This window comes from Phocoena phocoena, chromosome 7 (assembly GCF_963924675.1).
Source record: "Phocoena phocoena chromosome 7, mPhoPho1.1, whole genome shotgun sequence".
NCBI lineage: Eukaryota > Metazoa > Chordata > Mammalia > Artiodactyla > Phocoenidae > Phocoena > Phocoena phocoena.
The window spans coordinates 62,739,497-62,811,585 of record NC_089225.1 but is presented as its reverse complement, the minus strand read 5'-3'; positions in this window follow the sequence as shown (position 1 = coordinate 62,811,585).

The following is a 72,089-nucleotide window of genomic DNA, read 5'->3' as shown; positions in this document are numbered from 1 at the left end:
TTATTCAATTAATGATATTGAGGTAACTAGTTCCCAATATGGAAAACATAACTTAGAACCATACCTTATACATCAACATAAATTACAGATGAATTCAAGAGTTAAGTTTTTTAAAAATCGCTCCTTGGGAAAGTTAGAATAATTTGATTACTTATTATGGATAGAGATGAGTTATGATAAGCTATGCTAAAAATCAACAGAAAAAGAAAAATCACAGAAGAAAATATGTATTTGACCAGGTACAAAAATTGAATCCTCAGTATGCTTCCTGACGCACATACACGTGCAGTCACCAAGCTGAAACATCAAAATAGAGCAGTTTGTACTATGAAAAAAGATTAATATACATCACATATAATTCTAAATAGACTTATAAAAATATCAAATCATCATAGACAGTTAAAGGACAGATTAGAAATTGGAGGTTATTGAACTACATGTTGTCTTAAAAATCTAAGATATATATATATATATATATATATATATATATATATATATATATATTCCACAAAATTTACAAATCTAAAAGCTGTATGATGCCAAATACTTGTGAGAATATTATGAGAAGGGCACTTTCCTGTATTGCTGGTGGCATTGTAAATTGATATAACCTTTTTTTGGAAAGCAATTTGGCAATGTGTTTCGGGAGTCATAAAAATGTTCATACCCTTTAACCTAGTAATTCTACTTCTGGGAATCTATCCTAAGGAAATAATCCAAAATATTAAAAAATGCCATATGCTTGACAATGTTTACCCCAGTGTAATTTATACTATATAAAAATGGAAACCACTCAAACTGTCCCACATAAAGGCTATGCTTTAGTAAATTATGGTCCATTCACTCAATGGACTGTACGTGAATATAAAATAGTGAGTATTATAACTATCATTTGTACTTCTCATGGTAAATCCTTTTCTGTGAGATCAGTTCATGTCCTACTTACTTAATAAAACTAACAAAGATGTCATGCATCATCTTTTTAACCGTTGTTTTTACTTAACATTATGTCACTTACATTTTTCCAAGATGCCTTACAGTATGTCATGTGTAAAATCAGGTTAAGTGTATACCTTCTGCTTCAGAAAACAAACTTGTATGCACACTATGATTGCCTGGAAAATGTATACAAGAGCTTTTGAAGAAATATGCAAACAATCATTTTGGGTTAAGGGCCAGTTTATTTATGATTCTGGCCATCTTTTCCATATTGCACAAGTGGTTATCTAATTGGAAGAGATTCAATAAGAAACAATATGTTTTAATTTGGGGCTGCAAAGAAAGTAGGTTAATTTGCAATGATAAACAAGTTTCCATTTTACTTAAATGTCTTTATATCAAAGAAGTAAAACAATATATTTTAAAATGGGGATATTAATTAAATATGTTGAGTTATATTTTAGTTTTATTCAGGTCTAGATTCTACAGGCTTGTCATTTATAAAAGATCTCAAAGATGTGCCTAGTAAAATGTCAGAATGCATATGATTTTAACTTCTCTGAATTATAACATCCCAAAATAGCTCAGATAAAGTAAATATCACAGAGTGATGTGAGTGGGTCAAAAAAAAGTGATAGTTTTCAGTAAGACTATATACTCAGTGTGTGGTGAGGGTAAGGAGAAACTTGGACTCATATTAAGGAATGACTGCTTAGTAGCAGTACTTATAATCCAAGAAGAGGATATTGAAGTGCTAGACTTTTAACCAAGGAAACAGTCTCAGAGATACCAAATCACTTTCCTCAAGTCTGCATTCGGCCCCCATTTCACTATGCTGTCATATCCACCAGGGCATATAGACCACTTTTCCAAGTCACTAGCTCCTGTAGAAATGTCAAAAGGATATCATCAGAAAGTTCTTAAAAGTGTAACAGTCTTTTCTCACCCATGTTCATAAGCATGAGAAAGAGCTCCGATACGCTGTTATAAATTTGGTAATCTGGTAATAATCACTCATAATATCCTATATATATTGTATAATACTTATCATGGTTTGTAAACAAATATTTTGTGTTTATTTCTTTGATATTTTTATCCCCCTCCTAGAATGAGGGCAGGGACCATATCAGTGTTTTGTGCCTAATACAGTGCCTGGCATATAATATTTAGTAAATAATACCTGAATGAATGAGTGGATGGCCAAGTTACCTTCACACTCAAAGTCAGTTGAAGGGACTGTTATAGGATAACAGCAACAACAAGAAGAAAGATCTTTTCCCACTGTCTGACATATTTATGGACATGAAAAGTAGCACAGGCTAAGCATATGGGAGTCCAAAATTATTTAGAGAAATTAAAGGCCAATAGGTTCATACATTCAAATAAATTAAGGGTGTTTGGTATGTGACCCTAAGGTCTGAAATACGTGTCAGGAGAACAATGACCAAGCTTCTTATAGAACCATAGTCAGAAAATGAATATTGGCTTGTGTTCTTTTCTAAAAATACAGTAGGGCAGCAAAACCTTTTCTAATCTGCTCTATACAGTGTCTACATAGAAGAGGTGGAGTTACGTGTTCTATAAAGCTAAATGCTGGCGACTAAGATTAAAATTAATCAACCTCAATCAATCTCAGACTCATTGGCAGAGGCATTTAAAAGGACCAATGGAAAAATAAAACTGTTATATATTTGGTCCAACTTTCTCTAGCTCTTAATCAGAACATCATGGTCACTGACCCAGAAACCTGGCATCTTGGGTTCTAGTTCCCATTACATTGTTCATCCTTCTAGATGCCAGGTTCCTCATCAGCAAAATAAGTCTGGAGGCTGTTTCTGATTCTGGAATCTATGATTTATGCTATTGTATAAGTAAGTGCTGTTGAGCAAACTGAATTAACTAGTATGGCTGGTAATGCTTTTTTAAATTCTAGCATTGCTTAATGGCAAGATTATGCCAGCAATGATTCTTTTTTAACATCTTTATTGGAGTATAATTGCTTTACAATGGTGTGTTAGTTTCTGCTTTATAACAAAGTGAATCAGTTATACATATACATATATCCTTATATCCACTCCTTCTTGCATCTCCCTCCCTCCCACCCTCCCTATCCCACTCCTCTAGGTGGTCACAGAGCACCGAGCTGATTTCCCTGTGCTATGAGGCTGCTTCCCACTAGCAATCGGGTTTACATTTGGTAGTGTATATATGTCCATGCCACTCTCTCACTTTGTCCCAGCTTACCCTTCCTCCTCCCCATGTCCTCAAGTCCATTCTCTAGTAGGTCTGCGTCTTTATTCCTGTCCTGCCCCTAGGTTCTTCAAGACCATTTTTTTTTTTTTTGGATTCCATATATATATGTTAGCATACGGTATTTGTTTTTCTCTTTCTGACTTACTTCACTCTGTATGACAGACTCTAGGTCCATCCTACAAATAACTCAGTTTTGTATCTTTTTTATGGCTGAGTAATATTCCATTGCATATATGTGCCACATCTTCTTTATCCATTCATCTGTCAATGGACACTTAGGTTGCTTCCACGTCCTGGCTATTGTAAATAGAGCTGCAATGAACATTGTGGTACATGACTCTTTTTGAATTATGGTTTTCTCAGGGTATATGCCCAGTAGTGGGATTGCTGGGTTGTACTGGCCAGCAATGATTTAAGGCCATATGTAACCACACAAGTTGATTATCCATTAAAATTCAGTTTGGCTTGAAAAAATTTGAATGTGCTTCTTACATAAAGGCTACCATAACCAGCTATCCCTCCCCACCCCACCCTCAGTTATTTTGGCTATATGAATATACCAAACCAGTTGTCAATTTAAGTGGAAAATATATATACCAGTAATTCTAGTTGTTTGAAATTTTCCAAAGAAAATAATGTCATTTCTAATAAGGTTGTTTACATCCGGTGAAATTTCCACTTCTTGGTTAGATTAATTCTAAATTTAAGTTTTTTCCTTGTCCCTGGAGAAATTTCTTAGAAAAAAAAAGTCCATAACTTACCTATGGCCATTTTTGCCACCCACACAAAAACCCCCACTTGAACTTAGGAAATATAATTATTTGCATATCTGAGCCTTTATTTACTCGTTTAACAAACATAACAAATGCCTTTTCAAGGACAAAGCACAGCGCTAGAAGATGTGTGTCAAACAAGACGTGATACCGTCTCTTCTCTAAAGGGTTTATAATCTAGCAGGATGGTTTAAGAGGGAGGACTTCAAAATCCAAGAACAGGAGTTTCCTGCCCAAAAAACAATAGCAGAATTTCACTCACCTCCTCTTCTTATAATAAGCAGCCCCTTAGAATTGTGCTTTTACTACCTTCAAATACATTAGAGGAGAAGCCAGAGGATGTAAAAGAGGGATTTTATATGCTTATTCAACAAACAAACATGGAGTACCTACTGAACAACTGGGAAAACTATAGTTTTGAATGTAGATGACGTCTTTCAAAACACACACATACACACACACACACACACACAGCAGGCTCTGAAGAAGTAAGCACTGGTTGAGTAGATGGAAAACAAGTTCTATCTTAGGATAATTATATGGTTAAAAAAGCAGCAGTTGAATTATTTTTGCATCGTAGCAAGTTATCCAGTTTTTTCTTTTCTTTTCTTTTTAAGGAGAACAGAGTTCAGAGTTCAACCTTCCAGCTAGGATACTTCAGATACTGGTCTCTTTCACTCACTCCCTGCCATCACAACTGTATCCCCTGTGCCTAGCATGTTGTTGGAGCTCAAGAAATATTTGTTGGATAATAGCAAACACTTCTGTAACACTTAATTGTCTTTTATGCTGTATTTTATATGCACTGGCTCATTTAATTCTCTCAATAGCCCCCATAACGCAGGTACTGTTATTATATATTAATGTTACAGATGAGAAAACCAAGGCACAGAGAGATAAAGCAACTTGCCCAAGGTCACGTGACAAGTGAATGGTGGACTCTGGCTGGGAAGCCTACGCTCTTGACTGCTATGCTATGCCACTTCTAGATAAGTAAGTGGCATTCCGAGTGAGGGGATGGGAGGGGAGAGAAGGAACTAGCATCACTGGCCCCATAGCCAGAAGGGAAATAATTGGGACCCTTGGGACAGGCTGGAGATGTTGACAGCCAGCGAAGAATGAGGAAGTTTTAGGCATCCCATCAGGGTTACTTTTAGACTGTCTTTGGTTGCTGGGGTTGACAGAGAGACTGTTCAATGAGAAAGAGACATGTAAGGAAGCTCTTATAAAAATCAGAAATGATCTGTGGTCCGTTTGGGCAATTTTTCTTCTGCTAATCTCTCTCTAGTTCATTCTTTTTTTAATGCCATTCTCTTCCTTTGTCCCTTTTCTTTACTATCCCTTTTAGCCTGTTATAATCTTGACCTAAATTTTAAATTATTGTATTTATTAAATCAAATGTATATATCATCCCACTTTTCTCTGCACTTCCATTAAAAAAAACAACAAAAGTTATTTCAAAATTGTTCCTTATTAATGTTGTACATGCAGGTCAGTGATTCTTAATAGAAAAAAAAGTCTCCCAAAGTGGACTAACCCTTAAAAAGTGAGAGATTATGAAACTAAATCTTGGTACTCTATCACTTCAATATTAGTAGAAGAGATGGCCAATCTTAAATACAAAGCAGTTCATGCTGAAATTTAACATTTCCTTTCAAATTTTAAAAATATCTCCAAGTTTAGACTAAAGAACATTTTAACATTGATTAGCCTCTTCACTTTATGATAGGATCAAGAGTTCATTTGTGCCTAATGTCAGCTAAGGGATAGTTTATAGAATGCTGAAATTTCTGGGTTTCTGAAAAGAACACTAAAAGATTAAGAAATTATATTTGTTCATTTAACTATGTGAGAATATAAAAATAATAGTGAGTCATTTACAGGAGCTGTCTAGAGAAAATCCTCAGGATAACTAGGCAATTTGTGCCTAGCCTGGTACAGTATACAGATTAATGACTTAATCTGAGTAACTTAAGTCTAATTAGTAAAAAAGTGCAAATGTTTATACATATATGAGCGTATGTGTGTGTGTGCACAGATAGTCAATTTGCTACAAGAACAAGCACTTGTTTGTTAAAGACTGAAAATAAGAATCAACATTGCAGCATTCACAACCACATAACTGGATAAACCACATGACGTAGGTGCTGCAAATAAGGAATAAGTAAAAACTAGTATCAGGCTGACATCAGGAGCATAGGCATAGGCTCTAAATTGCAGAAGCTAAGTAGCTACAACGTGGTTTAGTGTGGGATGTGGAATGTAAAATCCTAACAAAAGGGATCCCATTTTAAAGAGATTGATTTGGGACGAGTGAAGGTGATATGATATTTATCTCTGTATAGCTTTTTAAAACTGATTTAGTACGGTGGCTTATGGAAGTTAACAGATGTTAATTTGAATGAATATTCATTTGCTGACATCAAGTCACAGTAGATGACACTTTCCTCTTAAGAGGTCATATTTTCCTCTTACGGAGTGTTTGCTGTTGCGGTTGCCAGTTGTCTATTTAGAAGACATAACACTAAGGAGCTATGTAAAGTGCAGTATTCATGTATAATGATGTAGAGTCTGAACCAAAGGTAAATATGCTAATTAGAAACAGCAATAATGCCAGATATAAACATCATAGTGACTTACCTTATCTTTGTTGACAGCATCATGATAGCTTCTCATCAACCAGTCACGAATTTTCTTTTAAATTACCTTATTAGTACACCACTTGAGCTGAAAAAAAAACATTTATTTAAGAAAGAACATTACCGAGAAGTGAGGTGACTTTAAATCACCACAGAAACCAAATAAAGAACTTTATTGTGAAAAAGCTAAAAAAATTATAAAATTCTATATGAATAGAAATTATTATTATTGGGGGCCTAGCTGCATCTCTACCATTTGCTATACAAAATCTTGCTTTCTTCTATGTGTATTTTTAGAGAAAACAGCAACATCAAGAGTACGGATAGACTTACAATTGTTTTGTTTCATAGATTCATGCATTGGGCCCAGTTTATCGTACCTAAAGTTACTTTGGCTCTGCAAATGATTATTTTTGGCAGAAGTTGTATTAGTGTGTCAAATTGTCTTTTAAGAAACTTGGCCAGGATTACTGCTCAAGATGGTAAGTTATAAATTTTAAACCTTATTACTACACACTCCCACTCCCTTCCCCCAAGACAGTAGTACTATCGAATTTTCTGGTGCTATGATCCAAACACAAATTTGTTACAGAATTCCAGAAACAAATAAGATAATTTTAGGAGCAGAGTTAACAAATGAGATAATGATCTGGTTATATTTCTTGATCCATGAAATACCTAGAGTATTTAGCAACACAACTATGTCTTCATTTGCTGTGGTGTTAGGAACAGATATGACATATACATGGAAATCTGTAGCTAATTCAAAAGTATCACTGTTAAGCCATTAGAATCAGCATTCTTTCTCAAACTCACAGATGTGTTTTCTATTATCTAACCCTTTGTATTCATGGTTCGCAACTTGGGCTCCACATTAGAATCACCTGGTGACGACTGGGGAGTGGTTAAAACTCCTGGTGCATGGGCTACACTGCCAAGTAATTAAATCATAAACTCTGGGGGTGAGACCCAGACATTAGTACTTTTCTAACCCCACCCCCACCCCGGCCCGAGTGATTCCAATGTATGGTCAAGGTGGAGAACTACTTAGTAGTAGAGATGCTGAGAATCAGCGAGGTGGAGAAATAATAAGAAAAGAACATCTATTTGCTAAGTTAAAAAGTAAACGTCAATGATTGTTCAAACTGTAGACCAATGATAATGTAGAAAGAGATTATTAGGCTATCTTTTTTTCTGATTTCTTTGAAAATCATAACTTCAGTTCCACCTATTATATGAGAGGGTAAATTTCCAGATTATACAAGTGTTTATACCTATTTTAGTTTTTTATTTTTAAAATGTATTTATTTGATTTATTTTTGGCTGCGTTGGGTCTTCGTTGCTGTGCGTGGGCTTTCTCTAGTTGCGGCGAGCGGGGGCTGCTCTTTGTTGCAGTGCGCTGGCTCCTCATTGCGGTGGCTTCTCGTGGAGCATGGGCTCTAGGCACACGGGCTTCAATAGATGTGGCACGCAGGCTCAGTAGTTGTGGCACACAAGCTTAGTTGCTCCGTGGCATGTGAGATCTTCCTGGACCAGGGCTTGAACCCGTGTCCCTTGCATTGGCAGATGGATTCTTAACCACTGCACCACCAGGGAAGCTCTATACCTATTTATTAAGATTGAAATACACCAGTGATATAAGTTGCCCCTCATTTCAATATATAATAATTTTTAATTTGTGGAGTTCTTTTTCAGAGAAGTAAACTTGAATACTTAGCAAAAATATAAAAAGTATGCAGAATAAATAATTTTCAAGTGGTGGTTGGAGGTAGCAGAGATGTCCTTGGGAGGGAAGTAGATTTTAGCCAGTCTCAGTTTAGGGAAAAAATGATAAATCTATATTTTGTGCTGTTACTCCTTGAAATTTATTCATTTTCATAAAGTATGCTTTCCTGAGGTATCTTATTAGCATCATCCAGTAAGAAAGATGAATTACAGTAGAGGCAGAAAAATTCCCCCTAACTTTAATGTAAGTTGAAAGCAGTGATTTATTTGCTTAGATATAATTAATATAGAAGGTAGTATGTACTGTGATTAGACTCAAACAAACCATGGTTCAAAACCTAGCTCTGCCCCTCCTAGCCAGGTTTCCTGGAACATATTATTTACCTAGTCCAGGATGCACTTTTTTCATCTACAAAAGGGGCATATTTATATCTTCTGTGCAAGGTTGTTAGTTATGGGAGATTAAGTGAGGAAATGTTGACACAGCCCTTAGTATAATGGCTGACACACAGTAAGCTCTAAATAAGTGGCAGTTATTTTTTAATTATTCAAGCACATTTTTTGAAACTCTTCTTCCCCCAGGGTAATATGTGCTGTTTTTTATAACTGTCCACCATAGACTCGGCATTCATGAGAGTTACAGGAAATTTTTGCATATTCTTAAATTTAGGCATGGAGTGGCAAGCTGTGTGTGAGTTGCTGCACAGGTGCATTCAAGGCCATGTGAGTCAAGTGCATAACCCACCACGTTCATTCACTAAGTGAGGTACCCTGTTCTGTGACCAGATGGGAAACAAGCAATATGTGTCACAGCAAAGTTGAAATCACACCCCGTCACGGACCATCTCAGGTACTAGTGAAGAGTGGGAATCGAGAATGTTAAATCATCATATTCTAAGGGTCTCTCTATATTACATTTCATTGATTCTAATGTGCACATTTTAACATCTCCAAAATCAAAAGGTACCATCTAATCGATGAGGTCTTAAATCACTCTCAGCCAGGCAGCACTTCTGATGTAGCTGGCACTGCCTGTGAATGCACGAACGTGGCCATAGTTCTTCATATCGTTGTGATGCAAGATAAAAACCTAAGGCCAAGTTTAAGAAAATTCTTTAAATAACTATAAAATAAAAAGTCTAAGTGATAAAAAAGTGTCATAGTTTAATTGGAAGTCATTTTTCTTCCTTAATGGCACATGAAATGACAATGCATCTTAGAATCTAATCTTTAATTTGATGTAATAGTTTGCAATGGTTTTTGCAAAGCAATTTGACAATATGATTGAAAAACCTTTACAGTACATATATCCACCAATTTCAATGCTCATAACTCATCCTAAGGAAATAACCAAAATTAAACCACGTTAATGCTTCTGTCTCAGTTGCTGTTTAGGCTAAATTTGTTAATGTGGTAGACAGAATAATTCGCCCCCCCCAAAAAGAGATGTCCATATCTTTATCCCTGGAATCTGTGCATATGTAAGGTTACGGGGCAGGGGGTGGGGGGTGGGGGCAAAGGGAAATTAAGGCTGCAGATGAAGTAAGGCAGCTAATCAGCTGATCTTAAAAGAGGGACATTAGCCTGGATTATCCAGGTGGGGCCAATGTAATCACAAGGATGATTAAAAGTGACAGAGGGAGGCAGAAGGAAGAGGAGATGTAATGAGGCAAGAGGTCGGAGTAATGTGATGCAGTGTGAGATGGAGTCATTCTGTTGGTGACTTTGAAGATGGAGAGAAGAGCTACAAACCACGGTGTGCTGGAGGCTTCTAGGAGCAAAGCCAAGAAAAAGGCAAGGAGATGCTTTCTCCCCTAGAGCCTCCAGAGGAAAATGTGGCCCTCCCACCACCTTGATGATAGCCCAGTGAGGCCGGGGTCAGATTTCTATCCTACACAACAGGAGCAGTATAATAAATTCTTGTTGTTGAAGACACTGTTTGTAGTAATTTGTTACATCAGCAATAAGTAACTAGTCCAGTTTTCAGACAAAAGAATTTTTATAATTGATTGCTTGCATTAGGTAAATAGTTACTAGCCTGATGACTTTAATAGACGAGTAAAAGTTCCAAAACATGTTAGGGCCAACTGACAGCTTTTAATTTTGCTGCCTTATTCTAAACTTCTTAAAATTATAACATAACACCAGCATATTATAACATGGTCTTACAAAGGAATAATAATGTAAATATAACATATAAGAGCAAATATTTAAATAAATTTAATTGGGAAAAAAACTCATTACATTGTCATCATTTTCCTCACTTCAACCAAAAACCAGTAAAAATATCCCATACCAGTACTATTCTATGATCAAGCATTTGGGAATTACTGTGTGAGATGCATTTTGTTTTTTATTGTTGTTGTTGTTGTTTTAAAATTTTTTTAATTTAATTTTTTTAACATCTTTATAGGAGTATAATTGCTTTACAATGGTGTGTTAGTTTCTGCTGTATAACAAAGTGAATCAGCTATACATATACAAATATCCCCATATTTCCTCCCTCTTGTTTCTCCATCCCACCCACCTAGGTGGTCACAAAGCACCGAGCTGATCTCCCTGTACTATATGGCTGCTTCCCACTAGCTATCTATTTTGGTAGTATATATAAGTCCAGGCCACTCTCTAAGTTTGTCCCAGCTTAACCTTCCGCCTCCCCAAGTCCTCAAGCCCATTCTCTACATCTGTGTCTTTATTCCTCTCATGCCCCTGGGTTCTTCATCAGCATTTTTCTTTTCTTTAGATTCCATATATATGTGTTAGCATACAGTATTTGTTTTTCTTTTCTGACTTACTTCACTCTGTATGACAGACTCTAGGTCCATCCACCTCACTAGAAATAACTCAACTTCATTTCTTTTTATGGCTGAGTAATATTCCATTGTATATATGCACCACATCTCCTTTATCCATTTATCTGTCGATGGACACTTAAGTTGCTTCCATGTCCTGGCTATTGTAAACAGAGCTGCAACGAACATTGTGGTACATTGACTCTTTTTGAATTATGGTTTTCTCAGGGTATATGCCCAGTAGTGGGATTGCTGGGTTGTATAGTATTTCTACTTTTAGTTTTGTAAGGAACCTCCATACTGTTCTCCATAGGGGCTGTATCAATTGACATTCCCACCAACAGTGCAACAGGGTTCCCTTTTCTCCACACCTTCTCCAGCATTTATTGTTTGTAGATTTTTTGATGATGGCTATGCTGACGGGTGTGAGGTGATAACCTCATTGTAGTTTTGATTTGCATTTCTCTAATGATTAGTGATGTTGAGCATCCTTTCATGAGTTTGTTGGCAATCTGTATATCTTTTTTGAAGATATGTCTATTTAGGTCTTCTGCCCATTTTTGGATTGGGTTGATTGTTTTTTTGATACTGAGCTGCTTGTAAATTTTGGAGATTAGTCCTTTGTCAGTTGCTTCATTTGCAAATATTTTCTCCCATTCTGAGGGCTGTCTTTTCATCTTGTTTATGGATTCCTTTGCTGTGCAAAAGCTTTTAAGTTTCATTAGGTCCCACTTGTTTATTTTTGTTTTTATTTCCATTTCTTTAGGAGGTGGGTCAAAACGGATCTTGCAGTGATTTATGTCACGGAGTGTTCTGACTATGTTTTCCTCTAAGAGTTTTATACTGTCTGGCCTTACATTTAGGTCTTTAATCTACTTTGAGTTTATTTTTGTGTGGTGTTAAGGAGTGTTCTAATTTCATTCTTTTACATGTAGCTATCCAGTATTCCCAGCACCACATATTGAAGAGGCTGTCTTTTCTCCATTGTATATTCTTGCCTCCTTTATCAAAAATAAGGTGACCATATGTGAGTGGGTTTATCAATGAGCTTTCTATTCTGTTCCACTGATCTATATTTCTGTTTTTGCACCAGTACCATACTGTCTTGATTACTGTAGCTTTGTAGTATAGTCCGAAGTCTGGGAGCCTGATTCCTCCAGCTCCATTTTTCTTTCTCAAGATTGTTTTGGCTATTCGGGGTCTTCTGTGTTTCCATACAAATGGTGACATTTTTGCCCTAGTTCTGTGAAAAATGCCGGTGGTAGTTTAATAGGGATTGCATTGAACCTGTAGATTGCTTTGGGTAGTATAATCATTTTCACAGTGTTTATTCTTCTAATCCTAGAACATGGTATATCTCTCCATCTGTTTGTATCATCTTTAATTTCTTTCAACAATGTCTTATAGTTTTATGCATACAGGTCTTTTGTCTCCTTAGGTAGGTTTACTCCTAGGTTTTTTATTCTTTTTGTTGCAATGGTAAATGGGAGTGTGTCCTTAATTTCTCTTTCACATTTTTCATCATCAGTATATAAGATTGCAAGAGATTTCTGTGCATTAATTTTGTATGCTGCTACTTTACCAAATTCATTGATTAGGTCTAGTAGTTTTCTGGTAGACTCTTTAGGATTCTCTATGTATAGTGTCATAGAGTGCAAACAATGACTGTTTTATTACTTCTCTTTTCTGATTTGGATTCCTTTAATTTATTTTTCTTCTCTGATTGCTGTGGCTAAAACTTCCAAAACTATGCTGAATAAGAGTGGTGAGAGTGGGCAACCTTGTCTTGTTCCTGATCTTAGAGAAAATGGTTTCAGTTGTTCACTATCGAGAACGATGTTGGCCGTGGGTTTGTCATATATGGCCTTTATTACGTTGAGGTAAGTTCCCTCTGTGCCTACTTTCTGGAGGGTTTTTATCATAAATGGATGTTGAATTTTGTCAAAAGCTTTTTCTGCATCTATTGAGATGATCATATGGTTGTTTTCCTTTAATTTGTTAATATGTTGTATCACATTGATTGATTTGCATATACTGAAGAATCCTTGCATTCCTGGGATAAACCCACTTGATCACAGTGTATGATCCTTTTAATGTGCTGTTGGATTCTGTCTGCTAGTAGTTTGTTGAGGATTTTTTGCATATATGTTCATCAGTAATACTGGCCGGTAGTTTTCTTTCTTTGTGACATCTTTGTCTGGTTTTGGTATCAGGGTGATGGTGGCCTCGTAGAATGAGTTTGGGAGTGTTCCTCCCTCTGCTATATTTTGGAAGAGTTTGAGAAGGATAGGTGTTAGTTCTTCTCTAAATGTTTGCTAGAATTCACCTGTGAAGCCATCTGGTCCTGGGCTTTTGTTTGTTGGAAGATTTTTAATGACAGTTTCAATTTCAGTGCTTGTGATTGGTCTGTTCATATTTTCTGTTTCTTCCTGGTTCAGTCTCGGAAGGTTGTGCATTTCTAAGAATTTGTCCATTTCTTCCAGGTTGTCCATTTTATTGGCATATAGTTGCTTGTAATAATCTGTCATGATCCTTTGTATTTCTGCAGTGTCTGTTATTACTTCTCCTTCTTCATTTCTATTTCTATTGATTTGAGTCTTCTCCCCTTTTTTCTTGATTAGTCTGGCTAATGTTTTATCAATTTTGTTTATCTTTTCAAAGAACCAGCTTTTAGTTTTATTGAACTTTGCTATTGTTTCCTTCATTTCTTTTTGATTTATTTCTGATCTGATCTTTATGATTTCTTTCCTTCTGCTAACTGGAGTTTTTTGTTCTTCTTTCTCTAATTGCTTTAGGTGTAAGGTTAGGTTGTTTATTTGAGATGTTTCTTGAGGTAGGACAGTATTGCTATAAACTTCCCTCTTAGAACTGCTTTTGCTGTATCCCAAAGGTTTTGCATCATCGTGTTTTCATTGTCATTTGTTTCTAGGTATTTGTTGATTTCCTCTTTGATTTCTTCAGTGATCTCTTGGTTGTTAAGTAGTGTATTGTTTAGCCTCCATATATCTTTATTTTTTACATATTTTTCCTGTAATTGATATCTATTCTCATAGCATTGTGGTTGGAAAAGATACTTGATACGATTTCAATTTTCTTAAATTTACCAAGGCTTGATTTGTGACCCAAGATATGATCTATCCTGGAGAATGTTCCATGAGCACTTGAGAAGAAAGTGTATTATGTTGTTTTTGGATGGACTGTCCTATAAATATCAATTAAGTTCATCTTCTTTAATGTATCATTTAAAGCTTGTGTTTCCTTATTTATTTTCATTTTGGATGATCTGTGCATTGGTGAAAGTGGGCTGTGAAAGTCCCCTGCTATGATTGTGTTACTGTCAATTTCCCCTCTTATGGCTGTTAGCATTTGCCTCATGTATTGAGGTGCTCCTATGTTGGTTGCATAAATATTTACAATTGTTGTACCTTCTTGGATTGATTCCCTTGATCATTATGTAGTGTTCTTCTTTGTCTTTTATAATAGACTTTATTTTAAACTCTATTTTGTCTGATATGAGAACTGCTACTCCAGCTTTCTTTTGATTTCCATTTGCATGGAATATCTTTTTCCATCCCCTCACTTTCAGTCTGTATGTGTCCCTAGGTCTGAAGTGGGTCTCTTGTAGACAGCATATATATGGGTCTTGTTTTTGTATCCATTCAGCCAGTCTATGTCTCTTGGTGGGAGCATTTAATCTATTTACATTTAAGGTAATTATTGATATGTATGTTCCTATTACCATTTTCTTAATTGTTTTGGGTTTGATATTGTAGGTCTTTTCCTTCTGTTGTGTTTCCTGCCTAGAGAAGTTCCTTTAGCATTTGTTGTAAAGCTGGTTTGGTGGTGCTGAATTCTCTTGGCTTTTGCTTGTCTGTAAAGGTTTTAATGTCTCCATCAAATCTGAATGAGATCCTTGCTGGGTAGAGTAATCTTGGTTGTAGGTTTTTCCCTTTCATCACTTTAAATATGTCCTGCCACTTCCTTCTGGCTTGCAGAGTTTCTACTGAAAGAACAGCTGTTAACCTTATGGGGACTCCCTTGTATGTTATTTCTTGTTTTTCCCTTGCTGCTTTTAATACTTTTTCTTTGTATTTAATTTTTGATAGTTTGATTAATATGTGTCTTGGTGTGTTTCTCCTTGGATTTATCCTGTATGGGACTCTCTGTGCTTCCTGGACTTGATTAACTATTTCCTTTCCCATATTAGGGAAGTTTTCAACTATAATCTCTTCACTCTTTTCTCGTCCCTTTCTTTTTCTCTTCTTCTTCTGGGACCCCTGTAATTCGAATGTTGGTGCATTTAATGTTGTCCCAGAAGTCTCTGAGACTGTCCTCAATTCTTTTCATTCTTTTTTCTTTATTCTGCTCTGCAATAGTTATTTCCACCATTTGTTTCTTCCAGGTCACTTATCCGTTCTTCTGCCTCAGTTATTCTGCTATTGATTCCTTCTAGAGAATTTTTAATTTCATTTATTGTGTTGTTTATCATTGTTTATTTGCTCTTTAGTTCTTCTAGGTCCTTGTTAAATGTTTCTTGTATTTTCTTCATTCTGTTTCCAAGGTTTTGGATAATCTTTACTACCATTACTCTGAGTTCTTTTTCAGGTAGACTGAGTATTTCCTCCTCATTTGTTTGGTCTGGTAGGGGTTTACCTTGCTCCTTCATGTGCTGTGTGTTTGTCTGCCTTCTCATTTTCCTTAACCCAGCTGTTTGGGGTCTCCTTTTTTCAGGCTGCATGTTTGTAGTTCCCGTTGTTTTTGGTGTCTGCCCCCAGTGGTTGAGGTTGGTTCAGTGGGTTGTGTAGGCTTCCTGGTGGAGGGGACTGGTGCCTGTGTTCTGGTGGATGAGGCTGGATCTTGTCTTTCTGCTGGGCAGGACCACATCCAGTGGTGTGTTTTGGGTTGTCCGTGACCTTATTATGATTTTAGGCAGCCTCTCTGCTAATGGGTGGCTATGTGCTCCTGTCTTGCTAGTTGTTTGGCATAGGTTGTGCAGCACTATAGCTTGCTGGTCATTGAGTGGAGCTGGGTGTTGGCATTGAGATGGAGATCTGTGGGAGAGCTTTCTCCATTTGATATTACATGGAGCTGTGAGGTCTCTGGTGGCCCAATGTCCTGAACTCGGCTCTCCCACCTCAGAGGCACAGGCCTGACACCCAGCCAGAGTACCAAGACACTGTCAGCCACACGGCTCTCTCTGGGCTTCTATTTTGACAGCAATGATGTACTCTGGACGGTGTGGGTCACTTTTTTGGCCAATTGGCCGAGGAGAAGTGTGAGGGCGCCCAGTGTCTCTTGAAAATGCAAAACCAGTCAAGCTGCATTTTGTTGATTTTAGTTTGTGGATTTTAGAGTCCATTAAAAAGAAAGATTGACACGACAACAACAAAAATCCTTAGATTATAAATTCTTAGTTCAGATTCTCAGAGTTTGGAGTTAGGACATCTTGATTACTTTTACTGTGATTTTTCTTTTTTTTTTTTTTTCCAGTTCCCTTCCCATATATCCAGAACATGTTATGTTAGTTTCCTATGGCTGCTATAATTACCACAAACTTGGTTCTTACAACAATAAACATTTATTCTCTTACAGTTTTGGAGGTCAGAAGTCTGAAGTCAGTTTCACTGAGCTGAATTCAAGGTGTTGGCTGGGCTATGCTCCCTCCTGAGGCTCCGGGGCAGGGGAAAACCTATTTTTTTGCCTTCTCCAGCTTCTAGAGCTGCACTCCTCATCTCATAGCCCCTTCTTGCTTCATCAGAGCCAGCAGCAGTGCATCTCCAAATCTCTCTGCTGAGGTCACATGGCTTTCTCTCTTCTATGTCAAGTCTCCCCATGCCTCCCCCTTCTAAGGATATTTGTGATGACATTTAGACCCACCCAGATACCCAGAATAATCCTCCATTCTCAAGATCCTTAATCACATCTTCAAAGTCTCTTTTGACATATAGTAACATTCACAGGTTCTAGGGATTAAAATTTGGATATATTTGGGGCCATTATTCAGCCTGCCACATACGCTTAGTTTATACATGTACCGCATAGCTGTTATATTTTTAAAATTTAAATAGGAAAACTTTCTTTGTAAGAATCTATTAAATTATCCGTTAAAGTTGTGACATATTCTAAGATGTCTAGGTCTTAGAAAGCCATGTATATGACTACCAAAGAAAAGGGTCATAACACAATGAAGCAGTTTTGATTAATATTATAACTTATTTCTTATTACAATGTCTTCTACAGAAAGTCCTCTCCGTGGTAGAAAGTATAAACCGAATATTCCACATTAATTTTGGAACATCCTCTGAAACTCCTGGTGCACAAACAACACTCAGACTGCTGGTGCAGACAGCCCACTGAGCACCTCTCAACAGACGCTCAGGCACCCGCCTTTTTAGCAGCACATTCCTGAGATCAGCTGGTGCTAAGGCATATAAAAATGTAATTTAAGAGAGCTCTGACCACCTCTTCTCCCCTTCTATTGAATGCTATCAGACAACTGGAGGATCAGTTGTACTGTCAGAAAACATAACAAGACAAGCTGGCAAACCCGATCCTGGACTTGACGACAGCTGTCCTGTTCTGGCTGTTGCTGCTGAGGTTCAGTAAACAGTATCTGAGTAACTCCCACCCACGCAATGGCCAGCTAACCACCAAGGTACTTGGGTACAGGGAGGATTTGTCTCTGTGTCACTTCATAATAAATAAAACAAATATCTTCTTGTATGCCTGGAAAAGGAGAGACCCTCTATATCAGTGGTCAGATTCAGTTCCAGGTATTATAGGATTTCACAGGTATCTTGAATAGGACTGTGAGGGTAGATGGAGCAGACAGAACAGATTCAGCTCTGGGTTATCTACCCTAGGTTTATCACTTTTATCTGTTTTACTTATTGGGATTCTATGTAGGTTTTTCTGTTGAAAAATAATTCAGCTACTTTTTAAAAAGTAAAAAGCAATTCTAAAGAAACACTATCTTAGTCTGTTCTGGCTGCTATAATAAAAATAACAAAAATCTATTGCTTACTGTTCTGGGGGTTGGGAAATCCAAGGTCAAGGAGCCAGCAGATTTAGTGTCTGGTGAGAGCCAGCCTTCTGGTTCTTAGATGGCTGTCTTCTTGCTGTGTCCTCACATGGGGAAGAACAAGGGAGCTCTCTTGGAGTCTCTTTTGTAAAAGCACTAATCCCATTCATGAGGGCTCTACCCTTATGACCTAATTACCTCCCAAAGGCCCTGCCTCCTAATACCATTACATTAGGAGGCAGGATTTCAACATATGAATTGTAAAATATATATGAAAATAATGGGCAAGGATCTGAATAGACATGTCTTAAAAGAAGACATTCAAATGGCCAACAGGTACATGAAAAGGTGCTCAAAATCATTAATCATCAGGGAAATGCAAATCAAAACCACAATGAGATATCACCTCATACCTGTTAGGATGGCTATTATCGAAAAGACAAAAGCGTTGGTGAGACTGTAGACAAAAGAAAACTCTTGTACGCTGTTGGTAGGAATATAAATTGGTAGAGCCACTATGGAAAACAGTATGGAGATTCCGAAAAAAATTAAAAATAGAACCACCATACGATCCAGCAATCCCACTTCTGGGTATATAGCCAAAGAAAATGAAGTCTGGATCTTGAAGAGATGTGCACTCCCATGTTCATTGCAGGATTATTCACAATAGCCAAGATATGGAAACAAGCTAAATGTCCATTGATGGATGAATGGATAAAGAGAATGTGAAAAAAAATCACTCACCCACATGCACAAATACGCTGGAATATTATCCAACCTTAAAAAGAAGGAAATCCTGCCATTTGTGACAACATGGATGAATTTGGGGGACATCACACTAAGTGAAATAAGCCAGACACAGAAAGACAAATACTGAATGATATCAGCTACATGTGAAATCTAAAATAGTCAGACTCATAGAAGGAGAGAGTAGAATGGTGGTTACCAGGGCCTGGAAGTAGGGTGATATGGGGAGATCTTGCTTAAAGGATACAAAGTATCAGTTATGCAAGACAAATAAGTTCTGAAGATCTAATGTACAGCATGGTGACTATGTTAACAATACTGTATTGTATACTTGAAATTTGCTAAAAGGGTAGATCTTAAAGCATCCTCACCACAAGAGAAAGAAAAAGAAGGAAAGAAAGAAAGAAGTAACTATATGAGGTTATGGATATGTTAGTTAGCTTGATCATGGTGATTATTGCATAATGTATGAATATATCAAAATATCAAGTTGTACACTTTAAATATACACAATTTCTACCTGTCAGTTATACCTTAATAAAGCTGAAAAAATATGTATGAAAAAGCAAAGGCCTGGAATTAGCCAAGACAATTTTGAAGATGAACCTATTGAAAAGATGTGCTCTACCAAATATAGAGACAAAGTTACATTAGGACAATGTGCTGTCAGCATTGGGATAGTCAAATAGGCCATAGAGGACATAAATAGAGAAAGTGTGAACAAGCCAACAGTTCACATCAGTGGGAAGAAGACAAACTTCAATAAATAGATCCAAATCCCATTCAGTACATAGGCCTAGGCCTTAAGGACAACAGCCAAACAGACTCCCGTATTGCATAGTTGCAGTTCCCAACTTTGGTATTTCATATGGGAAAAATTGGATTCCCCCTCATCTTATGCACAAAATCAAGCTGGTAGAGGGATGGAAATTAAAGACCTCAGTACGAAAAGCAAAACTTTAAAACTATTTGAAGAAACTCAGAGTTAAAATGAAAAAAATTTTAAATCAAAAGACAGCATAAAAATTGAACAGGTAACCCACCATCATTTAGAAGATATTTGTGACAGCTCTAATTAAAAAATGATTAATATCTATGCTATCTAGGACTCTCTACAATCGACAAGAAAATGACTCAATAGAAAAAAATGGACAAAAGTGATGAGCAGGCAATTCACAAAGGATGAAACACAACTAAATAATAATTGAAACATCTGCCATCTCTCTAATAATTATGCCCAATGTTACGCAGCTGGAAAATGGAACTATGAACTCTGAAGCTTATGCTTGTTTACATGACGAAATATCTTGTATAAGAAGACATTTAGGGCTTCCCTGGTGGCGCAGTGGTTGAGAGTCTGCCTGCCGATGCAGGGGACGCGGGTTCATTCCCCGGTCTGGGAGGATCCCACAAGCCGCGGAGTGGCTGGGCCCGTGAGCCATGGCCGCTGAGCCTGCGCGTCCGGAGCCTGTGCTCCGCAACAAGGGAGGCCACAACAGTGAGAGGCCCGCGTACTGCAAAAAAAAAAAAAAAGAAGACATTTAACACACCATTAGAAAGTGCTCTGATAGATACAGTCTTCCTATTTTGCCTGTTTCACAGGGTGATTCAGAAGAGGGAATGAGATAACAGATGTGAAAACATTGAAAAGACTTTAAAGTGCTATACAAATCACTTATTACAACCTACATCACAGCAGAACTGAAATTCCTGCTTGGCTCCAGTCTTAAAGGAGCATATCAAGCAGTAAATTCAGAAGTTCCTGGACTCATGGCTGGAAGTTCCAAAGAAAGACACTCTTTTTTTTTTTTTTTTTTTTTTTTTGCGGTACGCGGGCCTCCCACTGCTATGGCCTCTCCCGCTGTGGAGCACAGGCTCCGGACGCGCAGGCTCAGCGGCCATGGCCCACGGGCCCAGCCACTCCGCGGCATGTGGGATCCTCCAGGGCCGGGGCACAAACCCGTGTTCCCTGCATCGGCAGGCGGACTCTCAACCACTGCGCCACCAGGGAAGCCCAAGAAAGAGACTCCTAAAGGAAGACACTGAAACTCTGTTCTGGTCAGGCTTCTTGCCTTGACTGCTGTTCCTGGGAATAACCTATTTCAAAATGAAATAGTTTACAAAGAGCTAGGTAAGTCTAACACCTAGAAATAATATTAGCATTAGACTAGACTTAAAAACACTTTACTCCAATAAAAAAAAGTATGGGGAGGGGAGGATACTACCTGTATTTCTAATCAGATAATATTTCTAGAATTTTACAAAAGTCATGTGTTGTCATAGTATAATCTAAATTACTTTGTTTCATAGCTTTATTGTGTAGCTTAAAATTTTCAAAATAACTATTTTATTATTTTTTAAATTTTATTTTATCGATTTTTTATATAGCAGGTTATTTGTTATCTATTTTATACATATTATTGTATATATGTCAATCCCAATCTCCCAATTCATCCCACTACCACCAACCCCCCTGCCACTTTCCACCCTTGGTGTCCATACATTTGTTCTCTACATCTGTGTGTCTATTTCTGCCCAGCAAACCAGTTCATCTGTAACATTTTTCTAGGTTCCACACATATGCATTAATATACGATATTTGCTTCTCTCTTTCTGACTTACTTCACTCTGTATGACAGTCTCTAGATCCACCCACGTCCCTACAAATGACCCAATTTCATTCCTTTTTATGGCTGAGTAATATTCCATTGTATATATGTACCACACCTTCTTTACCCATTCGTCTGTCGATGGGCATTTAGGTTGCTTCCATGACCTGGCTATTGTAAATAGTGCTGCAATGAACATTGGGGTGCATGTGTCTTTTTGAATTATGGTTTTCTCTGGGTATATGCCCAGTAGTGGGATTGCTGGGTCATATGGTAATTCTATTTTCAGTTTTTTAAGGAACCTCCATACTGTTCTCCATAGTGGCTGTATCAATTTCCATTGCCACCAACAGTGCAAGAAGGTTCCCTTTTCGCCACACTCTCTCCAGCATTTGTTGTTTGTAGATTTTCTGATGATGCCCATTCTAACTGGTGTGAAATGACACCTCATTGTAGTTTTGATTTGCATCTCTCTAATAATTAGTGATGTTGAGCAGCTTTGCATGTGCTTCTTGGACATCTGTATGTCTTTTTTTTTTTTTTTTTTTTTTGCGGTACGCAGGCCTCTCACTACTGTGGCCTCTCCCGTTGTGGAGCACAGGCTCCAGACGTGCAGGCTCAGCGACCGTGGCTCACGGGGCCAGCCGCTCCCCAGCATGTGGGATCCTCCCGGACCGGGGCACGAACCCGCGTCCCCTGCATCGGCAGGCGGACTCCCAACCACTGCACCACCAGGGAAGCCCATCTGTATGTCTTCTTTGCAGAAATGTCTATTTAGGTCTTCTGCCCATTTTTGGATTGGGTTGTTTCTTTGATATTGAGCTGCATGAGCTGCTTGTAAATTTTGGAGATTAATCCTTTGTCAGTTGCTTCATTTGCAAATATTTTCTCCCATTCTGAGGGTTGGCTTTTGGTCTTGTTTACAGTTTCCTTTGCTGTTTAAAAGCTTTCAAGTTTCATTAGGTCCCATTTGTTTATTTTTGTTTTTATTTCCATTTTTCTAGGAGGTGGGTCAAAAAGGATCTTGCTGTGATTTATGTCAGAGAGTGTTCTTCCTATGTTTTCCTCTAAGCGTTTTAGAGTGTCTGGCCTTACATTTAGGTCTTTAATCCATTTTGAGTTTATTTTTGTGTATGGTGTCAGGGAGTGTTCTAATGTCATACTTTTACATGTGGCTGTACTGTTGTCCCAGCACCATTTATTGAAGAGACTGTCTTTTCTCCACTGTATATTCTTGCCTCCTTTATCAAAGATAAGGTGACCATATGTGTGTGGGATTATCTCTGGGCTTTCTATCCTGTTCCATTGATCTATCTTTCTGTTTTTGTGCCAGTACCATACTATTTTGATTACTGTAGCTTTGTGGTATAGTCTGAAGTCAGAGAGCCCAATTCCTCCAGCTCCATTTTTCTTTCTCAAGATTGCTTTGGCTATTTGGGGTCTTCTGCATTTCCATACAAATTGTGAAATTTTTTGTTCTAGTTCTGTGAAGTATGTCAGAGGTAGTGTGATAGGGATTGCATTGAATCTGTAGATTGCTTTGGGTAGTAGAGTCATTTTCACAATGTAGATTCTTCCAATCCAAGAACATGGTATATCTCTCCATCTATTTGTATCATCTTTAATTTCTTTCATCAGTGTCTTATAATTTTCTGCATACAGGTCGTTTGTCTCCCTAGGTAGGTTTATTCCTAGGTATTTTATTCTTTTTGTTGCAATGGTAAGTGGGAGAGTTTTCTTAATTTCACTTTCAGATTATTCATCATTAGTGTATAGGAATACTAGAGATTTCTGTGCATTAATTTTGTATCCTGCTACTTTACCTAATTCATTGATTACCTCTAGTAGTTTTCTGGTAGCATCTTTAGGATTCTCTATGTATAGTATCATGTCATCTGCAAACAGTGACAGCTTTACTTCTTCTTTTCTGATTTGGATACCTTTTATTTCTTTTTCTTCTCTGACTGCTGTGGCTAAAACTTCCAAAACTATGCTGAATAATAGTGGTGAGAGTGGGCAACCTTGTCTTGTTCCTGATCTTTGTGGAAATGGTTTCAGTTTTTCACCATTAAGGACGATATTGGCTGTGGGTTTGTCATATATGGCCTTTATTATGTTGAGGAAAGTTCCCTCTATGCCTACTTTCTGCAGGGTTTTTTTCATAAATGGGTGTTGAATTTTGTTGAAAGCTTTCTCTACATCTATTGAGATGACCATATGGTTTTTCTTCTTCAATTTGTTAATATGGTGTGTCACATTGATTGATTTGTGTATATTGAAGAATCCTTGCATTCCTGGAATAAACCCCACTTGATCATGGTGTATGATCCTTCTAATGTACTGTTGGATTCTGTTTGCTAGTAGTTTGTTGAGGATTTTTGCATCTATGTTCATCAGTGATATTGGCCGGTAGTTTTCTTTCTTTGTGACATCTTTGTCTGGTTTTGGTATCAGGGTGATGGTGGCCTCGTAGAATGAGTTTGGGAGTGTTCCTCCCTCTGCTATATTTTGGAAGAATTTGAGAAGGATAGGTGTTAGCTCTTCTCTGAATGTTTGATAGAATTCGCCTGTGAAGCCATCTGTTCCTGGGCTTTTGTTTGTTGGAAGATTTTTAATGACAGTTTCAATTTCAGTGCTTGTGATTGGTCTGTTCATATTTTCTATTTCTTCCTGGTTCAGTCTCAGAGGGTTGTGCATTTCTAAGAATTTATCCATTTCTTCCAGGTTGTCCATTTTATTGGCATATAGTTGCTTGTAATAATCTGTCATGATCCTTTGTATTTCTGCAGTGTCAGTTGTTACTTCTCCTTTTTCATTTCTAATTCTATTGATTTGAATTTTCTCCCTTTTTTTCTTGATGAATCTGGGTAATGGTTTATGAGTTTTGTTTATCTTCTCAAAGAACCAGCTTTTAGTTTTATTGATCTTTGCTATTATTTCCTTCATTTCTTTTTGATTTATTTCTGATCTGATCTTTATGATTTCTTTCCTTCTGCTAACTTTGGGCTTATTTTGTTCTTCTTTCTCCAGTTGCTTTAGGTGTAAGTATAGATTGTTTATTTGAGATGTTTCTTGTTTCTTGAGGTAGGCTAGTATTGCTATAAACTTCCCTCTTAGAACTGTTTTTGCTGCATCCCATATATTTTGGATCGCTGTGTTTTCATTGTCATTTGTCTCTAGGTATTATTTGATTTCCTCTTTGATTTCTTCAGTGATCTCTTGGTTATTTAGTAACATATTGTTTAGCCTCCACGTATTTGTGTTTTTTACTTTTTTCCCCCTGTAATTGATTTCTAATCTCATAGTGTTGTGGTCAGAAAAGATGCTTGATATGATTTCAATTTTCTTAAATTTACCAAGGCTTAATTTGTGACCCAAGATGTGACTTATCCTGGAGAATGTTCTGTGTGCACTTGAGAATAAAGTATAATCTGCTCTTTTTGGATGGAATGTCCTATAAATATCAATTAAATCTATCTGGTCTATTGTTATTTAAAGCTTGTGTTTCCTTATTAATTTTCTGTCTGCTTGATCGGTCCATTGGTGTAAGTGAGGTGTTAAAGTCCCCCACTATTATTGAGTTATTGTCAATTTCCTCTTTTATAGCTGTTAGCAGTTGCCTTATGTATTGAGGTGCTCCTATGGTGGGTGCATATATATTTATAACTGTTATATCTTCTTCTTGGATTGATCCTTTGATCATTATGTAGTGTGCTTCCTTGTCTCTTGTAACATTCTTTATTTTAAAGTGCACTTTATCTGATATGAGGATTGCTACTCCAGCTTTCTTTTGATTTCCATTTGCATGGAATATCTTTTTCCATCCCCTCACTTTCCGTCTGTATGTGTCCCGAGGTTTGAAGTGGGTCTCTTGTAGACAGCATACATATGGGTCTTGTTTCTGTATATATTCAGCGAGCCTATGTCTTTTGGTTGGAGCATTTAATCCATTCATGTTCAAGGTAATTATCAATATGTATGTTCCTATTACCATTTTCTTAATTGTTATGGGTTTTTTTTTTGTAGTTCCTTTTCTTCTCTTGTGCTTCTCAGTTAGAGAAGTTCCTTTAGCATTTGTTGTAGAGCTGGTTTGGTGGTGCTGAATTCTCTTAGCTTTTGCTTGTCTGTAAAGGTTTTAATTTCTCCATCGAATCTGAATGAGATCCTTGCTGGATAGAATTATCTTGGTTGTAGGTTCTTCCCTTTCATTACTTTAAATATATCATGCCACTCCTTTCTGGCTTGTAGAGTTTCTGCTGAGAAATCAGCTGTTAACTTTTTGGGAGTTCCCTTGTGTGTTATTTGTTGTTTATTCCCTTGCTGCTTTCAATATTTTTTCTTTGTCTTTAAATTTTGCCAATTGGATTACTATGTGTCTCAGCATGTTTCTCCTTGCATTTATCCTGCCTGGGACTCTCTGCACTTCCTGGACTTGGGTGGTTATTTCCTTTCCCATGTTAGGGAAGTTTTCTACTATAATCTCTTCAAATATTTTCTCGGGTCCTTTCTCTCTCTCTTCTCCTTCTGGGGCCCCTATAAATATGAATGTTGTTGCTTTTAATGTTGTCCCAGAGGTCTCTTAGGCTGTCTTCATTCCCTTTCATTCTTTTTTCTTTATTCTGTTCAGTGGCAGTGAATTCCACCATTCTGTATTCCACGTGACTTATCCATTCTTCTGCCTCAGTTATTCTGCTGTTGATTCCTTCTAGTGTATTTTTCATTTCAGTTATTGTATTGTTCATCTCTCTTTTTTTGTTCTTTAATTCTTCTAGGTTTTGTTCTTTAATTCTTCTAGGTCTTTGTTAATCATTTCTTGCATCTTCTCGATCTTTGCCTCCATTCTTTTTCCAAGGTCCTGGATCATCTTCACTATCATTATTCTGAAATGTTTTTCCAGAAGTTTTCCTATCTCCACTTCATTTAGTTGTTTTTCTGGGGTTTTATTTTGTCCCTTCATCTGGTACAAAGTCCTCTGCCTTTTCATTTTGTCTATCTTTCTGTGAATGTGGTTTTCCTTCCACAGGCTGCAGGATTGTAGTTCTTCTTGCTTCTGCTGTCTGCCCTCTGGTAGATAAGGCTATCTAAGAGGCTTGTGTAAGCTTCCTGATGGGAAGGACTGGTGGTGGGTAGAGCTGGGTGTTGCTCTGGTGGGCGAAGCTCAGTAAAACTTTAATCCGCTTGTCTGCTGATGGGTGGGGCTGGGTTCCCTCCCTGTTGGTTGTTTGGCTTGAGGCAACCCAACACTGGAGCCTACCTGGCTCTTTGGTGGGGCTAATGGTGGACTCTGGGAGGACTCACACCAAGGAATACTTCCCAGAACTTCTGCTGCCAGTGTCCTTGACCCCATGGTGAGCCACAGCCACCCCCCCACCCCCGGCCTCTGCAGGAGAACATCCAACACTAGCAGGTAAGTCTGGTTCAGTATCCTATGGGGTCACTGCTCCTACTCCCGGGCTCTGATGCGCACACTACTTTGTGTGTGCCCTCCAAGAGTTCAGTTTCTGTTTCCCCCAGTCTTGTCGAAGTCCTGCAATGAAATCCCGTTAGCCTTCGAAGTCTGATTCTCTAGGAATTCCTCTTCCTGTTGCCGGACACCCGGTTGGGAAACCTGACTTTGGGCTCAGAACCTTCACTCCAGTGGGTGGACTTCTGTGGTATAAGTGTTCTCCAGTTTGTGAGTCACCAACCCAGCCATTATGGGATTTGATTTTACTGTGATTGCGCCCCTCCTACTGTCTCATTGCGGCTTCTCTTTTGTCTTTGGATGTGGGATATCTTTTTTGGTGAGTTCCAGTGTCTTCCTGTCAATGATCGTTCAGCAGTTAGTTGTGATTCCAGTGCTCTTGCAAGACGGAATGAGCACACGTCCTTCTACTCCGCCATCTTGAACCAATCTCAACTATGTTTTAAATTTTAAAACTGCTACATGTTCAGGACAAAAAATGTCTAAATATAATAAAGGGCTAAAGGTAAATAGAAAGTTGTCTGCCACATCTTCAGCTCCCTCACAATCAGTCCCAATAATCAAGAAAATTTAATAACATTTTCATATTTAAAATAATGTAATAGTACAGTAAAGAAATAATCTCCACATTTATTTGAAATCATCATATTTCTTAGCAATACTAAGTATCTGAGGTCCCAGGAGCAAATGGGGATCTTGAAAAATCTTAGATTTTGAGTTCCTGTGGCAGAAAGCATGTCTTTGGTTGCCTGACCTTATTTTGTAGTGTTTCCATAATTCTTTTCCTTTTTCCCACAGTCTTTCTTCAAACACGGAAAAGAAGCACATCTCTCTTTTATAGTCATATGAGAAAAGGCAACGTTAACCAGAAAATATCAAAATATTGACAGTTCTATAGCCCAAGATATCCCATAGATTTTCAGAAAGTTCTCACAGAACAAGTACTTACTAGTACTGTTACTACTACTACTGATGCTATGAGTATTAAGAATAAGAATAATACTTGGAGTTGCTACCATGTTTTAGTTGAGCACAGTGTGCCATAGACTGCTGGCATTTTTCTCATTTTTTTTTTCACACTCTACATGTATAAGGCTTATTACCATTCCAAGAGAAGCAAACTGAGATGAAAGATTTTAAGTAACTAACCTCTGGTCATACAGTAAGGGTCAAAGCCTACATTTGAAACCAGAAGCTCTCAGAACATTCTGTGCTTTTTAAGCATTAAGCTTAACTGCCTCTCAATCTTACAAACTTACCAAATGGAAATTCTGAAAGCACATTGCACCCTATTAGTAACAATTTTTATGGTTGTCAACATTATAATTTAATGAAAATTATTAGAAATTATTTTTATACCCTATACTGATGTAGAAAAGTAATATTCTCAGAATACAAGCAATCAGTGCAGATACTTTAAAAAAAAATCTACCTCTTCTTTCAATAATTGATGATTTTAAGACCCTGCACATTTTCTCTTGGGGTCATAATTGAGATCCATGGTTTTAACTAATGCCAATACACTGATGAACCCCAAATCTTTAATCCTAAAGCCAGCTTTTCCTCCCAGTTCCACTGTGTATTCAGTGCATTGGGACTTTTCCCAGAGGATACCCCATAATCATCTAAAAAATAAATATCTAAAGTAAAAATCATTTCCCCCAACAACACTATTATATATAAATCCCCTCACTGTCTCTTAGCACTCTGGTTTCCCCTTTATTCTTTTTACCACGATTGTAATTCAGTATTTATTTGCTCATGCATTTTTCTCCATCACTAAAGTGGTAGCTCCATGAGGGCAGGGACAAATTTTATTTTGTTCACACAATATTCTCAGTGGGAAGAACAGTATGTGATTTATAGTTGAAACCTAAAAAAAAAAAAAGCGTTTGGTAAATGAATGAGTGAAAGAGCAAATGACACCTGTATCTCCTCCCGGATTTACTGACTTGATAAATAGCAAGACCATCCACATTCACATGGTCCAAGCCAGAAAATGTCAAGTCAGCACAGACTTGCTCTTCTTCATTTCCACTCCAGTGACAGCCCAGGTCCTTTATTTTCTCTTTGTATCAATATAACTGCAATAGCCTCTTTACTGGGCTCCTTACTGCTGGTTTCATCTTCAAATGATTTTTTACACTCCTGCCAGAGTGGTCTTTCTAAAGCAGTATTTGTCACACTTTGTAACTTTCAAAAATGTTTTTTCTTTACCTTCTATATAGTTCCATGAAGATCTTATCAAACTTTACTTTCTGCTGTTTATATCACAAAAACAAGAGGTATCGTGATATGCTTTGAAAAAGCGAATCCCCCAAGATCTGGGCATGGCTCTCCATAGGCCCTCCCACTTCAAGAACTAATACTGTTGTTAGCATAAATTTGCTTAAAATTCCTCAATGGTTCTACATTACCTAGCATTGATGTTCAAATCTGTGATTTTCATAACGGTGGTGGTTTTGCTCAAGCTGGGGTCCCATTCTCTCACAGATCCCATGACTAAATAAAAATATATTTTACATTTGTATTTTCACTTTCATGATGATCTAAGATGATATAAACAAGTGTATTCTGGAAGATCTCAATGACTACCTTATTTAGTGTCCTTGTCTATTTTTATGTTTATGAGAGCATGCCCAAAAATAGTATAACTTTTTGTGTTGTGGGTGAATTATAAAAGAAAATAATGAAATGTGGCAGAGATTGCAAGTTGTCTACCAATAATCTGTCACAGTCTGTTGTTCCCTTTTCCTCAGTAATAGAAACACTGCCTTTAATAAAGGCTCTTATTTCCCAGCATCCTTTGCAGCTAGGTGTGGCCATGGGATATAATTAAACTTGGAACATGCAACCTGTGGGGAGTGCCCTTAAACAAAGAAAGCATGACCTTTTCCTTCCCTTTTCTCTGTTCTGTTGTGTGGAATGTAGTCTCATGACTGGAGTTGGAGTACCTCTCTTAGATGATGAGATACTTAGTGTTCATTTAGGGCCATTTAGGGCAGAGCAACAGGATAGTGTACAAGAAGCCTGAGTTTCTGACACTGTGGAGACTATACCAAGCCGGTATCACCTTCCCAGACTTATATAAGAGAGTAATAAACATCTATGCAGTTTAATTATTTGGGTTACTGCCACCTGTAAATGAACTTAATCCTAATAAGTACATGGACTCAATATCCAAAAAATTTTTAAGTGGAGGTCAGACGACATCCAAGTGGGCTATATAAATTAGCATTCACAGTAGTTCAAATAGGAAAAAATGTTGGATGAACTGAGTCATCACATGATATACAATCTTATCCATATGCTAAACCCTGAAGATCTAGCACTACAGCAGCAGAAAGAATCATAGTCACTAAGAAAGCAACAATTTATCTCAACAAACAACATCATCGCACAATTGAAATTGACGTTACTAGATTTAAATTTCATTGGTTTCACAATTTTTTGTTTGTATTTTATTTAGAAATAATTGTGGTCAATTAAAATTTATTTTTCCTACAAAAATGGTCCATATGTTCATTAATTTTAGAAACACTGACTAGGAGAGCTTACTATAATGTCTAATTCTCAGTCCACAGAATCTGATGAAATGGGTATCTGGTGGGACATAAGAATCTATAATTTTACGAAGTGTTCTAGGTGATTCTAATGTAGCTAGTGTCTGGAAACAAATTGGTATATCTGAATTCTTAAATTGGTTCACAAATTCTTTTAAGATCTGACCCTGCCAATCCCTCTAGCTTCTTTTCGGTCTCACTGTCACCACACACCCTTTTCCTTACAGCCATAATAAACAACTTGATGCCTCTGAAGTTGTAAACTCTGTTTCTGCCTTGTGCTTTGACATACATCTATCTAAGATTTCCTCAAGCTTCCCTTTAGTTGACAAAATCCTATTTATCCTTCAAAATCAGTCATGACTTCCTAAAAGAAGCTTCCTTTCATCCTCCTACTATCCCTCCTCTGTGCTAACAGCACCCAGAACCAACTGCTATTTCTGTTCATTTATCACCCTCTATTATCATGATTGGTTTGTCTATCCTATTAGACCTTACATTTCTGGAGCACAGAATTAGCAATATTACTCTTGCTATCCCCATTGCCTAGTGTAATGCTTGATCATAATAGGGGCTCAACAGATGCTTTCTAACTGAATGAATGGGAAAGTGAATGAATGAAGTAGTGAACAAAACATATAATACATTCCAAACATATAGAAGTTCTTAACATTTTAAGATAGATGCATCTAAGCATAGTGGTAAGGGTACTGTAAATACTAAAGTACTGGAGTTTTGTTTGTTTATTTATTTTTTTGCATTATCAGGAGTTTCATCAAGAGCTTTGAAATAAATTTACCCACATCACACAGAACACAACAGGGCATCGTAATCTACTAAGATTGATTATAAAAATTTCCACCGAAAATCAGACTATAATGATGTGTTTCTCCACAGAAGACTGAATTTTATATAGTGAGCAGCCCCATTCCAAATACCCAAAATATGACTGGACAAATTTCAGGACAGAATGAAAACAGATGTACTATATAGCACACAATGTTATGTTGTATTAGTTATTTATTGCCATGTAACAAAAACCCCCAAAACTCAGTGTGTGGAAACAACAAACATTTATTACCTCACACACATTCTGTGGCTCAGGAATCTGGGAGTGGCTTATCTGGATGGTTTTGGCTCAAGGTTACTCCTGAGATTACAGTCCAGCTGTCAGCCAGAGCTGTAGTCTCATCTATAGGAGTATCCACTTCAGAGCTTACTCATGTGGCTCTTGGCCGGCCTCAGAAGATTCACTTCCAAGATTACACATATGCATCTTTTCACAGGACTGCCTCACTTATGGCAGTTGGCTTCCCCAAGGTGAGTCAAGAGAGAGCAAGATTCAAAGTAGAACAAGAGAGTGAGCAAGAGTACCCAAGACAGAAGCCACAGTCTTTTTATAACCTCATATCGAAAGGGGTAAAACATTACTTCTGCCACATTGTATTTTTTAGAAATGAGTCACTAAGTCCAGCCCAGACTTAAGGGGAGGTAATACACAGTATGAATACTAGGAGGTGGGGATCTTTGGGGGCCATCTCACAGGCTGCCAACCAAAAACATACTCTCTGTATTTTAGATATATTTTAAACAGAACAAAATAACAGCATGTTATAGGTTAATTACATAGAAATTTAGTTGATGGAAACAAATAATAAAGAAGAAAGGCCTAGGGAGTTCCCTGGTGGTCCAGTTGGTAAGACTCCGCTCTCCCAATGCAGTGGGCCCCAGTTCGATCCCTGGTCGGGGAACTAGATCCCTCATGCATGCCACAACTAAGAGTCTGCATGCTGCAACTAAAGATCCCACATGCCGCAACAAAGATCCCACACGCTGCAACTAAGACCCGGTGCATCCAAAATAAATTTAAATAAATATTTTTTTAAAAAAGAAGAAAGCCCTTAAAATAATGTTTAAACTCAATTTTTCCCAGTTTTGTTGAGATATAATTGACTCAGAATATTAAATTAGTTTCAGGTGTACAACATAATTATTTGATATATGTCTACACTGCAAAATGATTACCACAATAAGATTAGTTAACAACCGTCACCTCACATAGTTACATCTTTCCCCCTTATGATGAGAACTTTTAAGATCTACTCTCTTAGCAACTTTCAAATATACAATATCTATTAACTACAGTCATCATATTGTGCATTACATCCCCAAAACTTATTTATCTTATAACTGGAAGTTTATATTTTTTGATTATCTTCACCTAATGCCCCCACCCCCACCTCTGGCAACCACCAGTCTCATCTCTGTTTCTCTGAGTTTGGTTTTTTTAGATCCCATATAGGATCTTGTCTTTCTAAACTCAGGGTTTAAAATGAATTCATGTTATGTAGAGGTGGCTTCTGTGATAATACATTGTGGGCACAATCCATCTAATAGTCATTAAAACTGTTACGGATTATGCCTATTTTGGAATTAGAGTCAGGTTAAGGCATTAGTTCTAAATACAAGTCAGGTTCCTTACCATCAAAATATAGCAACTGAAAACAATCATCTGCTATAGATATTGTATACTCTATGTAACTATTACCATTGGCATCATTTGACTTTTCCTCTTAACTGAAGGGGAAATAATATTCTTTTAATTACTAGGTTAACCATAGTCTACCTACACACTAACATATGTCTCTAGGTGGTTCAGTATGATTCCTTAAAATAAACTAGCAGTAAAGTAACCATGAAGTATTAACTGTCCTCTGTTTCTGATATGCTCAAAGAAATAAATATTAGTTTAGTTAGGAACAGAAGATTTTGAATTTCATATTGTTAAAAAACAGCAACAAACAAACAAACAACAAAACCCCCTTAATATCCATGTCTGAATCATAGCAGAAACTTCCAATCCTGTTTAAAAGCAATTTTATGGGCTTCCCTGGTGGCGCAGTGGTTGAGAATCTGCCTGCCAATGCAGGGGACACGGGTTCGAGCCCTGGTCTGGGAAGATCCCACATGCCGTGGAGCAACTGGGCCCGTGAGCCACAACTACTGAGCTTGTGCATCTGGAGCCTGCGCTCCGCAACAGGAGAGGCCGCGACAGTGAGAGGCCCACACACCGCGATGAAGAGTGGCCCCCGCTCGCCACAACTAGAGAAAGCCCTCGCACAGAAACGAAGACCCAACGCAGTCAAATAAATAAATAAAATAGATTTATAAAAAAAAAAAAAAAAAAAGCAATTTTATGTTATTAGCTTCATTTTCTTCATTCATATTTAATAGTAGAACTAGACCTACAATGGGAAAAACACATATCCATTATGTGTTGTATCCTTTCTTAAATGAGTTTCTAAATTGAACACACCTTAATATATGTGAGTCTCAGTCCTAAATTTTCTAATCCTTTTTGATGGAGGTCTATTTTTGGTTCTCCAAAGCCCTGAGACCCTTGGGAAAGGGGGGCTGTGATGGTCAGAGAGGAGAGGAATGCTGAAGGTGGATACTGAGAGTGAGAATTTGAGCACCTAACCCAGAAGCAAGTTAGCATCACGGCAGCTACTAGAAATCAACGAGATCAGGTTTTATAGGGGGTCAATCAGGGACTCCTATTTCAGGCAATCAAATAGGATTTGGTGAACTCCTTTGGGGGGATTCAAATAAGTAGAGAAAGTACACAGTCTAGTTGGAGAGAGATGACAAATCCATAACAAGATGGCAATACAAGGTAACATAGACAATGAATAGTATTGCATTTGGGCAACCCACTATCTTTTTATCCATTTATTTCACTCCATCATGTTCCCCAAATTATTTAAGGTAGCTTACAAAAATTGCATGAATATGACATTAAACAATACTCATATAAGGCTTCAAAAGAGAAGGGGCTTCCCATGGGTGGGTTTTAAAAGGAAGAACTGATGTAGATAAGCAGAGAGCAGTGGAAAGCACTGTAGTCAGGAAACAGGAAAACAAGAAAGGTGATAGTCCTCTTGTGTGTCTGGGGACAACAGTTTATCTCAAATGAGAAAATTAAAGTTAATAGCTTATATGAGTTTGCTAGGACTGCCATAACAGAGTATCACAAGCTGAGTGCCTTAAACAACAGAAATGCCTCACATGGAGTACAGAAGTCTGAGACCAAGTTGTTGGCATAGTCATGCTCCCTCTGAAGGTACAAGCAAAGCATCTGTTCTAGGGCTGTCTTCTAGCTTCTGGTATTTCCTTGGCTTGTGGCAGCATTAACTCCAATCTGTACATGGCGCTCTCCCTCTGTGCATATGTCTGTGTCCAAATTTCCCCTTTTTATAAGGATACTAGTTATATGGATTAGCAGTCCACCATACCCCAGAATGACCTTTTGTTCACTATTACATCTATTTCCAAATAAGGTCACTATTTCCCCTGTTTGCAAATAAGGTCACATTTTGAGATCCTAGGGGTAGAGACTTCAACATACAAATTTTGGGGGGACACAATTCAACCCAAATCAAAGTCCAAGGAGTCTACTGAGTCTGTAGGCAGTGGTGAGCTTCTAAGTGATAACTTTTTTTTTCTGTTTTTTTTTGTATCAGGAAACTGATGTGTTCCGACAGATCTTTTAGAAAGATGTATCTAGTTGTAGTGGGCAATAGTAGTTCTATAACCTGGAGGCAGAGGCTAACTTTAGGCTGTTCAAGGGCTACAATCTAGTACAAAGCCTACAAGGGGCAGCATGATCTGGCCACCCTACCTTGCCAGCCTCAGGGTAGACCTCCTCTCTTTGTCCTCCATCCAAATGGCTTTGCCCCAGTATTCTGAATGCCCCAGGTCATTTTCTCCTCAGTTTCTTTGAACATACTCTTATTTATGCCTAGATTGCTTCTCCCTGCTTCCTGTAGTTAATGCCACCACTTCAGAGCTCAAGGCAAATGGTACCTCCTCAAGAAATCTTCACTTGAGCCCTCCAGACTAGATCTGCCTCTCTAGTTACTTTCTGTTAACAATTCTTAGTTCTTCTTTGAAGCAACTGTAGTTACATGATTAATTGTATAATTAATTGTATAATTGTCTGTCCACCCAACTACACTATATATTCCACAAGGGTAGAAACAACATCTGTCCTAATATCATTGCCACAGTGGAATGCCTTGTACAGACTAGGTGTTCCATAAATATTTGTTGCATAAAAGAGGTAATAAAAACCTGTCATAGGGTGGGTGTTATGGGAATGGAAAAGAAAGGACCGTACACAGGTTCAGGAGAGTTTATGATTTGGTAACTGGATATGGTAGGCAAAGGAGAAAGTCAAAGCTAGCTCAAAGGTTTCAAGTGTGAGAGAAGGACGGTACCACTGGTAGAAATGAAGCTAATGGAAGCTAGGTTTGGAGTCCCATTTTTAATGTAAGAAGGATGATGATACACTTAAGTAGAAACATCTACCAATCAAAGAAAGGAAGGTAAACAGATATTTGAGGTTGACATATGGGTCTCATGCTGGTTCCAAGAAACTCTAATAATCACTGTTGAGGGATGAGAGGTTCTATCTCATTTGATCTGCATTTCTAATACTGTATCTTCACAGCCATTTTTCTAACATATGTAAGTATTTTTTATTATTAAAATATTTTTGTTTGATTCAGATAATTTGGACAATAAAGAAACATATAAAGAAGATCTTGTAAGCTAGGTACACATGTAGAAACTGGCTTGCTTACAATAAAAATATGTAAGTTGGTATAATACCTCTGGATGGTCATTTGAAAATGTGACATAAAACACTTAAAAATAGCAATATTCCTCATATCATTTCTATGTTTAGAAATTTACTCAAAATAATTAATCAAATATTATTTGTAATATTAATTATTAAATATTTATATAATATTTGTATAGAAGGATGCAATCTCTTTACCTAGATATGACTGCTACATGGTTGAATTTCCTTTCAGTAATTTAAAAATATTGAGTCATTATATAAATAATTTAAAAACTTCAGATCATATATACATGTAATGCATCAAACTCTACCTTTTTGCACCCTATCTTTGATTATAACTATGTATTAGGTTATGTCCTAACAATTTAATAATTAGGCTATTCCCATTTTTTTCTTTTATAAATATGCTATTACAAACATCACTTTATATAAATCTACTTTATCCAAAGGAGGTGATCAGATGTGAGCACAAAGTAGAATTGCTGTGCCTTTAAAAACTCTTGATACGTTATCAAATGATCGTCTAAATGGTTGAACCAACTTACATTCTCACTACCAGGATATGACATTTTATAGTGACACCAAATTCTGGCCAAATTTAAAGCTACCTCTGATTAGATCTAGGTGACTCACTGGGTCCATTCAATGTCAAACAGCCATTTTTCTGGGCTTCAAGAAAGGAGAGAAGGAAAGGAGGTCACCACTACACATCGGTCATTAGTGCCATAAATTTTAGGATGAATGGACTTAAATCAATGTAATAAGTGTTTCAGTCTATTTACATTGAGTAAATATAAATTTACTCAATGTAAATTTGAGTTGCATATAAACTCAATTATATTGCATATAAATTGAATATATAATTGCATATATAAACATAGAACTAACATCTATCTTGGAAATGTCTTATTACCCTCCACTTTTATATTTTAGAGAATCATTAGTTTTTGATTGAGGCATTATAGCACTATATGTGCAATAGGTGAATATCAGCATATTTTTAAAATAGATCTTTATTGGAGTATAATTGCTTCACAATACTGTGTTAGTTTCTGTGTGCGCCAAAGTGGATCAGCCATATGCATACATATGTCCCCTTATCCCCTCCCTCTTGAGCCTCCTTCCCACCCTCCCTATCCCACCCCTCTAGGTGGTCACAAAGCACCGAGCTCATCTCCCTGTGCTATGCAGCTGCCTCCCACTAGCTAACTATTTTACATTCGGAAGTGTATATATGTCGATGCTACAACCACTATGGAAAACAGTAGGGAGGTTCCTTTAGAAACTAAAAATAGCACTACCATATGACCCAGCAATCCCACTACTGGCCTGGGCATATACCCTGAGAAAACCATAATTCGAAAAGAGACATGTACCACAATGTTCATTGCAGCACTATTTACAATAGCCAGGTCATGGAACCAACCTAAATGTCCACTGACATGAATATCAGCATCCTAACTCCACAGTAGCCCCTCAGTATCTGTGGGGGATTGGTTCCAGGACTCCCTCACCCCCAAGGATACCAAAATCCGAGGATGCTCAAGTCCCTTTTATAAAATGGTGTAGTATTTGCATATAACCCACTCACATCCTCCTGTATACTTTTTAAATTAATTAATTAATTAATTGGCTGTGTTAGGTCTTCGTTGCTGCATGCGGGCTTTCTCTAGTTGTGGCGAGCGGGGGCTACTCTTCGTGTGGTGAGCGGGCTTCTCACTGTGGTGGCTTCTCTTGTTTCAGAGAACAGGCTCTAGGTGCGTGGGCTCAGTAGTTGTGGTGTATGCGCTCAGTTGCTCTGGCATGTGGGATGTTCCGGGACCAGGGCTCGAACCCATGTCCCCTGCATTGGCAGGTGGATTCTTAACCACTGTGTCACCAGGGAAGTCCCCTCCTGTATGCTTTAAATAATCTCTAAGTTACTTATAATAGCTAATACAATGTAAATGCTATGTAAATAGTTGTAAATACAATGTAAATGCTATGTAAATAGTTGCCAGCATAGGGCAAATTTAAGTTTTGCTGTTTTGAATTGTTTGAATTTTTTTTTCTGAATATTTTTAATCCATGGTTGGTTGAATCCTCAGATGTGAAACCCAGTCATACGAAGAGCTAGCTGTATATGTTGGTCTTTCGCTGATTGCCCTCTGCTCTCTGGTGTATTTAGAGGTGGAGTCACCAGTATTAACAGTTAACAAAAGGAAACTATTCTGAGGACATTTTTCTTCCCAAATGGGGATTCAGACTAAACAAGCCATGCTCAAACGTATTATGCAAGGGTTATTCTCCAATGAACTCTTACATATTACATCATGGGTGTTTTTAAACTGGGAGCATAACTTATTACATTGCATTTGCTGCACTAGAAACTATGAAAAGACTCTTTGCAGAGACAGATGAGAATCCCATTTTCTAGAGAAGAGATAAGTAATGTTGGGCAATTTGGAGAAAAGCTCTCTACTGCTCTTTGTTCTGAAATAGAGAAAAAAATTAAAAGGCAAACAAAAATAGACAAAGACAGAATGGAAACTGAACATCACTCTAGAAGAGCAGCACAACCAGGAAGAGCAAAATGTAATTACCTCAAAATGGCAGGTAACTCTGAAATTAATTTTTTTTGTGTGTGTGGTATGCGGGCCTCTCAGTGCTGTGCCTCTCCCATTGCGGAGCACAGGCTCCGGATGCGCAGGCTCAGTGGCCATGGCTCACGGGCCCAGCCGCTCCACGGCATGTGGGATCTTCCCGGACCGGGGCACGAACCCGCGTCCCCTGCATCGGCAGGCGGACTCTCAACCACTGCGCCACCAGGGAAGCCCCCAATTTTTTTTAAGTTGAAAATTCCTTTATATTTGATTGCCTCAACTAAGATAGTTTTACAGTTTTTAATTATGCCCTTTCTCTCTCCACAAACACAACAAAAATTAATTTTACATTCACAAAAAGCTTTTATGTGAACATCAATGAGGAGCATTTTTTTCTGCATGGATGAAGAAATTTGGCTTAGAAATTTGATTAGTTATACATGTTTGGAAACAGCTTATACATAATACAACGGCTTCCACTTAAACATGAGGTTGTGATTATATACATCTTTGCAGATGTGAAATTTAAATATAACATTTACTAAGTGACACAATACATTTATTTAAAAACTCATAGCACAGTGCCTGTACTTTGCTATTTTAAGACTTTTTGGTAAATGTTAAGAATTCATCAGTAGAGCCAATTCTATCCAATTTTTGATAGAGCTTTTAGATGAGTCTGGTAAGTGCTACCCAACCAATATTTATTTTCCCCCTCCACCCTTACTAACAAATTCTCACTTTGCTCATGGCAACAAAGTGCATCACTAAAAATACTGACCTCCTGATGCTGCCTGTCATCCAGGCAGGTAACGTGACACACTCTGGCCAAAGGTAAGCAGAAGTCTGCTGTGTATGTGCTCTCCTAAAACAGATAACTACTCCTTCACTCTTCCATCTTATTCTTTTCTGAAACTTAGATGTGAAATGGAGGGGTATAAGAGCCATCTTGCAATCACGAGGCAACAAGCGTGATGAGGATGGCTAGGATGGTGGAAGACAAAGATGTAAGGAGCCTGGGTCCCTGATGATGTCACTGTGTATCCCTATGTCCACACCCTAGACTTCTCATAGCTAGTCTGTTTTATCATGACATGAAAAAACTCTTCTGTTTAGGCCACTGTGGTAGAGTTGTCTATTATTTGCAGCTATGCACATTCCAAACCTCATACAGTGACCAATAATTTTACAAACTCTTTTCGCTTTCTACTTAGAAAAGGAGGGGGTGGGGAGAGAAACATTTTATTTAGAATAGTGAAATACTTCTATACAGTTTGTAGATAGCTACTTCCTCAAGGCTTCCAACTGCCAGACCCTTGCCCCAATGGTCTTGATTATTCCTCTGAGACCTACTGAACTTCCCAAGATCCAGCATGAACCCCAGGTCAATGTCAGGCACAGCAAAGGGCCTCCAGAACGCTGCACCTTAGAGGCCCTGCATCCTTCCAGATAGGTCTTTCTCATGCCTTAAGGTTGTTAAATATTATGAATGTCATCTCAGATGAATGCCCCTTTCTTTCAGTTCTAACTAGATATCCATAAACTTATTTTCTTTATGGCAGATAATATGGATAATAAGAGTCTTTTGTTCAGTTTTGGATCTATCAATTTTCTATCTAATTTTCTGTATCCAAGGTTATTCAATCTTATGCTCCAGGGACCTGTACCTTGGTCAAGCCTCATGTCTCCTGTCTTACCTCCTTGCTCCTTTAACTAAGGGATAGAAAAGAACTTGGATTGAACTGGAAAAAACCATGAGTCATCTGTGTTTAATACACTCACCATCATAAAGCAGGTATTTCTTACTCTCTCCAAATACTCAGTTTTATAAAGTCTCAGTTCTTTCTATGATCACTTTAAGCCAAAGAACATGTATTTGGCTTCCTTCCTTTCTCCTTACGGATGTCACAAGAAGGCATTCTTGAAGCCTACATTTATGTTTCCCCCTCTTATTCTTTTTAAATTTTACATCTCTTTGTAGGGGGAAAAAAAGAACCCTGTTTTGGGCTTCCCTGGTGACGCAGTGGTTGAGAGTCCGCCTGCCGATGCAGGGGACGTGGGTTCGTGCCCGGGTCCGGGAGGATCCCACATGCCGTGGAGCGGCTGGGCCAGTGAGCCGTGGCCACTGAGCTTGCATGTCCGGAGCCTGTGCTCCGCAACGGGAGAGGCCGCAACAGTGAGAGGCCCGCGTACCGCAAAAAAAAAAAAAAAAAAAAAAAAAAAAAGAACCCTGTTTTTACTTCTCCACCTCTATTTCATTTCTACTCTCTATTTTCCTCTCCCAAATCTTTTCCTAATTAGATGCAATGAGAGGGGATCACCATTGTCTTACATTAGAGCTGAAATTCTCACAGTCATTGAAAATATATACAGAAGGGAATTTCATAGTTGGACAGGGTAAGGAAGTGATTACTGAATTCAGTGAGCTGCTCTGTTAGGTAACAATTTTTAAAGTGATTTCAAATTATACTATAATATATATGGGTTAAAGGATAGATTTTTTAAAGGGTGAAATCATAACTCTCACACAAATATAAAATGAAGATATGTCAAAGATTTTATTTAACTCACTAATTAATGAGAGAACAAGCAGATGCTATAAGCAGTTCAAATGACAACTTACAGTCAGATGAGGAATGCTGAAATGAATATATAAATGGATAAAACTGGCCAAAAGAAGCCACTGTCCACAGGGCAATAATCAAGCATTCCACCAGACATAGTTTGCATTTCTATGGACAGGAATTATTTGCATTACTATCCATTTTCTACAAGTTAATTTCTATATCTACAAAGTTGTAAAATAGCTCAAAGACAAGCAAAGGTGGTCACTAGCTGTATAAACTAGCAAGGACATCCCATAATTTCCAAGTCTTTCACAGTTTTTCCTTATACATGGAACCTGGTGCAGTATAACCAAAAGGTGGTGCTCTTTCCTGACTCCCATCCTGGAAACTGGCTTATTAGTCTTTCCTAGGAGATAAAAATGGGGGTGAGGGAGAGTGGGGAGAGAGGACAGTTTCAAAGGTCAAAACTTGGAAACTGAGTACGAGTGAGGCAAACTGTCCTTTCTCACTTGACTTGCGGTGGTGTTAAGAGCTTGGGCCCTAGAACCACAGCATATAGTTCAAATCCCATTTTTATCACTTCGTACACAGAGTTGCCTATTAGGCAATTCACTTAATCCTTTGAAGCCCCAGTTTCTTTATCTAGATAATGGCATTATTAGTAGTACCTAGTTGGTTAAGTTTGCTGATGGGGATCAAGTGAGATGACCTAAGTAACAGGCTTAACATAACTGGCATGGCAAAGTGCCCAATACATATTAGCTGTCATCGTTAATAGTTTTTTCAACATTATACTTTTAAGTGAAACTAATATGTCCAAGCTAAACAAGCTCAGATATATAATAACATCAAATTAATTTTTTAAACAGCTTTGTTTAGATATAATTGGTATATAATAAAGTGGATATACTTGAAGTATACAATTGAAGTTTGGCATCCGTGTACACTAGTAGTCCCTTATCTGTGGGAGGATATGTTCCAAGACCCCTAGTGGATGCCTGAAACCTTAGATAGTACCGAACCCTATTTATACTATGGTATTTCCTATACATATATACCTATGAAAAAGTTTAATTTATAAATTAGGCACAGTAAGAGATTAACAATAACTACTACCAATAATAAAATAGAACAATTACAACAATATACTGTAATAAAAGTTATGTGAATGCGGTCTCTCTCTCAAAATATCTTATTGTACAAATTTAATGCCTTTTCCATCTTAACTAAGCACTTATCACACACCTTTGCAGTTTGAAGTGCAACAGTAAAGCTAGCGTGAATTTCTTTTTCCTTTTGCACTATTTTACGGATAGAAGATTGGTAGATCTTTGGCAACCTCAGGTATGACTTTTTCTGTTCCTTATTAAGTCAAGCACTATCACCTTTTTACTTAAAGAAAGCACTATGGCTGGCTTCTCTTTGGCATACTGGACTTGCCAGCATCATTACTCTTGGCGCTGGGGCCATTTTTAAGTGAAGTAAGAGCTATTTGAATGCAAGCACTGAGATAGGCAACAGTCGATCAGGTAACTGAGATGCCTACTAAGTGACTAACAGGTAGGATATGCAGGACAAAGGGATGATTCACCTTCTAGGCAGGATGGAGTGGGACAGCATGAGATTTCATCATGCTACTCAGAACAGCATGCAATTTAAAATTTATGAATTGCTGATTTCTAGAATTTTCTATGGAATACTTTCAGACCCCAGTGACCTCAGGTGACTGAAACTACAAAAAGCAAAACTACAGGTAAGGAGGAACTACTGTATTGTAAAACCATCACTGTAAGGAACATAGCCATCACCTCCAGCAGCCCCCTAACTCTACAATTTCTCCCTCCCACACCCCCCTATTTCCCATCCTCATTCCCAGACAACTACTGATCTACTTTTTGACACTATAGATTAGTTTACATTTTCTAGAATGTTTATAAATAAAATGTAGTATGCTTTTTTGTCTGGCTTCTTTTACTCAGCTTAATTATTTTGAGATTTAGTCATGCTGATATTTGTATTAATAGCCCATTCTATTTAGTTCCCAAGTAGCATTGCCTTGTATATGTATACCACAGTTTATTTACCCATCCAGCTGTTGAGGGAATTTGGATTGTTTCTCATTTTTGGCTGTTACAAATAAAGCTGTCATAAGCATTCATGTACCAGTATTTATATGGAGGAATGCATTAATTGGATAAATACCAAAGAGTGGACTGGCTAAATCATATATGTAGGTATATGTTTAACTTTTTAAAAAACTGCCAAGCTATTTTCCAAATTGGTTGTATAATTTTTCATTCTCACCAGCAATGTATGAACACTCCTGTTGTTCTATATCACTGTTAACACTTGGTATGATCAGTCTTTAATTTTAGCTATTCTAATAATTGTGGGCTAGCATCTCATTGTGGTTTTAATTTATATTTTCCTAATGACTAACGATATTGAGCATCTTTTCATGTGCTTACTGTCATGTACTTTTGAACTAATATAAGGTGCTTTGCTAAAAGTATTGTGGGCTTTGGTTAGTGGGGTAGTAGATTCATGTGTAATATATTTTGCCTAGATGAAACCCATAACAGTTAAAATGGAAAAGCCATAGACAGAGTCCAAAACATGTAAACATCTTCAAGGTTCATAACAGACAGAAATGTGAACGAGTAAGTGAGACTGAAGCTGAAGGCCTGCCAGACGATGGGCCTGGAAATAGAAGTGGGGAATGGATGGCTCCTGCTGGTAATGAACTTTTTAACTTCTCCCCAGGAGATGCGGGATCTTGCCTGTTTCATAGTTTGAAGCCAGTGGCCGGAGTGGGGCCTCCCTGGCTCACCTTTTTGAAACGAAGCTGAAAAAGAAAAGCTCTATTTTCCTGCTTTTCTCCTTGTTGCTGACCTGCTGTCTGAGGCTTACAGGAAGCTATACGCTAAGGAAGCAAGAGGACTTGTGACTACAAACTGAGTCAAGCTGCTTCTGGTGCCAAGGCCTAAATTCATTATAAACCCATAGGTCATAATAGTGTAGGAATCCCAAAACACATTATAAGACTCAACCCTGGACCTGAGGTCTGAAGGAGTGGAGGAGAAGGTAAAAGTAACATGGGTATAGGAGAGAGACTGAGAACAAACCAAAACAACAAATCAAAACAAAATCTACCCCTCAAAATAAATCTCATGAAAAAAGTAATGATAAAACAGATAACAAAATCAAGAATCAGAAAATAAATCCACCCCATATGAAATCAATTGCATGGCGCAATATGACAAAGACCTTAAAATAAGTTTGTTCTGGACTTCCCTGGTGGTGCAGTGGCTGAGAGTCCGCCTGCCAATGCAGGGGACACGGGTTCGTGCCCCGGTCCGGGAAGATCCCACATGCCGCGGCGCGGCTGGGCCCGTGAGCCATGGCCACTGAGCCTGCGCGTCCGGAGCCTGTGCTCTGCAACGGGACAGGCCACAACAGTGAGAGGCCCGCGTACCGAAAAAAAAAAAAAAAAAAAGTTTGTTCTTTCAAGGAAAGAAAGGAATTCATTACAAGGAACAAGATTTCATGAAATAAAATAGGCATAGAAATGAATATGTGGATATGAAAAAGAATTAGTTAGAAACACTGGAAAAGAAAAACTATATTTGCAATACAAAATATAGAAGATGGATAAACTCTAGCCAGGTATGGTAAACTGCAAAGATTGGCCAAATGTGCTTTGTAGCTCCTACTGTCAAAAGGTGGAGTCCATTTCTCCATCCCTTGAATCTGGGCTAGGCAACATGACTTGTTTTAGCCAATGGATCACTAGCAAAAGTGACTCAAGTATAGAGGTTTGAAGAAGTACTTGAGTATGGGGGTCTTTCATACCCTTGCTTCTGGGAACACTAAAGCCACCATGAAAGAAGCCTGTGTTGCTACCTCCTGAGTAGTGAAAGAGCGTGTGGAGCAAGGGGTTCAGCCATCTCAGCTGTCGGACAGCCCTGTGAAGTCCAGACCCTAGCTGACCTGCCAGATGAATGGAGTTAACATGAAGGAGTCCAAGCAAGAAAACACCTAGCCAACCCACAAAATCATGAAAACTAAGAGACTGCTCTTATTTCAAACCACTAGTTTTGATGTGATTTGTTAGGCAGCAACAGATAATTGATACACTGGTGCCATAAAAGAGAGAATTTCAGAATGAGAAGATAGTCTGAGAAATTCACCTAAAACACAGCATAGGGAGACAAAAGTGGTTAAAATATGAAAAGCCAATTAAGAGATATAGAGGATAGACATGAAAATTCTAATGTCCTTCTAACAAGAGTTCTTGCAGAAGAGAATGGAGGGACTGGCAGAGAGGTAACACTTGAAGCAATGATTGCTTGAAACTTTCCAGAACTGAAGAAAGTCATGAGTCTCTAGCTCCAAAACTATTAAGGTATATTTTATGGGTTTAATAATATAATTCACATACCAATTAAACTTTACCACTCTTAGAAGATGTTTGCATACTGACTTGAAGAAAATGTGAATTCTGCTCAAGTTAAACCGAAAAGGGTTTCTCATTTTGAAATCCAAGTTTCTTAAAGTGTGACAGGTGGCCAGGATGGCAGTGGGGAAGGCCTCCTTGTAGCAAGTGTCAGCATATTGAACATGCTTTGTTTTTGTTGGTCAAGGCCCCCTTTCTTTTAGGAATTAACCCTCCCACAATCCACATGGCTTTGATTGTCTCTACATCATGAATCCTCAACCCCAGCTCCAGTACTGCAGGGAACAATATATTCCAAAGAGTGTGTTCTCTCCTAGGAATTTTCCACTTCAGATAAATCCATTATAAACACACCATATATTCTCATATTGCACACATACAGCATATTATTTCTTCCATTTCTAAGGATTTGGGAAAAGAAAGACGAGGCATACACATGTGCTCAGTCTACCATTTTGATCTAATCTTTCGTATGGATTCTTTTTCTGCTTAAATTATCCAGTTTTCGAAACAGCGGCAGATAAAAAGCAGCAAATTTAACGTCAGGAAAAAGTCTGCTAGAGATGGACTTATTAACAGGATTGAAGACTGACAGACTAGATTCTGATAGTAAGGAAGAAAACCAAAAAACTTTAAAAAGGAGACGCTACTAGTCAAAACACACATCACTGGGATGCTAATGTAGGGATACATACACATATATATACACACACACACACAGACACAGACACACACACACACACACACACACACACGCTTCAGCAGACTCCAAGGGCATCAGTGTAAGTTGAATATAGAGTGATAATTGTGTGGGTCAGAAAGGCACTTTAAAATACGTTTTTGTAGTCTCTGTTTAACAAGACAGGAAAGTGGCAAATGTGCCTATACATTTGTAAAAAGATTTCTATCAAAACAAAACTTTTATTGTTTAAAGGAATAAACACTCGTGTAAAATTTATTCTATAAGGACTTGAGATTTTATTCCATTAGCTAAACTCTGATGGTTCATAAATGTATCAACATTTTTGTTTTTTTTCACTTTGTCATGCTTGTTTTCTTAGAAAACGCTCTATAGTCCCATGCTGATAAAAATATAACATTTTCTTTCTTGGATATGGTATGTAATGTTTTAAATTTTATCCAAGGGAAATTTCTCTTCTTTGTGTAATTCAGAGTAGTTCTATTTTTCAAAAGGGAACTCTGTGTCCTCTAAGGTTGTTTGTATTTAATGTATTGACTACTGGTTGTTCTGAGTCACAGAAAGATCAGGACCTAATTATTTTTGCCACTAGAAGATTGTGAATACAGCTTTTCCCAGATATTCTCTTTCAGATGTGTTTTCAGTTATGTTTAAAAGTGTGGTGTGTAAGGACTGATTTATCATATTAGGAAATAAAAAGATGAAATGAAAGCCCAGGCTTCCCAAGTTAGTTACCTACCCAGATTAACTAATTTAGTTGTCATTTGGTACTACCCTTCTTTTAAAATAGGAATGAATCTTCTGTACAAAACTCTGACGGCTGTCATCCAGTCTCTGCTTGAATGCTTGTGGCTACAAGGGTTCATAACTTTACAAGGCATCCCATTTTACCTTTAGACAGTTCACACTGTTAAAACACTGTGTTGTTTATCCTGAAGAAAATATGCCTCCCTGTACCTTATATCACTGAATTCAAAATGAGTTTTTTTTGTATTTCTATACATGAGTCCTTAAACTATCTGAAGACGATGATCATAGTTCCCTTTCTGTTTCCCTTTGCCTAAAATAAATTTCCCTAATTTCTTATATAGCCCTCTTTCAAAAAAAAATAAATGAAAACCAAGCTTTCTTCTTTACTCCCTCTCTGTTCATCCCTCCTTCCCTGCCATCCTTTCTTCCTGTCTTTTTTCCTAATTCAGTCCAAAAGCCATGAAATGGAGCAAAGCAAAGCAGGGGTATATGTGGTGGGGAGAGGGGTGATGTCACAGTACAGGGTATTGGAGCCTGACTGAGGTGAGGACAGTAGGATTGACTGGAGATGCAAGGTCAAATGATCATCAGATGTCCCCCTCCATCTCTTGGCTTCCAAGCAGTGGCAACATGGCCATCTTAGCTCCAGACTTACTCAACAAAAATCTGGGGCTTGACTCTCTCAATCCCATCCCTGAATCAGTATCTGTGACTGTCTGGGAATACAATGATTGGCTGAGATTAGGTCACATGCCTACCCCTTTGTTGAGCCTGGGTCCAAGTTAATTTTACCCAGTCATTGGGCAGAAGATAAGAAAGGGATAATTGGAAAGTCTGTGTCTCGTTGTTAGGAGGAGAAATGGGTCCTGGATGAGCCGAAACAACCAATGTCCACGCTAGCATAGCTGTTCATATTTTGAGTAATGATATCTACATTTTAAAAATAAACATATATTTTCTACAGTGGGATCATTACATGGAAACTCTATTTTGTGACTTGTTTTCATTTAATTTAAAACCAATAATAAAAATCTTTCCCCATGTCAATGAATATTCTTTAGAAAATCATTTTGACAGCTACAAAATACAAATTTTATTTAACAGTCCCTTACTCCTGAACAAGTTAAGTTCTTTGTATGTTTTTCTTTGCTGAACAACACTGTGAAGACTCTCTGCATACAATTCTTCGTGCACTTATCCAGGTATTTTCTCAGGATAAATCTATAAAGGTAGCATGATCAAGTCAAAGAATATGCTCATTTTAAGATTTTCAACCATCTGTAAGTACCATTCTTCATTTGGCATTTGAGAAACACTCAACAATGTTCGTTGACTATCATCTTGCCTACCTACTCCAGTTTGTCAATGCCTTTCTATATCAGTGTCAGAAAGGAACATAAAACTCCCAGTGTGTGTGCAGATATTATTGGGATAAATACTTCATTTTAAAAAGATATATATTTTCCACTGCTTATGATTCTATTAATTTGTGCATTTAGCAATACTGGTATTCACACCAATAGAATCAATAGACTACAACAGAAGTTATGGCATGTTACTTGAGATTTGGTTATAAAAGACATCATGGGATATTCTCTCTCTCTCTCCACACACTCACACACAAACACACACACACATTACTGTATCACTTACTCTGGAGTAAGTCAGCTGCCATGTTGTGAGGACAGTGAGGTAGCCTATGAAGAAGCCCACAAGGGGAGGAACTGGGGTTTCCAGCCAATGACCAGCAAGGTACTGAGGCTGCCAAAAACCACATGAGTGGTTTGAGGTGGACTCTCCTCCAGTTGAATCTTCAGATGATGGCAGCTTAGGCTGATAGTTTGACCCAAATCTCATGAGAGATTCTGAGCCAGAAGCACCCAGTTAAGCTGCTCCCTGATTTCTGACCCACAGAAACTATGAGATAATAAATGTTTGTTCTTTTAACTGCTAAGTTTTAGGGATAATTTGTTACACAGCAATAAAAGTCAATATAACTAATACTTTAAAGAGATTGAAATTTTAATAAAACCCTTTCCACAAAGAAAATTCCTGGCCCAGATGGCTTCAGTGGTGAGTTCTATCAAACATTTAATTAAGAAATAATATTAAACTTACACAAAGTCTTTCAGACAATAGAGGAGAAAAAGACAATTCTCATTTTGTAAGGCTAGCATTATGCTATTACCAAAACCAGATAAAAATACTGCAAAGAAAAAAATTATGAACTAGTATTTCTCATAACCATAGTTGTAGGAAATCTTAATAAAATCTTAGCACATCAAATTAAGTAATATATTTTAAAACCAAAACACATCATGACCACATAGCGTTGACATAAATGCAAGATTCTTTTAACTTTCAGAAATCAATGTAATTCAGATTACATTGCAATAGTTTATTAAAGTAGGAAAACCCTCACTATCATTGCAAGAAATGCAGAAATAGTATTTGGCAAAATTTACCACCTATTCATGATAAAAATTCTCACCAAACTAGAGATGGATGGAAACATCACCCATCTGATAGAATGCCTTTTATGAAAAGCCTACTGCTCAGTGTTGAAATTTTAAGTTTCACCTACTTCTGTATAACATTGTACTAGATAGACATTCTAGCCAATGCATTAAGAAAAAAAGAGACAAGATTTTAAGGGAAACACAAAACTATTTTCAGATAATATGGTTGTGTACAGAAAATTCTAAAAAAAAATCCAAACATAAAATACTTAGAAATAAATTTAACAAAATGTATAGAACCTCTACTCTGAAAACTACAAAATATTGCTGAGAGCAACTAAATTAAACTTAAATAAATAAAAAGATATACCATGTTCTTGGATAGGCAGACTCAATGTCTTTAAGATATAAATTCTTCCCAAATTGATCTGCATATTCAATGAAATCTTAATAAAAACAACTGCAAGATTTTTGAGAAATTGACAAGCTGATTCTAAAACATATGGAAGATTTGGGCAAATCTCTAAAATGGCTAAAATAATCTTAAAAGTTGAAGGGCTTACATTACTTAATGTCAAAACTTGTATAAAGGTTTAGTAATCAAAACAGTGTGGTATTGGTCAAATATAGACAAATAGATCAATGGCATAGAATAAAGAGCCCCCAAATAGACCTATGTACATATGGTCAAATGCTTTAATACAAAATTACTAAAGTAGCTTTATGGAGAAGGAAGGTTTTTCAACAAATGGTGTAGGAACATTTGGATATCCACAAGGGAAAAAAATGAACATACCACCCTACTTATTCCATACTACACATCAAAATTAATTCAAGAGGGCTTATAGACTTAAAGGCTAATTTTTAAAGCTTCTAGACAAATTCATTATAAAATAGCTTTGCAACCTTGAGCAAAATGAAAATTTCTTAGCAATGAAACAGAAAGCACTAATCATAAAAGAAAAAATGTTGTTGATTGAAGTTCATCAAAATCAAAACTTGTTTTTCCAAAGACACCACCAAGAAATGAATAGTCAATTCATGAATTGGGAGAAAATATTCACGACATATATCTGACAAAGAACTTATTGCTCAGCATCATGAAGCACAGGAAAGCAAATTAAAACCACGAGATACCTCTTATTAGGAGGGTTAAAATTTAAAACAAAAACAAAAGCAAAAAAACAACTTGCAACACCAAATACTGTCAAGGATATGGAGCCTTCAAAATTCCCACAATGCTAGTGGAAATAAATATGGTAAACCCCTTTGGGAAATAGTGTGGCAGTTTCTTACAGTGTTAAAGTTTAAAATCATATATTTACATAGCGTTGTACTTCCTAATGTTTATCCAAGAGAAATGAAAATATGTATCAACAGAAAGCCTAGTAGAAGAATGTTTATAGCAGCTCTATCCATAATACTAAAAACTGGAAACCACCCAGATGTTTGTCCATCAACTGGAGAATAGATAAACAAACTAGCATATTCATACAATGGAATACTATTCAGAAAAAAAAGGATCAAATTAGTGGCATACTCTGCAGTATGGATGCATCTCAAAAAATATTATGCTACGTGAAAGAGGCCGGAGTCCAAAAAGTACATATTGCATGATTTCACTTATATGAAGTTCTCAACCATGCAAAATTAATTTTTTTTGTGATAGGAATCAGAACAGAGTTATCTTCTAGGTGGGAGGGAATGACTGCAGAAAGGGGCACAGGGAACTTCCTGAAGAGAGAAATACCGTATGCCTTGAGAGATGGGTGGGTTACTTCGGTGCCTGCATTTGTTAAAAGTGAAAGATACCTTAAAATCTGTGCATTTCTATGTGCCTTAATCATATATCAATAACTTTTAAAACAGCATATAACATTTTAATTGTTGTTCTCCATTAGAGCCTCCCCTTCCTCAATCCATTAATTAGCACACGTTGGGCAGGGCAATTCAGCTGCCATTAAATCACTCTATCTGAATTTTATGCAGTCAGTGTTTGTCCATTGTCTCCAAGGATATCATGAGTTACTTGATCATGTTAAATAAAGTTATGTTATATTTGTGATACTCCTTAATACATAAAAAGGTCCAGTAATTTTAACCACTGATGAGATTAGACACAGAAGTCAGTTTTAAGTTTCATAATTAACTATTCATTTTTTGACCTTATTTTCTCTTTGCTTCTTATATCTTGTTCTATATTTATATAACTTATTGTGATGTTTAACTCCTTTAATACATCATAGAGTCTATTTCCTAGCAACTTGGATTCTGTCCCCAAATATGAAATATACAGAACGTTAAAAAGGAAGAATAACAGAATAGGAGTAACAAAATCCTTCTAAACTTAAAGGTGGTGGTGGGGTGGCTGGGAGGAGAAATATTGGAGCTGGGCATTGAACAAGAGGGAGAACAAGAGGAGTAAGGGAGTCACAGAATGAGAAATTTAGGGGTTGTGCAAGGAGCTGTCCAAGGTGTAAATCAAACAGATGTCAGGCAGCCACCTTTTTCAGAATGGTCCAAAAAATGGTAGAAGACACCATGAGAAAGAAGTCTTACTTTATTAACAGTAAGTCCATTACAAGCCTCTTCAGTGAGAGAGGCAATTATAGTAGAATATTATTACCCAAAAATGAAAAATGTATTTTGTAGAGGCCCAGACTGAACTAAAGCTATATTATTAGAAGTATTCCAGCCTGTAACGCTATACAGATTTCTTTGTTTTAATAGTTCATGAGTTAATGAGAAGCTTTTGGTCCCATCAATATCTGCCAATATTCAGTACAAGGGCATTTGTGTACTATATTATATAATACTATTAAGGATTAAATATGTCATGTTATTTTAGAATCTAATTATTTTAGATAGTTATTACTGCAATGTATAAGGATTATTTTTAACAGTGATGATGACGATGACAACAGCTAGTACTCCTTGAGTCCTTAATATATACCAAGTAGTAGTCAAATATTTTCCATGGATTTATCTAAATAATTCTTCACAACAACACTAGGACACAGTACTGTTATTATTTCTATTTTACAGATAAGGCAAGTGAAATTACAAGTGCGTATAACACACATTCAATGTTACTTAGCTAGCAATGACTAAGTCCAAAGCTTTCCTCTTAACCAAAGTGGATGCAAAGATGCCGATTTGCATGTAACTGAATGTTTATATAGATGCTCTCTTCTTTTTAAAGTATTCTACTCATAACATGTTGCTAGTTTTAAAGTCCTTTTTTCTTCGGGCTGTTTATTGTTTATTTGTGACAGCATCTTCAAAGAACAGGGACAGAAATCTTATTTCTGTGTTCTTCCATGTAAAAATGGAGCTTTTACCCAGCATGAAAGTATTAATACAATCTTTTCCCAGAGAGATGGATTATCAGTGAAAGTAAACAACATTCTCTGGCAATAAAAATAACGAGACAGACAGGACAAAAGTAATGACATCCTCTAGCATAATCTTGGCAGAAAATATCTAAATCACCTTGAAGGAGATAAATTGTTACAAAACACCATCCTTGTTTAATGCGGATTGACAGGGAATGACAGGATCCTTCAAGAGGATGGCAGCCCATAGGCCCACGTGCTTCCAAGGGATCAAAGGGACCGATACCGCCCACCAGCCCCATCTAAGCAGAATACAACTAGATTCTCTCTAGGCGGATATTTACTCTAAGATATTATTTCTGGGAAAAGATAGCTTATTTGGGAAGGATGACAGCATCTTTCCTACACATCCTGTCCTCTGTTAGAGTGGGACTGGGGTGGGGGGGAGAATCTACCAAATCTGTCCTTGGGATCCAAATTGGTCATAAATCTTTAGCAAGCTAGGGAAATTGAATTGTGACACGCTGTTTTAAAGATAGAACATGCGGAGCATTTAGTTTACAGATTGTTATTGATTTCCCTTCTATCGATAGAAAACTTTTTAAAAAGTTTTACAAAGACTCAGTTTATCATCCTCCAAAGTGGATTTTAATTATGATCTAGAAAGCAAACTAGCGATAATAAAACAATAAAAGTTCCAGAAAAAGAAGCCATGGAAGAATGTTTTTATATTCTTGGGAATAGAGAAGATTTTTCTAAACATGGTATGAAATCCTGAATCCCTATGAAAAAGACTGATTTGATTATACGAAATTACAAAACACTATTAAAAAGTTTATCTTTAATAAACTTTAACAAAAGTTTATTAAAGATAAACTAGTGAAATTAACAATCTATTACATTGGTTATTTTTCTGAACATAATAATTCTTATAAATGATTAAGAAAAAAATGACATCTGAAATGGCAAAGTGTATGAACAGGCACTTTAAAGAGAATGAAATTCAAATGGTTATTGAATATATGAAAAGATGTTCAACCTCTCTACCAGTCAAAGGAATGAAAATCCCAACAGTAAGGAGATCTCATTTCTTACTTATCAGACTCCATTCAAAAGTAGGACAGTGTTCACTGATGTTGAGGTATCAGAAAATGTGCTATCTTCTTTGTCATCTGTGGACTGTCAAATTGTACACAGGAGAAAAATGGAATTTTGTTATTTTCTCTGAAAATCTGAGATGTGTGTATTCTTTGATTTAACAATTCCACTTGGAATTTATCCCACAATAACACCTTTAGAATAACACAAATATTTATATGTATTGATGTTCACTAGAGTGCTGTTTATAAAATTTACTGTTCCTACATTCTGAGCTTTATAGAAAAATTCCAAGAATAACCAAAGAATACAACTTTTACCCAGAATTCTCAAATATTAACATTTTATCGTATTTCTTCTCCTTCTTTTCCTCTCACACTCTCTCCACACACACTCACACGCAACTTCTTTTTTTCTGCACTGGGAGTAAATTGCAGACAAAGCACTCCTTTACCCCTCAGTGCTCTATAGTGTATTTCCTAATAATCCAGAATATTTTCATACAATCTCAGTACATTTATCAAAGTTAAGAAATTAATACTGATACAATACTATAATCTCATCTAGAGAACTGAATAAGTTCTCTAGATAAGATTCAGATTTCTTCAATTGTCCCAGTAATGCTCTTTGTAGCAAGAAAATCCATGAGTTGTATTCATTGGCTTATCTCTTTAGTGTCATTTAATCTGGAACAGTTACTGTCTTTCTTCATATGTCATGACTTTGACATTTCTGAAAGAGTACAGGCCAGGTAGTTTGTAGAGTTTTTCTCATTTTGGGTTAATCTGATGTTTTCTCGTGATTAGGTTCATGTCCTGCACTTTTGGCAAGAATACCACAGAAGTGTTGCTGTGTTTTCCTTTGTGAAGCGCACTGAGAGGCACATGCTACAGTTTTGTCTACTTACTGGTATTAACTTTGATCACTTGGCTAAGGTGTTTGCCAGGTTATTTTAGTGTAAAGATACTACATTTCTCTTTGTAATTAATAAGTATCTTGTGGGTATACTTTGAGACCAAAAGAAAAAAACTTGGTTATTCCTCAAACTTTCACCCATTAATTTTAGTGTCCAATGTTGATTCGTATGAATTATTATTAATATGATGGTTGCCAAACGGTGATTTTCTAATTCTATCATTTCTTCTATATTTTTTGCTTTGTACTCTAAGGAAGAGCTTACTCTTTTTATCTATGTATTTAGTTTTTCTTTATATCCATGTGGACTGATAGATTCTAATTTTAGATAATAGAATAATCTTTATTAACATGTAATATTAACAATATTATATTAATTATTAAGATATAATCTTTATTATTTTGGTGCTCAAATTGGACCAGATTGGCAAATAGGACCACTTCAAGCAAGCTTCTGTGTTCTTCTGATATATCCTGGTCATTTTTAGAACACTTTCCTACTTTCTGGTACAACATGATAGTCTAGACTCACTGTTTTTGTGCAAGCCCTGGAATCAGCCATTTTCCCAAGGATCCCTGGTTCCATTTAGTGGAGAAAGGTATTTTGAAACTAGGATCTGGGCAGTAGGTGTGTAGAGCACTGTCCTTTCTTTCTTTGTTTTTATTGTTTTGTTTTTTTGAGCACCATTTTAAATAGTAAACAAATGAGAAACAATTTAACATTTATCAGAAGAATGAGTTAAAGTGTATCCATGGAATGGAATATTATACAGCTATTAAAAATCATTAAGACTCTTTATTGAACTGATATAGAAGAGGGTCTAATATATATTACGTTTGGGAAAAGCAAGTTAGTGAACAGTAAGTATAGTTTATTTTAAATATACATAAGTAGTGTGCATTCAAATAGAATATTTAAAAAATCTGGAAGATCATATACCAAACCACAGCATTTAAAAAAATACCTCTGGCAGTGGGATACGAAAGGTAAAACTTTCATTTATTCATAGGCTCCTATAACTTCTTTTTTTGCATGAAGCATTTATGAATTTTTATTTAGACGTATAAATCTGAAACGGATACAAAATAAAACAACAAAAGAACTGAGTATTAATGGCTTGCAAGAGAATAAAAGTAATCTATGAGAAGTTTAGGGAAACTTGACCTCATTGCACATTAGTATTGAATAAAATTGCTAGGATTACTACTGACTAGACAATTTGTTTGAAATAATTGCCTCAATCAGTTAGTCACCTTTCTCCAAGTGTCATTCAGTATCGTCATTAGTTAAGTGTTTCCATCTGTAAATAAAATTTCATTTCCCAGGGCACAAACTTGTTAACATATCCCCAAATCAAGACTAGTAGATGCCTCTGAGGCATGCTTTACACTCTCTCAGCCCACTCTGAATTTCAGCTGAAGCTACAGGGGCAGTTCTGTGCCAGTTCAAACACACCTTGCACAGACACTGACCAGTCCCTAGATCACATGCAGCATAACTCCCCATTTAGCCAGGGGCTTCTCAACTCTGTAAGAAATTACTTGCCCTTCTTACAAGCAAGGCCAGGAAGTGAGGAAGATATAAAACTCCTCCTGGAAATCCTTCAGCAGTTGTGGATAGGAACTTGAGGATAAATGCTCTTAGATAGGGGTAGACAAATATGTTCTGAAGAGGGCCAGATGGTAATTATTTCAGGTTTTGTAGGCTGTATGGTCTCTGTGGCAACTACTCAACCCTGTCCTTATTGCCCCAACACAGCCACAAGCAATAAGTAAACAAATCAGCGTGGCTATGTTCCAACAAAACTTTATTTACAAGTCACTGTCCAGATTTGGCCCATGGGCCACAGTTGGTCTACCCCTGCTCTCACTGTCTGCCTTCAGGTGGACAGTCCTGGGAAGCCCCTTATACAGGCTTCTGAGGAAGTCCCAGTGACATTGGGACTGTTGCCCATAGCAGTGACGTGGATAATATCCCTTCACATTGGCCTTTTCCTCCTTTTTTCTTCACTCTACCTGCTTCCTCCCTCCTGCTTCCTATGGTAGCTTCTAAAATCAACCACATACACCCAAGTCAGAATCTCACATCCTAAAGGAAGACACAGAGTTCCCACACTACATTGTTTTGCGAATGAACTGAGAATAAAGTGGAGAAGACAGCATCTGCCTGATGACTATGGAGTCATAAAAAGACTGAAATAAATTTGGAGATTATGCCACAGACAATAACTCACACTCCAAAGAGGACATAGCTAAAGTGTAAAATGAGTAGGAAGGGAGGTAGCATCATGCTCTATTTTTTATTGTCAAAATTACTTAAATGATCTCCCATGAATAGTGCAGAACTTGGAGGCTCTCTGACATTTCACACTGAAAAGTAAATTATACAGAGCTAACTTTAGGGAAAATGCACACTAGACAAAATTTATCTTTAGTACCTGTATATTCCCAATTAGGTCCTACTTCTTTCCTCTCTCATACACCTTTCCAGCATCTCTCATGCTGCTTTCTCATCACCTGAACTCCTCCCTGGCATCAGAAATTCATTCATTCAGAAAATAGTTGCTATACACCAGGCACTGTTCCTTGCACTGGAGGCACAAGAGTGAACAAAACAGACAAAGGCCCTGCCCTCTAGGAACTAGTGTTTAAGTAGCAGGAGAATGACGCAAATAAATATGCAATTAGTCAGGGGGTGGTGAGGGCTACGAGGTAGAAATAAAGGTGGGAAAGTGGGATGGAGGGTTAGATGCTATTTTGTTTAGTATGTGCAGGGAAGCCTTTTTGATACGGTGTTATTTGAGCAGACAGTTGAATTAAAGTGTGAAGTTCACTGGGGGATGACCTTTTAGAAGCAGATGCAAGTGTTCTGAGGTGGCAGCAGGTAGGAGGCCAGTGTGGATGGTAGTGACTGAGGGCCAGAGGGTGAGAGATGAGACCTGAGAAGAAGGGAGAAAATGTGTGTGAGGGGGCAACCGGGAGTGGGGGAGGAGGGGGAGATAATAAACATTAATTTTCCTTCGAGAAAGCCGATGAGTCGAGACATTTTATTTTAAAATGATCCCATCAGCTCCTGTATGTGGAGAATACACTGGCAAGAGGCCAGTTGGAGGGGATTTCGATAGAAGCCCACTGCAACAATCAGATAAGAGAGGTGATGGTTTAGGATATAGGATAAAAGTGGAGGTAAAGTAGTTAGATTCTGGGTATAATCTGAAGGCAGAGTTGACAAGATTTGCCAACTGAATATAGCTCATGAGAAAAAACTGAGGAGACATGGACAATCTTGAGGTCTTCGCCTGAACAGTGAGAAGGCAATTATCATTTACTGACATAGAAAAGACAGTAAACAGGTCTTGGGGAAAATTCAAGTGGTGTGTTTTGTCATATTAGATGTGATATCCCTATTCCGTATCAAAGAGGAGATGTAGAATATATGAGCCTGGAGTTCACAGGAGAGATTGGGACTGGAGATAAAAATATAGTTGTTCCTTTGTAGATTGTTTTTAAAGTCACGGGACTGGATGTGACCACCTAGAGTATGCCTGTAGTTGGAGTGATGAAGAGAAGTGTCTCAGGATCGACCCTAGGCGCTCTAATGCTGGGTTGGGGAGAAGATGCAGTAATGTGCATTGACATTAGGTTTTACATGTGTGTGTGTGTGTGTGTGTGTGTGTGTGTGTGTGTGAGAGAGAGAGAGAGAGAGAGAGAAAGAGAGAGAGAGAGAGAGAGAGAGAGATAAGCTAGCAGTTGGGTATGTTCATACTTTGGGCTCTTTCCCTTTTTTCTTCCTGTATCAAAACATACCCATACCTTGTTGATGTGGTAAATGAAATCATCCTAGTATTGATAGTATCAACTCCCGACTAAACTTAGTATTTTAACTGGAACCTTAAGTGCCTAGGATGAAAAAGGTTAGGATTATAGGATGTGCTCTGAAAGGCCAGTGGAAAGAAATATTTTGAGGTATTGCTGATATGGGGATTCAGTGTATAACATATAGGTAAAGCAATCTCCCAACACGTGAGCTTGAAGTTAACTCTAAAAGAAATATACCTGGAGTAAAATAATCTCATCACCTTAAGTAAAGAAATTAAAGTTTTAAATTTTAGTAATGAGACAAAAAATACCAGAAATTATTCTTTAAATAGAGAATGCACAAATGAAAATGCAGGTTATGACCACTGGCAAAGCTATTAGTTTAGACATAAAATACAAATATTTCTTTTCTTGTAAAATAAACAAAACAAAACAGCTAAAGATTAAAATTAGAAGTAACTAACTCCCCATGACTTTCAATTTTGAAGTAGCAAATTTAAGTGGAATAGGCTCTTTTGATTTTCAAAATTCTTTTGGAATTACTGGGGAACTCTTAAGTGTGACAGGAATAATTGGAAAGATTCTTAGAACTAGGGGAATTTCTGGGAAAAATTTTAGCTTTACTTAAAAAAAAAGGTATGTATTTTTTGCTTTCCTCAATGGGACACTTTGCTTATGAAGAACTTTGTCACTGCTGCACCTGTAAGTATTAAGCACCAACTATGTGTAAAATTTCATGACTTTTCATATATATCTATAGATATTTCTCAAGCATTTGACTGTGTATCATTTCAATTCCCCAGTTTCTATTTCACTGGTATCATATTCTTTAGAAATATTTAAATCCCATGTCATTTAATCTGTTATTTAAAAAGATAATAAATGAATAGGACAATCATTATTAAGAGGCTGAATGAGTGTACATTTCACTATTTATCCAGTTCTTTTAGGATAAATACATAGAAGGAGGAATATATGTGTCAGCAGAGTATAGGTTATACTGCAGTAACAAACAACCCCAGCATTTTTAGTGGTCATAACCACAAAAGTTTCTCACTCATGGTATATGTTCATTGCAAGCAGGCTGTGGCTCTCCTTCATATTTCCATATCTCTAGGAACCAGGCTGAAGGAGCTACCTTTATGTTGCTGTTCTTGAGGCAGAGAAAAGTGACACAGCAAAGCATAAGCTGGCTCTTAACAGCTTCCACACTAAAGCCACACATTCACTTCTACGTTTCATGAACAACTTCTAAGTGGAACGGAAAAGGAATGTATAATCCTCCCACAGGGAGGACCCTGAAGTGAGGAAAGAGACTAGATGATTAAATAAATGGAAAGAAAGAATCTTCTAACCTACAGGTCTGCCATCACTGTACTATGTGCGCAAAAGACTGATTATAACAAAATGAACTTCTACTTGTCAAGGTTCCAATTCCTTTTTGTCTACCTACCACTTGTCAAGTTTCCCGAGTGACTTTGGTGGAAGCAGCCTTTATGTTAGGAAACTTGTCTCTGGTTAGCATCGCTGTAACTGATTAGCTCCTGAGGTAGCTAATCCACAATGATACGGCTTATTTCTACATGTCAGGATTTCTGATAAGACTTATGTGCTATGCCTTAATACATATAAAATACCAAGTCCTAAAGATATCAAGTCTGAATACATTGGGAATTTAATAATTTGCATATATCTCTTCAAATTTTCCACCATATGGAATAATACTCCTAAGGTAAAGGCATGCTAGCAATAATAGTAATAAAACTTCACTGAATAACGGCTTACATTTACAAAGACCTTTCTCATCCCATTTGGTGCTGCCAACGCTTTATCCATAAGAAATCTGTATGAATTGGGAAAAATATTTCCCCAGATTTTTCTGCTTAAACCAAAGAGGAAAACATCCAGTCAAACTCATTTATCACAACTGTTTGTCTATAGTATGAAGGTTTCCTTGGCCATATTCTTGGCTAATTTGTACTTGCCAGTAACTCAAAGATCATAAAAAAATATTAAAGTAGGAAAACATTTCGAATTTCTCAGTGAAAAGACAGATACATTTCTAAATATACGACATACAATGGGTAAGAGATTTCTGGTTTTTTTTTTTCTTTTTTAAAAACATCGTTGAGGGTTGGAGATTTGTAAAAATGGCACTGAAAATGAAATTCCTCAAAGCAAGAGAATACAAGGTAGCATTAGTAAAAAATCAGTATGACTGTATAAGGAGCTTTCTGATTAACATCTTTTGTTTAAAAAGACGTGCAGGGCTTCCCTGGTGGCACAGTGGTTGGGAGTCCACCTGCCAATGCAGGGGACGCGGGTTCATGCCCCGGTCCGGGAAGATCCCACATGCCGCGGAGCTGCTGGGCCCGTGAGCCATGGCCGCTGAGCCTGCGCGTCCAGAGCCCGTGCTCCGCAACGGGAGATGCCACACAGTGAGAGGCCCGCGTACCACACACAAAAAAAAGACGTGCAAAAAGATGAAGAAGAGACTCAAAAATAAGGGTTAATTCAAAAGGGCATCACAAATATCTAGAAATAATATTAGAAAGATTAAGATCTGGAATAAACTGAAGGTTTGAAAAAAGTTACTGGAAACAACCCACGCCGTGTTTAGAGCAGGCAGAAGAATAAGAAAGGGTTAGACTCAATGTTAGAGGAAAATGATTTCAGGTTTATAGAGGTCACAAACAATATCCAAAACCTGTTTTGCTTCCACGTTTGCTACCAAATGGCAAGCTTTCCAAATAAAAATGGAAAATCAACAAATTATAGAAGGAATCAAAGACCAAGATATGTGAGGTTATATGAAACTTCTGATAACTTCAAATGAGTTTTAATCTCCAGAAGCAAATAAAGTGTCATTTCTGGATGGCAAAGAAACTTTCATCAGTTACCTAAGATTTTCTATTAGCAAAATACCAAAAAAATCATAGAGTCCTGCAAAGGTTTCTGGAAACTTGAAAGATAATAACATCCCCATTTCAGAGAGTAAAAACCTATTCATTGTGAGATAGTAGAACAAATTATTAAATAAATGATTAATATTTAGAAAAGAGCATAAGATTTTACATGGATTCTTTAGGATAAAACATTCCAAAATATTTTATTATATTTTGTCAGAGTTACTAGACTGGTAGGGATGGAATGTTAGGACTGGTATACAATAATTTTAGAAAAAAGAATTACGTCTCATGATATCCTTATGGATAATCTGGTTATATAGGTGAATAATAGTCCAGATATATTCACAGCTTATCTAACATCTGTAGCTAAAACACTGATGGCTGTATTACTTTAAATATTGGCTCTCTTTGTTTATCATGAATAGAGTACATATGAGTTTAGGGGATACTGAAGGTGTTCCTTTCTTCCTGTTACAGCCTGGATCTCAATGGCAGCCATGTTGGTAGTGATGGAGCCTGTTTCCCTCCTCAGAGTAAGCATGAATCCCATTGAAAACTACAGTAGGACATAAGGGGAGAAATTAGGCTGTGTTCTAGTCCTAACCGTGACTTTTGGTAGCTGTGTGGCCTTGCAAGTATAATTATCTCTAAAATAAAGATACAACAGTTGCTATAAGTAAATCTTTCAGGTGGTTGTGAGGTTTAAAAGGCTTTACGAAGTATACCTAGGCATCAAAATACAAGACAAGGGTATCATCACTATCTCTGTTTCAATCTGGAATGAGGGCAAGTATGGAAGACCAGAGGGTTCCCTTCCTAAAGCGATCCTGACCAATACTCTCATCAATGGAAATGGAAGACATTAGAAGTAAAAAGCTTGGCAAAGGTAGCCTCAAGGTTCAAAACTTTACTCCCCAGCTCTGCCAAATTATATTTCCAGGCAAAAAATATCAGACCAAAACAAGATGAAATTTAGCAGGAATAAAGGGCTGCTGCTTAGATTGCTAATATATGCTAATATACAAGCACAAAACAGTAGGAAAAAGCAATCAGGTAGCAGTTTATGTGAAACAATCTGCAATGTTTGGTTGACTACGTGGTTCATAAGAATGTTATGAAAAGCTTAGTTCTCTTCAGTCTCAGACAGACCACATTGGTTGAATGCCTGGAATGTAAGAGATACATGAAAAAGTTACTTTGCTCAGTTCAGCACCCCTTTCCCCTTAATTCAAGGCAGGCATCTATGGTCTGTTACGTGACCAGTAGATATGGCAGTGTCAGGAAACTATGATCTACAGGAAGAGTGGAAGGAACTAAGACAGGTTAACCTTAAGAATCAGACTAGTGAAAAACCTTAATAGCTATCTTCAAATATCTAAAGGTCTGTCAAGTGTTGTTACAGGGTTTATTTTCACTCTGTGTCATTCCAGAGAGCAGAGCAGGAATCAGGGGTTGAAAGCAAAAAGGAGGCAGCTGGTTGGCTCACAGAAACAACTTTATAATAACACCTCTATCTGTACAACAATAAGAAGCGCTGCTTGGTGAAAAAATAAGATCTCTATTGTTGAAGGTTTCAGCCAAGGCTGGCTGCAAGCTATTAAGGAATCTATGCAGCACGTTTCTGCTTTGGGCTGGTCCCTAAGGTCCTTACCAACTCTCAGGTTCTATGATTTTATTAGAAATTTTTCTTTATTTCCAAGACTACTATATGTCCAAATGTTTATTTTTACTCCTCTTATTACATAGATATCAATAGACAGTTTGCAGTAGAAGGTATATTGTTTTCCTGCCCACAGGACATCTTGCAGAAGCTAGTCAGCCCTTAAAAACTGCTGATTTACCATCTTAGAAGTTTCTTTACTCCACAGAAATAATTTATTGTGCACAATTATGATATATAATATCTCCAGCTTATTAAGCATGAAAAAGCCATGTTTCTGTAGTATTATGGTTGAGTTTTCTACCTTAGAAATCCTTAATGTTCATAGTGAAGGTTACTATGGTAACCATAACTCAGTTCCTTGTGACTATAAATTACTTTTTATTCCTATACATTAACTTTGATTCTTTATGTCCATGTGATACCTAGCTATTCAAAGTGACAAACTATAGTCTCTCCATAAAGATAAGTTAAATGGGTTAAAGATCTTTCCCCCTAATGATTATAAAAAGAACTGTTTGAAGTAGATAAGCTAATATGAGCAAGAATAGAATAATTAGTATGTTGTGTGATAAGGGAGGGAAAGCAGAGGGTCATGGTAGATTACAGCATGGGTTGTAGTGAAAAATAAAGCGACCATAAATCAGTAAAATTGTATTGTAGTAAAATGTATAAACTGTGCAGCTCTACAGATGATTGGGGACGAAAAATACTTTAGCTGTATACAACTACTTCCCCTTTCTATGCCCATGGTAACATCAACGATTAATTATGGCACTTTTAAAAATTAATCTCAAACAAGGCTTTGGATCCTTTACAGCACAATATTGTAAGAACTGACTATTAATTGACCTCAGTTCTTCTCAATTCTAATTTCTGAATACAGAAAGAGAAGGCAATCCTCTCCATAAATTTTGCATAGATCAGATTCTACTCTTCCTGGGGATAGATCTAGGCAGTCGGTTGGGGGATCTACTAAAGGAACAATGATTCTGACATTAGTGGTTCCATAGTGACCATGTTTTCTTGACAAGATTGGGACTTAGACTCAAAAGGAATCCTAGATGTGGCACTTGGGCAAAGAACCTAACTTCTCTGAGTCCTAATTTCTTGGTATGTAAAATGTACATAATAATATCTATCAGTGTTGTTCAGAGGAAAGCACTTTGGACATTTTATGACGGGTGCTCTATGCTGGGCTAAGAGGTGAAGGGAAACATACATTTGTCAAGTCAGATCAACTAAATCAATACTGGTGATTAATGAGGTCTGGACTGTTGCAGCTACATTATCTTCATATTCAAGTGAATATGAAGTTTACACGTCACAGTTTACACTGACAACCCAAAAGAACTTGGATTAAATTTAACTAGCAACCAAGTTTGGGTTATTATACTTTGTTTTATTTCCCTAGCTAGACTGAAATTTCCCTGAGGTCAGAGATAATATTTAGTTTGACTTCATGTCTGCAAAAGAGCCTTGTATGTATAAGATTTGAAAAATTTTTGTTAAGATAAATTAAAAAGTTAGTGGTAAGACACAGGAAGGATAATTTCAGCCTAATATACCTTAAACTATAGATAAAAATAGAGATTAATGCTACTGGTTAGAGAATATCATGACACAGGCTTAAACGACAGGATGATGAACGTAGCTTAGGTGCAAAATAAAACACCACTATAGGAGACTACAGGAAACTGAAAGAAGAGTGGTTAAAATCCAGTTCCACAAGTTAACAAACAATGTCATTTCTATTATATTATCCTGAATTTTCCAAAATTACTGAGTATCAGATTAGGCTGCCTACAGAGATGATACACTCCCACCTAGATTATTGAAAATGCAAACATTTTTTGGTATTATTACCTAGGCCATCCTCAACATCACATTTAACATGTATTCCTTTGAGCCGTTATTAGTATATTGTTTGTACATATGTTTGCTTTTAAATGTTAGTAATAGATTACTGATAACTATATCAATAATAATAAACAAGAATAATAAAAAGAATAATAATGAAAATATCTAGGAAGCTATGTATTATCAGATTGGGAAAAATTATATTAATAGCACAATAACAATAATTTCTAAAACACAATCAGGTGAAATTCATGTGGAATGTAGCCGTATGTATGATTTAGAAGAAGATACTTACGAAAACTTAGAAAGGAAAGAAAAGCTGCAAAAATGTAATGAGAAGGGAAGCCATACCTGGCTGAAAAGCTTAACTATTGCAAATGTTCGAAAGAATTTCTCATTTCTCCAAAACAGGTCCTTAGTCAAGGAGAACTATAGGACAACAAAAGTGAGTCATATGAGACTAAACAGATATCAATAAATTATGAGTAGGAAAAAAATGGATCAAGAAGAGGCAAGGATTTTGACAGTATTACAGACCTCATCAGAGAGGCTACTTTAGTTCAGGATCAAATCTATCTTTATGGGTAGCACCGTAAATTTTTACTATGGGGCATATGACTACTGAGGTTTGTCCATAATGGTTTTACTTAAAAATAAAGTTTCTTCTGGGTATTTTATGACCAGAGTGCTTACAAGAATCCTCTAGGTTTCTAGATAGGATCTAGAATTGTAAGCAGTCTAGCGTTTCTAACCTGGATCCTCTCGTCACCTGGCCACAAGGGTCTGATATAATAATAAGTCAGCAATAAAATTGATAAAACCCATCACTTGTGAGAATAGATTTAATCGGGTGCCTTGCTTTTGCTAAAAATTGTGGCATCATTCAAGTTCTGAATATTCTTTTGTACATCACAGTATAGATATAGTAGGATTATGTGATTCTTGGAAACAGTGGAAATTTTTTAGTAACTTTCTCTTATTACACAAGCATTACACGTAGCAACTTCAGAAATGAGATTAAAAAAAAAGAAAAAGAAAGAAAAATCACACTGCAATTCTGCCTCCCTGAGACAGAGTCACTGGTTCACATGCTTCATGAGGGCCAGGCCCAGGCCCTTCTTGTTCACCACTGTACCCATGGTGAAGACCCCAGTGCCTGGCATGTGGCAGTGATAATAAATATCTGCTAAATAAAATAAATGTTGGCATTTTGGTGGATGCCCTCCTAGAATTCATTTATATGTAAATATTCTTTGAAAAATGAGGTCATAGTGTGCACATTTTGAATCCTGGAACATAACTGAACTTTGAACACTAATCTTGGATTGAGAATATGTTCTCTTATTACGATAAGATTTTGCAGATTCATAAAGTATGAGAATTAGATGGAATTCAAGATATTTAGTCCAAACCTTTCATATTAGATAGAAGGGAAAACTTACTTTTAGAGTGTGAGACAAAATGGGTGTTGTAAGGTCCAGGTCTTTGAACTTCAGCCAGACTTTTTTCTGCCATATAATATGACTCCTATACAGTATCTTAAAACAAGCTTTTTGAGATTGAAATTGAAAATTCATGCTTCTTCATGAATTTTGGTCACTTATTTTTGGGTATTCCTTTGAATACTTCTCACTCTAATATAAATTTTAAAATGTTTGGCTAAAGACTCTGTGAAGATATTTGGTGCTAATTACCAAGTCTAGGTAATTTCTAATATTTACTTTATCTCTTCCGTTATTCAGTAAGTTATATTTATTTTAGTATTTAAAATTTAATTTTTTGTTCCACTTCAGGATACGTACATAGTTATTATTATAACTTGATACATGTTTTGAAAACTCCATGGCTTTTCCATTACCAAAAAAGCATGCAATTTCCATACTTAAAGTAAGTTACTATCCTTAAGAGCAAACGCCTGCTTTCTGCCAAACACCAGTCGGTAATTAGATTTATTTTCCTACCAAATATTTTCATTCTTCATGTACACTGTTTCTTACACTATTCATCTTATTTGACAAAACATTTCCATTAGGTTGTTAACGGTCAAGATACATGTTTCAAGATTTTGAAGGTGAGTAGTTTACAAGTATGCCCAGCATTTTCTGTCAAAATACTAATGCCTCAGGCTATTTAAGTGGTAGCCTCAAAAGAGAAAACATGAAATTACGATCACTAGCATGGTATATTTTGCATGTCATTGTGCAATATTTTTAAATATAACCAGAACAAACCAGGTAGTAATAATGCAACAGTTCTGCACTTATCCCAACTTGCCCCTCTCATCCCCACTAAAGGTGATTTCCCAAGGCAGAAATTTACGACTTTTTCTTGAAAGTGAACCTGGTAAATCTCTAAGCCATATTAGCCCCTTCCCTCTCCTGCTTTATTCAGATTTGCTAGATTTACTGAACATGAAAAAAATAAATGTTAGTAGCCAATCCCTTTCTACCTCATCCTCCCATCCTTTTAAGCATAGATTCTTTTCCTCTCTCCTTTACAATATGAACCCAAGACTGCAGTTGGGAGGATGTCTGTGCCCTTTTCTGACAAAATGAAGAAAATGACAATGCTGCAAAACAAATCCTGACTTTTTGTGAGAAGTAAACAGGAGAAGGTAGAAGAGAAGGAGAGGGATGGGGTGGGAAGCAGGAGAGAAAGAATGAACTATATACTATGACTTAAAGTGGACTTTCATCTTCTAGCACCGCTTAAGATATTTTTCAACCTTAAAATTATTATTTTATTTTTAATTGACAAGTTAAGATGAAACTGGAGCTGGAGTAAGCAATTTCTGCTCGTCCTCTCTCGGTCCTCGCATTCTCGGGTTCCCATCATCCGCTCTTCTCCAGTCGGGAACTGTTTGCAGTGGTGCTTCTAGCTTAGCGTTCCCTCTAATTGCTATCCATCTGTTTCCATTAAGCGTCTAAGCCATTTGTCTCATTTAAATATCTCGTTCCTCTTTCTAAACACTTCAAACCAAATTCCGACCTCAAATATTTACATAGCATTTCCCTGGATTTCTGCACCTGAGGACAGTGTGATTTGCTATTTTTAAAAGACTGTTAATTCAGCACCTTTCACACTGTGAGTGCTAAATGTGCAATGATTATTACTTTGATAGTATGATAGTAAAAAAAAAAAGTTGAATGGAGCACTAAGTTCCTCCTTTCATAAGAGATTCTGTAATTTAATTTAATGACAATAGTATCTTCTCTGATTCAACTTCAAGATAATTATTTTGACAAATTCTTTTGAGATTTTTAGATCATAGAAATATGATTAACTAAAACCAGTTGGCAGTTGGAGTTATTACAATAGCTCCAGAGTGTTCCTCCAGCGATCTAAAACAATGTTTTAACAACATTCCTTGTCTCCAAATTCCGTCTTGTTACATATGAAATAAAAGTCTCAATAAAAGTCTTTCCTCTAGTTAACTTTAAAATTGTCTGTGGCTTAAGATGGAGTCACTTTACCACTACTTGGCTATGGTTTAAGTTCATATTTCTTGCCCGTTAGGGAACTGGGTCCCTGTTCTGCATGATTTTGGCTCCTGTCAAATTAACTTTCCTAAACTTTTATGCTATAGCATCAGCCAGCTTAGAGAGATGTTATAAGAAAAGGCCTGTGACACTTATCACTTGTGTAGAGGTGGTGCTGATGATGCCATTTACTGTATCAAAGAGGGTCTACTTTATGACGACGCATGGGAGAGAGGTCTCGCATATGTCAGCACGGGAAATAACCACACCACCTGAGCATGTAGACCTGATGGATCATTAACCCATCATATTTCCCCCTTAAAGCTAAATTTGTAGCCCTTCTCTGAAAAGGACTCTGAGCCACGTGCATTCTAAACTACTTAGAGCTTCAACTTATTTTTCAAACACTCATTTTTCTATTTATCTCAGTTTTCTTGGCTAATTATTGTGTGTTATGATGTAGCCAGTTATAATAGGACATTGTAATTCTGTCTGGGAGAAAGAGAGGTATAAACAAAACAGACAAGCCAATAAAATCACATTGCCTGTTGCTTGCATATGTAAGGACAACTGTATAGGTATACTTTGAAGTAGACATCTCAACTTGGGGGAGAAGAAAAAGCTGTAGTACGGAAAATGATGGATATTGAGGAATCATCAAGTTTACATTCATACTTTAAATCTTAACATTTAACAGTAATTTTCTTAAAGATGTGGAATTAGTATGTTTGAAATAGAAACAAGAAATTAGTTATATATCTAAATAGATAAAAGAAGGCAAGTCCCCATACTTGTATAATAAAAATATTTTTGTTGGGGCTTTCCTGGTGGCGCAGTGGTAGAAAGTCCGCCTGCCGATGCAGGGGACACGGGTTCGTGCCCCGCTCCAGGAGGATCCCACATGCCGCGGAGCGGCTGGGCCCCGTGAGCCATGGCCGCTGAGCCTGCGTGTCCGGAGCCTGTGTTCCGCAATCGGAGAGGCCACAGCAGTGAGAGGCCCGCGTACCGCGCAAAAAAAAAAAAAAAAAAAAAAAAAATATATATATATATATATATATATTTTTGTTGTTGTTGTTGTTAATTACAAAGTCATAATTTATGGGTAATACTAAAATTGTCCCAATTAAAATATTATTTGTGATTTTCAGTATTCAAGTCATAGCTAGTTCTTAAATTATTATTATTCAATTGTTCTGATAAATCATCCACTGAGGCTTATTTATAATTTATTATTTAGGATTGCTGTATAATTTTATATTTGTGAAGTTTAAAAAATTTACATGTCATTCATTCTCACACGATTCAATATCATGTTCATACTTTCCAATTAGTATTGAATGCTACAGACATTTTGAAATTCTTCCAGATATCTTGCAGGCCTCCACATTGCTTCAGGGTGTGCGATACTGACAGCTCTATGTACACTATTAGAAATCTTTTGCTACTAAATCTAAAGCTCAAAAATTTAGTGCCAGCTCAGCTGAAGCGCCCTTGAATGGAAAGGCTAGATATAGAAATAAAATGTAACTTTTAGATTTTTAAAAGGAAAACTGTAAATGGCATCCAATATTTGCGTGCCACGTGGCTCTATGTGCCAAGGGAGCTGGCCACTTCCATGAGTTATAATTAATACGATTCATCAGTGTCAGTAAATATGCCCAAGTCATTTTCAATTTGGAAACCATCACCCTTCAATTAACTGATTCTCCATACCGTAGTTTTGATCATGGGAAACTTGTTCTAGATATATAAACTATGAGTGTTTTTTAAAAAGTTAGTTTCATAGACCTGTAAGTAGGCAGTTAAAAATTTAAGAATTGAATTTTTTAAATGGTTATGATGATGACAAAATGTTTGGTACTTTGTAGCATACACTGCTTTCTCATATTAGTATTTTTTTTGTTCCTCAGAATATTATTATCTTAAATTTACACATGAGGAAACTGATAAAGAACTCATCCAGGGTCAAATAACCAGTAAGTAGAATAGCAGAGACGTGAACAGAAGTCCTCTACTTCTGCTCTCATATTGTTTCCAGAATTTTTCCCTATATCACAGTTGGATATTAACTGTAATATCCAGCTTTGCTCAGGAACGTCATTAACTGTTGTTAAACACAGTTTAATTGAAACTATAAATATTAATGTGGAATTTTGAGAACGTTTCATAATTATAGTAATTAATATAAAGCTTAATGATTTTTAATTTTTTAATTTGCGTCAAGTCCTCTTTAAAGAACACATCTGTCATATCCACTATCCTTTCTAATACGAAAGGGTCTCTGCTGCTCTTTCCCTTGGTTTACACCACATAGAATTCCTCCTTCTAGAAGCATTTCAACACAGATTAATGCCTGAAATTTAGAGCATTTTTTCTTGCATCTTATTAATAGCCACAAAAAAGTAAAAGGATCATTTGAGAGAATCAGTGATATTTAAAAGATAAAATATTGATTTCTTTTTTAACACAGCACATTGAGAACCACCTATGGTATTTTTAAACTGCCTGGGTTCTGAATCTTGCTCAATTAATTGAGATTTAGGAGGTTCTGAGGGCTCAGAAACTGGCTCTAAAATAACCTCACCATTAGAATAACATAAATCTTTGGCTTTACTTTGCCTTTATGGGGCTCAAAAGAGTGTCACATTTCGGACACTGAACTGCTGTTACATTCCTCAGTGTAATATGGTGTTCCTCATTGCACACTGCACTCTAGAACCTTCCAGGATAATTATGATCATCCTAACTCATCAGGTAGGGCAGGACATTGAACATTTTTAAAACTCCTCACTTAGTTCTAATCTGCAATCAGGGGTTAAAAACCATAAACCTACTTGGAACTCATATGGGAAAGGAATGATTGTTTTCTTGGCCACAGAAGTCTCTATGTAAGGCGTTTCCCTGCAGTTGGTAGCCAGTCTTCCTTTGCATTGCATTTTGCTTTCAACTGCCCTTGACAGAGCACGGTTCTTCTGACTGTCATTCAAGTCATTTAAGCCTCAGTTTTTTCCTAGGAATGCCCCTCAAATGAAATGAGAACAAAACAAACTTTTCAGTTTGAAATAATTATTGATTCACAGAGAGTTGTAAAGGTAGTATGTGGAAGACCCATGTATCCTTCATTCAGTTTCTCCCAATGGTCCATCTTACATAATTTAATAACAAAGACAGGAATTTTAGACATTGACATGATGTGTGTGCAGAATTCTATGTTATTTTATCTCATGTGTAGACTCATGTAACCATCAGTGCAATTAAAATACAGAACTATTCCACCACCACAAAGATCTCCCTCGTGCTACCCTTTTATTGCCACACCCAATTCCCT